Source organism: Dipodomys spectabilis, unplaced genomic scaffold (genome assembly GCF_019054845.1).
Source record: "Dipodomys spectabilis isolate Male_0828 unplaced genomic scaffold, ASM1905484v1 ptg000140l, whole genome shotgun sequence".
Classification (NCBI taxonomy): domain Eukaryota; kingdom Metazoa; phylum Chordata; class Mammalia; order Rodentia; family Heteromyidae; genus Dipodomys; species Dipodomys spectabilis.
Window position 1 is genome coordinate 39,680,330 of NW_024870817.1, and position 61,300 is coordinate 39,741,629.

Consider the following 61,300-nt stretch of genomic DNA (forward strand, 5'->3'; position numbering starts at 1 on the left):
AGCTCTTCATCTCAAGGCTAGTGCTCTGCCACTTTAAGCCACAGCTCCTCTTCTGGTTTTCTGGTGGTTAATTGGAGAAAAGAGTCTCACTGACTCTCCTGCCTGGGCTGGCTTTGAACCGTGGTCCTTAGATCTCAGCCTCCTAAATAGCTAGGATTACAGGTGTGAGCTACCAGCGCCCAGCCTGCTATTGCCTTTTAAATAGATGAATTGTTTCATGGGGGAATCAAAACCAAGATAACAGCCTTCCCTGTTTGATTGAGGTCTGCCATATGTCTGTTCTTTCTGCCTCTCTCTTCTTTCCACATTTCCAACCACAATTCCAATCTACATTCCCAAAAATGTAAGGGCTATTTTTCTATTTTAGAAATTTAGTTACTATTGCAGTAGGAGACAGACACCTTCTTGGTCTCAAAATTTCTATGGCGATGTCTTCCTAGGATAAGTAAGGATGGGGTATTTGAAACAAATGCTTACCAATGCCATTGTTAATACAACATTTTTCTGCAGAGCTCAAGACAATCCCCTTAGAAAACATATTTCTAAATAAAATAAGAAAGATCCACATTTGGCAAGAAGTAAATTACTTTACATCTCTTCTAATATCAATATCACCATCTGCAAGATTTGTAGGCTCTAGCCATCCTTGGATTTACTGGTCCATGTTGAAGCCACAGATTCCTTGGCAGTTATAACATTAGAACTGGAAAATGTTAGCATTCATAATCCTTTAAGGATATAGTAAACTTAGAAAATTTATCTTATGAAAAATATAAAGCTAATTTATGAAAATCTAAGCTAATTAACAGCATAAGGTTCAATATTGCTAAAGTCTCACAAAATGAATCTAGAATTTAGATCATGATAACAAGGCCAAAATAAATAACTATGAACATACTCACTTTCAGATCAGGTGCGCTAATTACTTTCATAACTTTTTGTCCTTATTCAAAAGAAACGACTCATCAGACCAGGTGCTGGTGGCTCATGCTTGTAATTCTATCTACTCAGGAGGCTGAGACTTGAGGATTGTGGTTCAAAGTCAGCCTGGGCAGGAAAGTCTGTGAGACTCTTCTCTCCAATTAATCACAGAAAAAGCCAGAAGTGGTGCTGTGGCTCAAAGTGGTAGAACACTAGTTTTGAGCAAAAGGGCTCAGATACAGTGCCCAGGCCCCAAGTTCAAGCCCTACAATCAATAACAATAACAAAACAAAACAAAAAAGGTGGGATGGAGAAGAAGAAAAAGAATGGCTCTTCAAATAAATAATAGTATTCAATGTTTATATGTGGTGTTTTTTTTTCCACCATGGAACTCCAAATTTTATTAGACAACCATGGAACTTTCTAGATTATCTACTTCATACTCCACACAATCCTTAGCCCTTTGTCTTCATGAAAGAGTTCCAAAGGTGATTTCAATTGTTACATTCATGATTGGTTCCAGTATAGAGATTTACTAGTATTTTGTAATTAAGACTCTGATGCATAATCTAAGGTAATATTTTTACCTACACAGGTTTGAATGTGAAAATCTTTGGAATATGAGCAGAGGCCTTGTAAAACAAGCTGAGTTTGACAGGCCTGAACCTGTAGTGTGTGCAGATTTCTGATTGGATCTTACTGTGAGGGGAGGAGACTGACCAATCCTAGCGTTCATTGGGCAAGGCAGGATACTGAACCACAGAAACTAGTTCATCAGCCCACTCTATATTTATACTGTGTTGTTGAATGCTATTTTTTTATGATTAAGAACACAGTAGTTGCAGGTACAGTTTTGGATGGGTATATCCCAGTGTTGCAGTGTCAATGTGTGGGATTTGTAAATTATTCTTCTGTTCTCTCAGTTGTCAAAGTTTCAGAAAGGTCAAATGAATAGCTATTTTTGACCTACCAGACTAGCCAAATCATCTTTAGTTGAGGGACTAGAACAGTTCCCTGTAGCTCACATTGCTTAGCTTTGGGCATCACTATAATGGGGGTAAGTGGGAGAGAAAGTTCAAGTTCTCAAAAGGAGCAAACCTCTTACCTCTATTGGTATGGTTTTATGGTAGCAATTTTTGTAGTTATTGCTTTCTTTTGCCTGGTCAGAGGTGAGTAGCACATATCTGGTAATTTAAACTTTTCCTTTTTCTGCCCTTAAACATTGTTGAATCAGGCTTCATCTGAATAGACCCAGCTGGGTAGGGAAAACTGTCCTTCAGGAATTCTGAGGGACTCATGCTTGAATGAGGTTTCTATCCAATGTTCACATTTCTATTATAATCACTTTTTTGAGTGACTCTTGTTATTACATATTTTGGACACAGTTGTGTCAGTCACCTTTATGGTACTGTAGCAACATACCTGAGCTAGGCAACTTAAAAAGAGGAATAATGTATTTTAAGCTCACAGTTCTGGAAGTTTACATTTATGGTTGATTGGCTCTATTGTTTTCGGGCCATTGGTGAAGCAGAACAGTAACACATGACACAAGAAGCTGCTGATGTCATTACAGACAGGAAGTAAAAGAGAGATAGCAATCATTTATATCAGGGTTGTAATTTATAACAGGAGCTATGAATTATAACAGGGCTATAATTTAGTGGTAGAACTGTTGCTTAAGGTCCTGGGTTCAATCTCAAGCACTGAGAAAGAAAGATGAAAGAATGAAGGATGGAGGGAGGAAGGAAGAGGGAGAAGTTTAGTGGCAAAGAGGAGGAGAGAGAAACAGGCAGAGAAAGAGAGAGAGGGGGAATAGTGACTTACGACCTCCCACTAGGCTCCACCTCTTATAGGTCTTGTAGGTTTCCACTCCTTTCCAGTAGTGCCAAGCTGAGTACCAAGTCTTTAACTCATGCGCCTCTAGGGGACATTTCATATCCAAAGTATAACAACAGTGTGTTTTTTTATTTGCATGTCCGTGTTTATTTGCATGTAAATATTAACATGTCTATTCTGTGAGTTCCCACAGGATTGTTAATTGTCCCTGTCTTCTTAGCTCTTCTATTACCAGCACAGAGCCTGGAAAATAGTAGTGCCTGAAAAATGTTTGTTGAGTGAGTAAATGAATAAATGGCTCTCTTTGGCTGCTAAATAGTGCGGATCCTGGGTTCATTTAGATGTCGTTAACATGGCCACCCATTTTGACCATTGGTCTAACAACATGTGGGACTGTTTTGATTTATTTTTTTAAATAATGCTGTTAATATTCAGGACATTGCTGCATTCCACTATCTTCCAGTGGAGTTGCTTTAATAATTTGAATGGAAAAAACTGCTATATTATTTCAAATGATTGTGAAATAATAAAGCAAATAATAATCTCAAATGCCAGAAAGAATTATTTGTTATGGGACTTTATGGAAAGCAGTTCTACAAGATCCACTAACAAAATGAAAGGAGAATATACTGTTACAGACTACTGTCTGCCAAGTTTTTTTTTTAATTTAAGTAATAGAGTTTGAACCCAAGGCTCTCGCTTGCTAGGTTTTCATTTTATCACTTGACCCATACCTCAACCCTTAATTTTTGCTGGTTATTTTTGAGATACAGTCTAGCCAACTTTTCTGTCCAGGCCAGCCTTGGATCCTCCAGATTTCAGCCTCCTCAGTAATAAGGATTGCAAGATGAGCCACCAGCACCTGTCCCAAGTATTATTATTATTATTATTTTGTCAGTGTGGGGCTTGAACTCAGGGCCTGGGTGCTGTCCCTGAGCTCTTTTACTCAAGCCTCGTGTTCTACTACTTTGAACCACAGCTCTACTTCTGTGTTGTTGTTTTTTTTTGTCGGTTGTGGGGCCTGAATTCTGGTCCTGGGTGCTGTCCCTCAGCTCTTCAGCTCAAGGCTAGCACTCTACCACTTGAGCCACAGCACCACTTCCGGCTTTTTCTGTTTATGTGGTGCTGAGGAATGGAACCCAGGTCCTCATGCATGAGAGGCAAGCACACTACTACTGAGCCACCTTCCCAGCCCCTACTTCTAGTTTTTGAGTGGTTAATTGGAGATAAGAGTCTCACGGGGACTTTTCTACCTGGGCTGTCTTTGAACCTCCATCCTCAGATCCTCAGCTAGGATTATAGGTGTAAGCCATTAGTACCTGGCTCAAATATTATTATTTTTTTTATAAGAATAACAATGTTGCCATATAGCAATAGGTGGCTAAGATTAAGATACATTTTCCTCATGTCAAGTCATAGCTGGAACAGTGAGGAGGAAATGGCCTATTTATTTAATGAATGTTATCTTTATTAGTAGCCTCAGTATACAATATTTTTTTCCTTTCCTTGAGAACTTAAACTTTCAACTTTGTGGAAGCACTTTGTGGCTTTTCTTTGGCACATCCAAATTTCCAGCATCCCTTTGATAATGTACGTGGGAGCTGCGGGCCAGTGGCTCCTGCCTCTGCTACTTGGGAAAGCTGAGATTGGCAGGATTGTGGTTCAAAGCCAGGGCAGGCATACGTATGAGAACCCTTCTCACCCAATAGGTGGCACGTGCCTGTCACCCCAGCTACCACATGATGTATAAAATAGGAGTAATGTGGTCCTGATGGGCAACCAGGCAAAAACGTCCCAAAAGTAAGCAATGCAAAAGTCTAGAGCTGTGGCTTGGCACTAGAGCACCTGCCTAGCAAGTGTGAAGCCATGATTTCAAACCTCACTACCAAAAAAAAAGTGCTTTGGGATCATTATTAACAAAATAAGGATTAGCTGACCACAAACACTGAAATACTGTGATAATCTGATCACAAAGACGAGGCCTCACGGAGGTGGTCTCGACATGACCCATAAGTAGGTAGCAGGTATAGAGTAGACATGCTAGACAAAGGGAAGGTTCATGGCCCAGGCAGGCTGGAGTGGAGCTGTGTGAGATTTCATCCTACAACTCAAAATGGCATGCAATTGAACACTTACAACTTGTATGCTTCTGAAATTTTCCACTTGATGTTTTCAGACTACCGTTCACCATGGTTAAATGAAACCATGACAGGAAAAACCACAGAGAAGGAGAGACTACTATATAACAAAAAGCTCCAAGCAACAGCCAATTTAATATTTCATTTTCTTTGTTCTTTCATGTTAAAGAAGGCCTCAGGTCAAGAGTCCAGGCTTCACTTCAAGCTCCTTCTTTTCTGCTTCACTGTCAGTAGCCCTTGGCTTCTGTCCAAGTTTGCTTCACAGTTCATCACTGTCACCAGAAGTGCAACAACCACATCTGTAATTTAGACAGTAGGGAGGAGGAAGAGGAAGAGCATTCCTTCCTGCTGAATCATCTCTCTTCAAAGGAATTCCTTAGAAGCCCCCAGCCACTTAGTTCTTATTAACCACTGATGGCAGTGAGAGAGACTAGAATATGCATACTTGTGACCCGAAGTAAAATCAGATTTTTGTTATCAGGGAAGAAGAACAAATGACTGTTGAGTAGCAAAATCATAGACTGTCCTACTAAGTGCATCAGATAGACCACAGGTAAAACACTGTACTGCTTCTTGGATTTAGATGACAGGACATTAATAAGAAGGTTTGTGAGGATATCATGTGGACTTGCTAGGGGGAAAAATGGACTGTCAATCTCCTGAAAAATCCCAGGGAGTAGTTTGTATTCACGATCTTGGTGAGTTCACCAAAATACAAGGTTTGTACTTTATTGCTTCAGGAATTGGAACTTGACTTTTTTCCCTTAGCGCATCCCATCTGTATTTGTTTCTCAAATTCAAATAACCCCAATTTAGAGGTCAATATTAGCAAGTAGAAAACCCAAATATTTGTTAAGTTGCAATTGTTTAGCAGTTTGCTTGGGGAACATGAATTGAATCAGAAAAAGACCAGATAAAGTGTCTGGGTATTTAATGGAATCAGTCTAAAACAAAATGATGGGCTTTAGCCTCCCTCTCAGCTCTAGCAACACTTGGTGACTCAAAGCCTCTGTTGGCTCCTTCCGGAACCATGATTATGCTTCTCCCTTCTAGGTGGACTGCTGAGGCCTGAGACTTGTTAATCTCGAAGGAGACATCCATGAAGGCTCACAGGCATGGGGGCCTTCAGGTCTCTATCTGTCTCTGCTCAGTCTGTAGGAGTTCGACTATTATTATTATTATTTAGTTGTACAAAGAGGTTTCAATCCCAAATATCAAGTTATGAGTACAATGCCATCTTGATCAATGTTATCTCTCCATCCTTCTCCCCCATTCTTCCCCTTCCCATACCTATCCCCAAGTTACATAGTTCAATTTTTATATAATATACATCGACTATAATGAGTACATTTACAGTCACTATGAAGCCATCTAGTCAATATGTTCCAGGACTTGACCCGAAAAAAACATCACATTTTATAAAAAGGGCATTGTCATAATCAAAACATAACCTAAGGTATAAAAACTCCTAGACTCAGCCACCTAGAGAGAGTAGCAGAGGCTTTCAACAGACACTTTTCTTCTGAATAAAGTTCTTTGCACTTACCCTTTGTGGTAAGTGGACTCCACTCATCTAATTCCTGAGTCAAGAAACGGAAAAAAGGTAATGGCAGCAGTGTAAAGGTGCAGCGCTAGCAGGCATTGCCTGCCGCTGAGCTGTAACGACTAACGGCATTGCCTGTTTAGGGCTGCAACCCCAGGGGTCTTGGTCAATTGCAGAGCCAGAAGGCTATGATTTGAAAAGCTTGTCCACTGCAAACAGCAGAAGAAAACTCATACTAATAGGAGAGTTCATAAAGCTTCAGATGATGTGTGTTAGTAGAAAGCACTCAGATTAAACATATAAAAATGTTAGAAAAATACAAAGAATCACAAGAAGTAGCCATGATGTCCAGTGCACATATATGTTTGCATGAAAATTTCAGTTCCCAAATCTTTTGAAATCCAAAAACCCTCCTTTATGGAATGAGTTAATATTGTTGAAAGTTTAAGGCAAGAACATAACACTTAAGCAGAACAACTATAGCGAGAGAGAAGAAAATGCAATGTGAGTTGTAATCCTAGCTACTCAGGAGATTGAACTCTGAGGATAGAGGTTTGAAGAGAGCATGGGTGGACAAATATGACAAACTCATAGCAAAAAAAAACTGAAGTAAAGGTAGAATCAGGTAGAATCTTGAACATGAAGATTGAGTATACTCCCCAACAGTACAAAAAAAAAAAAAGAAGAATCAACTTGCTTCTGAGATGTTTGTTTTTTTTTGTCATGTTGTTGCTAATATGCATAGCCCTAGTTATATGTTTGTCTGTTACATGAAGTTAAAATAATAAAATTAATTTCCTGAAAAAAAAGCCCAGACACTCACAAAACTCAGATGCAGAATGGAACTGGACAAACTGGTTCCAGCCAGAAAGGATGCCCATGGACCTGCTATTCACCTCTTTTTAAAAAATTTACTCTTAGATGGATCCTGGCCTTTGTTTAGAAGAGAGGCTGATGGTTAATCTTTTCATCTTAGCTTTGCTTATTCTCTGGCCAAAGAATAAACTTCATTTTACTGCATAATGGGCTCCTAGTTTTGTTATAGGATCTGAGATTCCCAGAGGGAAAAAGCAGCTTGGGTCATAAATTGGTAGCATGATGACTCAGTAGAAGACCCAAGGAATCAACAGTCAATCTTGTTTTGTCAACAGGAAGTTAATGTGTGAAAGTTTTCACTCAGGGCTGAATCATTCACAAGTCAGGGAACTAAAAAACAGTTCGTCAGACAGCCTACGAATGTCTTCTTAGTAATCTTAGAAGCTATAAACTTCCGGGTCTGAGTGCCTGGCCCTGGGAAGCTGTCTTTCTTCTCCCTCACAGGTGTGTCATGGATAGCTCTAAAATTTTCTCACAGTTTTAGAGGTGAAGTCCAAGATCAAGATGCTGATTCTTTTTCTTTTTTGAGAAAGTCCATTTCCTGACTTGCTTGAAGGCTATGGCCATCAAACATGTCTTCCCATGATCAAGCGGAAGCTCTTGACCATGAACCATCCATGCGCTTTCTGGGGTTCTGATTTACACATTGATTTCATTAGTGTCTTACCCTTGGAATCATATTTGACCTTAGTTGTTTTCTTTTTTTAAATTTTATTTTATTGTAAAGATGCTGTATAGAGAGTTTACAGTTACAGAAGTAAGGTAATGAGTACTTTTTCCTTCTATCCCTTCCCTCCCCACTCCCCGCTTCCCTGCCGAAGTTGTAAAGTTCATTTCCAGCATAGTGTCTTGTGAGTATCATTGTTGTAATGGTCATCCTGTGCCCTAGTTTCAGCATTTTGTTGTTCCCCTTCCCCACTCCAAATTAGATAAACGTATATACAATATGCAGGGTACTGAAATCAAATACAGTGACAACAGGAGACATATTATAGGGGAATAGCATACAAAAGAAATGAAAAAAATAACAGTAGATTAAAACAACAACAACAAAGAAAAACCTCTTGTGTCCATATCTTGGGGCTCATTTCTCTTAGCATCATCTTATATGTTCATATGTACATAGCTTTTGAGCTTTTCCGTGTATTTGATAAGATTATCCTAGACATATACTGGTTATTGCAAATAAGAGAAACAATGGGACCTGTATTTCTTTGGGTCTGGCTTACTTCACTTAATATGATTTTTTCCAAGTCTTTCCACTTCCTAACAAATAGGACTAGAATTCATATATATATATATATATGTATATATATATATATATCACATTTTAAAAAATCTATTCATCTACTAAGGGGGATCTGGGTTAGTTCCATATCTTAGCTATGGTAAACAATGCTGTGATAAACATAGATATGCTGGTAGCTTTAGTTTGGCCTTATTTGTGATCATTTGGGTAAATACCCAGAAGTGGGATTGCTGGGTCATAGGGGAGCTCTATGTGCAGTCTTTTGAGGAACCTCCATACTGCTTTCCAAAGTGTTTGAACAAGTTTACATTCCCACCATCAGTACAGTAAGGTTCCCTTTTGGCTACATCCCCTCCAGCATCTGTTGTTACTGCTTATAGCCATTTTAACTGGGGTGATGTGGAATCTCAATGTTTTGATTACATTTCTTTTATGGCCAGAGAAGTTGAGCATTTCTTCATGTGTCTATTGGCCATTCTTATTTCCACTTCAGAGAAGTTTCTTTTTAAATCTTTAGCCCACTTATTAATGGTGTGGTTGTTTCTTTGAGGATTTGTTTTTGGGGGAGTTAATTTTTTGAGTTCTAGGTGTATTTTAGATATGAAATCCTTGTCTTTATGGCTAGTGAAGATCTTCTCCCAATTCCTGGGCTTTCTATTGATCTTGCTAGCTATGTCCTTTTCCATGCAGAAGCTCTCCAGTTTAATGCAATCCCATTTGTCCAACCTTTCTTTGGTTTGTTGTGTTTCTGGGTCTTTATTAAGGAGCCAAGGAGCCCTAGAGTTTCTCCTATTCCTTCCTGTAATGCTTTCAGGGTGCCTTTTTACCTCAAGGTCTTTAATCCACTTGGAGTTGATTCTGGTGCAGGGTGATATACAAGGATCTAACTTTAGTTTTCTACAGATGTTTAACCAATTTTGCCAGCACTATTTACTGAAGAGGCTGTCTTTCTTTCATTCTATTTTTTGGGCTCCCTTATCAAAGACTAGGTAGCTATATTGACCTTAATTACTTTCTTGTCCCTATCTCCAGTACACTCCACTGAAAATTAGGACATATGAACTTTGAGAAAGAGACATAATTTAGTCTATGGCAGTATTCTTTCCCAATTAAGAGTTTAACCAAGGGAGGAGAGATGCTTTGATTGACCAAGAACAGCATTCCTTTAATGAGTTCTTTCAACAGGCAAGTTTGAAGTCCTGCTCTTTAATTTCAGTATAAGCAGAGGCAGAATCCAAAGGGAGGGCTGATTCTGCCAACTGTTCCCAGAGTGGACTAATGGGTTATCCGAATCAGTACTGATTTATTTGGTGTCTTTATTTGAACGAATGACTTTTAGTTTTGTCACTTTATTAAAGCAGGGTAGACATTAAGCATGAAGTCTTCTTTTGTATCTGTGAGGAAGGCAAATACCCCATGTCCATAGTTTCAAAGGAGGGACCCTGTGGGATGACTCAGAATGATAACAGTAAATCATTTCCCTTTGAAGTCTTTGAGCAGTTTTAAAATCTGAGCACTTGTCTCGATTTCCTTTTCCATATAGAAAAAGAATCAAAGAAAATGTCTAGGATAATCTTACCAGACAAGCAGAAAAGGTCAAAAGCTATGTACACATGACCATATAAGATTATGCTAAGCAAAATGAACCCTAAGATAGGGACACAGAGGTTTTGTCTTTATTGCTATTGTTTTTAATATACTATGTTATTTGTTTTGTTTCTTTTGTATATTCTTCCCCCTGGTATAACCCCTGTTTTCACTGTATTTGATTCCAGTGCCCTGCATCTTGTATATACATTTTTCTAATTTAGGGAGGGGAAGGGAAATAACAGAATGCTGAGACAAAGATACAGGTTGACCCATTGTAAAAATGAGATGTACAAGACACTATGTTGAAAACGAACTTTACAACTTTGATGGTGAGGTGGGAGGGAGGAGTTGGGGAGGTGGGAGGGAAGGGATGGTAGGGGAAAAACAAAGGAGGATGTAGCAATGCTCCAGAGGAAATGCACTCATTACCTTACTCATGTAACTGTAACCCATCTGTATAGTATCTTTACAATAAAAATATATATTGAAAAAGAATCAACAACAAACCTCTCTAACTTAAAATACTATGTGCTATGTGTCTTTATTAAGGAGCTAAGGAAAGCTATGGGAAATATTGTTATAAATTTAACAATATACAAGGCTGGGAAGGTGGCTCAGTGGTAGAGTGCTTGCCTTGCAAGCATGAGGCTCTGGGTTCAATTCCTCAGTACCACATAAGCAGAAAAAGCCAGAAGTGGGGCTGAGGCTCAAGTGGCAGAGCGCTAGCCTTGAGCTGAAGAGCTGAGGGACAGTGCCCAGGCCCAGAGTTCAGGCCCTACAACTGACAAAAAAAAAAAAAACACAACAAAAAAACCCAATAAATTTAACAATATACAAATTCCCTGAAAGGATAGAGGTGCTCTTGAGTCTTAGACTCCCCCATCAGCAGCAGCTGGTCAAGACACTGCTTAGCCTACCACTTCAGAGTTGTCAGCTGTTCTGTATCTATTCAAAGTAGTTTCTATTCTGGTACTCTGGACTGATTGGGCTATTAACATCCAATAGTTAAATACAACTCTCAGGGTACTCATCAATTGGACTGAAGACAATCTCAGCAGTCCTATTAGCCATAGCTTTATGATGATATAAATCTTCATAAAGAAATTTAAATTAAAGAAATTTAAAGGATGTTGTTCTTTAAAATAATCACTGGATGATGACAGCCCAACCCAGCTGAGCCCTCCAATGACTTGCACTTTGGTCTTCAGCCATTATCAGGATTTATATTAAAATGCCCTGACACTTACTGTTGTCTTTATTGTAGGATGTTATTAAGAATGCTCATTATCAGTGTCTTTCAGATTTTCTAAAGTATCAGAGTCAGTTGAATTATTTTCAAAAGATGCTGCTGACTTTCAGACTCATCTCAAGCCTATTCAATCTGAATTTCTGGCCAAGAGGATAGCACAGTTTGTATTTCAAATAACTTCTGCTTAATGGAAACTGGTAGAGTTGATAGAGATGTGGAAAATTTGGTACAGTTTTATATGTACTTTTTAATTGGCACCTCAAATTTACATATTTTTGAGGCCTCGTGTGATAATTTCATCTTGTGTACATCATCACAGTGTCCTTCTTAAGAGACCTGTGAAAGAAAGTCCTCTCTAGGTCACAGTTCCGTCACCAGGGACCTTACTTCTGGGCAAACGATTTATTTTTATATCCTGGATGTCGCAGTTGACAGAACAGGTTGTGTCCATCTTTGCACAGTGGATGAAGCATAGAGCTAATGTGAATCCTGCTAGCTAATGTTTAGTGTGAAACCACACTCAGAAGGCCGCATGAGGTGGCTTTCCTCTCCTTTTTCTTATTCTCCTTTTCTTTTTGCTCCTCAATGGTTACCAATTTACTTTAAGTTTTGTTTTATGCCAGGTATTTTTTTGTGCCTGGTATTAATCTCTTTCTGAAACAAAATGTGACAAAATAATTATGACTAGAATATTTGTATAGATCTGGATTCTTTTTGAATTGGGTGTTTGTATTTGCTTATTATTTTACAATAGGATAATCAAATTCATGGAAGCAGAGTAGAAGGGTAGCTGCTGTGGGTAAGGGTGTGTGAGCATGTGTGGGGAAAATAGGGTGCTATTATTTACCTAATATGAAGTTGTGGTTTTACAAGATGAATAAATTCTACAGATCTATTGGAGGTGACCTTGCCTATAATTAATGATACTGTATTATACCCATAAACATTTCTGAAGAGGGTAGCTCTCACATTAAACATTCTTTTTTTTTTGGTCTGTCATGGAGCTTGAACTCTGGGCCTGGGTGCTGTCCCTGAGCTCTTCAGCCCAACACTAGTGCTCTACCACTTCAGCCACAGCACCACTACATTAAACATTCTTTCAACAGTTAAAACAACCCCAAAAGTTGGAATGATGTGGCAGAAATCACACTATAAACATGTGGAAGATGGTGCCATTATTATCTTGTGTAGTCACCTAATTGTCCTTTAGGGACTGTGGGCAGAATGGGGGTGGATATTACTGTTTCCATAAAACACAAACAGAGTCTTCTAAATTTTATTTAGAATGATATCAACATGGTAAAAATACATCCGTGATACACATGAGAAAGAACTTGATTTCTTAATAAACCGAGTCTTCAGGGTACACAAATTTATTCTGCCTGTGCTCTGCTGTGTGTATATCCTGCCATTTCTCTAAGAATACCATGGGGAAAAAAATGAAGCAAGGACCTGGCAGATGTGAGAAAGTCATTTCAGTTTCAACGTGCATGAGAAGGGGCAAGCTTGCTGGTGATCCAAGCCTGGTATTTCTTGGTTAGCAGGGTGTAGATTCCAGGCTTCTTGGCAATACCACATTTATGACCTGCAGAGACTATAGCATGGAAGATACCTTTGCAGATCAAGGGACCACCTGAGTCACCCTGGAGAGAAGAAAATGAGCAGATACTTGTGAGAAGCTGTTGAGATGTTTCTGTCACCAACTGTTGATTGTCCAAGTATTTTATTATATTTTTCTTGGCATAAATTAATTGTACAGTGGTTTCACTGTGATAGTCAACACACGCATAAAATATACTTTGATCGAATTCACCCCACTTTCTTTCTTTCTTAACCCTTCTTTCTCCTCTACTTTTGAACAGTTTTCAGTGAGCTTCAACATGCTATTTTCATACCTATGATACATATCATATATTTTGGTTATGTTAAACTCCCATCATCCTCTGTCTTCCATATATCCCTTCTATTGGTTCCCCTCCAAACTGCTTTTCTTTATAATCATGTCATTATTTCTAGATCTAGAGTTTACAGATGAGTGAAAATATGTGATATTTGTCTTGCTTGGGTTATTTAACAATCTTCAGTTCCGTATATTTTTCCGGCAGACAACATATCATTCTTCTTTATTGCTGAAGAATACTCCATTGTATCTATTTACCACATACAATAAAGATGCATGCACACCCACCTTTACAGCAACACTATTCACAATTACCAAGCTATGGAATTAGCCGAGGTACACGACAATAGATGAATGGATCCAAGTATTGTTACCTGGGCCTTTGTGATCTGAAAAGTACCAGATACTACCTCTTATTCATGTAGGTTCTCTGTATGTTTAGGAGAATGTTTCTGTCTGTTGTTCTCTTTGTCTCTGTCTCTATGACTTTGTCTCTGTTCACCTTATGTCTTCATTCTGTCTGTATCCATGTGTATGTGCACATACCTTCCTTTGGTAATCATTGGCTACAGAGATTTATTTGTTAAAGAATAGGTGGGTCTATTATGAAACTATTCATTGAAATGAAAATCTCCATTTCATTTTGGTGTTTATGAGCCTACAATAAGTTGAGAACAGCAGAAAAGAATGGCATAGTATAGTAAATGACTATATGGCAGGGGCTGTGTCTTCTTTTGTATCTTTTTACTTTTTGTTTTTTTTTTTGCATCCTCAGATGGTAGATGCAGCGCTATGCATGTATTCTGCATTTGCCAAATGAGATGGTTTCTGAGGACCCGCTCAAACAACAGAACAGGTAACTCAATTCTGTCACATGTGAACAAGTTTGGAGGGGATAGTATAAACTTTCAGGCAAAAAGCCATTTTTCGTATGTGAAGACCTGACTCAGCGGCCAGTCACATGGCAAACTGCAGGGCCTTTTGGCCTGCTGGCCGTGATCACATTATCAGGAGGATAACAGCCTTGGAACACCGTAGATTCTTAGGACTGAGGAAGTCATTATAGAACCCTAATGCTTACTAAAATAGGAGGTGACTATTGCACTCTAATTTTTTAAAAACAAGTAACCTACCGGTACTGCATTTATCACCTATAAACATGTACCCAGTGTTTTTTCTTACTGTTGCTATGAACTAAAGGCTTTGAAAAAATAATGATCTGTGTTCCTTTTTGTCAGTCCTATGTGGTCTGAATATTTGTATCTCCTACCTCCAAAGGACATGGATGTTCAAGTACTCTTTCAAGGATGATGGTAGCAAAGGGGGGAGGGGCTATGGGAAGAGCTCTCATGAATGGGAATAGGGCCTTTATTAGAGTCCTGAGAGAACCCCACCTTCCTCCAATGGGAGGTTGGAGTGAAAAGAAGCTATCTATGAAGCTGAAGGAATCCCTCATAGACATCTCTCTGCTGGCATCTTGATCTAGACTTCCTAGAACCCAGAACTATGAAAAATAAATTTCTGTTATAAACCACCTAGTTTGTGGTATTTTGTAATAGTAGCCAAAATAGTCTTAAGATAGTCAACATTATTTAAGAAACAAATACTGCGTATTTGAGCCTTTTGCATTTGCATTTTAAAAGACCTCTCTACTGATTAAAGGGTGATTCTTTCTTGGGTAAGTAAAAGTCATCTCAGGACTGGTAGTCTTTCTAAGGATGGTCAACCTCTCATAGAAAGCCTGTAACAGTAGTCTCTTACCCTAACTACCTCTCAATGAGTGCTTCTGAAGCACCAGGGAAAGTTCTTCCTATTGACATTGGCTGGGGGTGGAGAATGAAGTTTTGGAATGGAGGCTTCCTATTCTCCAGGCGTCTCTTCAGTGTTCATGAACAGGCAGAGAGCAGTTCCAACAAGCTGAATGAAGTATGAATGAGAACTCTTACCTGGCAGGAATCCTTCTGGCCTCTCACATCTCCCGCACATATCATGTCTTTAGTTATAACAGGATTGTGGTTGTAATAGCTTTGGCTGTTGCACCGTTTTCGACTTATGACAGTAATGGTGACTTCTTGCAGGGTATCAGAGATGTTTAACGAATCTGGGTTGGTGGATCCCCAGCCAGTAACCTGGCATTTGGCTCCATCTCTAATATAGTTTTTGGATCTTAGGGGGAGTAGCTGGACATGCTTGTTGAGTTCTGCAGCTGAGTGAAGCTGATAGGTGGAAAAATGAGTAAAGTATCATCCTTTTTCAGCAACATTCCATCATTAGATTGCATTATGTGTGTGTTCCCTGCCTTTGGAGGGCCTCCCATTCTCTTGAATCTACTTTGATGGGGGCCTACAGCTAGATTTGTGATCTTTGCTTTTCTGAACAGGCTTTGTAATCCCTATGGAACTCACTGATGATTAGGGAGGGAGAATGTGCAGAACAGAAAAAATTCTGTCCAGTCTCAAGCAAACTGGCCTTTGCCCTGCATTGGGTGGCTTTCTGTGGATTGACAACCCTAGGTCTTGACATTGAGGGCTGGGCTGTTTCCTGTTGGATAGAACTCTGGAGTATGGTCTAGACTGCATTTGGACTATCAAAGAATGGTCTAGACTAGGTTGTAACTCACTTCTGAGCCTGGAAGTCACTTGGTTGGCTCTTTTGTATAAACAATTGCTGCATTTTTCATGGATAATGAGAAAAACATTTGGAAGAAGAAAGCTTTTAATGTGAATTCCTGGGCCTACTGGACTAGTCTCCTCCTACATGTGTGAGCATCAGAGTTGGTTTTCATGTCTAAAACATAGTTTTGATCTATTTGTGATATGTTATTCTTTCTTCTAAGAAAGTATATGGAGTAACATACAAAATAATATTATATGCATTCAAACATGGAAAGTTGCTAATCAAATCTTTCCAAGTAGCTGATTAACTAACTAACTAGGTCATGCTGTATAGAATGCAATACAAATGGAAGAAAAACAATGTCACATACCTTTATCAGCATGATATCATTCGACTTAGCTTCTGATGGCAATCTTGAAAATGGTATGAATTTTTTTATCCGAAATGTTTGTTTGGAGGGCTCATTCTTTGAAAGAGAATGTGCTCCTAAAACCACTGTGGGGGTCTGGCCATTGGTAAACCTACTAAACGCAAAGAGAATGGATGTAATGCAATGATTTCCAAATCCACTGGTGTGAGCAGACATGGTAGAAATACATACACAATCAGAGAGAAATTCGAAATGATTTGGTAAACCAACAGAGGTGTCATTGGTTACACCAAAAATGAACCACATAAGGACCAAGTCATCTTCCCTCAACCTGCCCCAGCCCAATTTGTCTTCCCTGCAAAAGAATATTAGAATATAAACCTGGTTATGAGAAAACAAGAGTGAAATCCTAATTGACTTACTCCAGGTTGACATCAAACTTGAGCTCATTTACATGAATATAACAGGAAATTATATTCTTGAGTTATGGTCTAAGATTTATACCAACTACCATTAAGAATAAAAAAAATTAAGTAGTTGTACAAAAGAATTGCCATTTAACAAGTCAGCCGATAAATACAATCTATCTTTCAATCTATATACAATCTATCTTTCAACATCCCCACCCATTCCTCTCTTCCCCTCCCCTTCCCTCACAATTGTTCATTTCATAGGATATACATTGGATTCTTGTGTTGAAAAATTTGTGTGCATATGCAGAAATGTCATGATGAACGCCCTTACTATACAATTTAATATACACTATTAAACAAAGAAATAATATATACAACAAAATATTCTATTTTTACCTTTTTGAAGTATATGTTTAGTATCACATTATCTACATTTATATTGTTGCTTGTGATTATCATTCATCTCCAGAACTTTTCAATCTTCTAAATATTAAGTGTTTCAATAATGAAGGTAAAGACTTAGCTCTACATTTGCTTGTCTGTATGTGGAGAACTCCACTTCGCAGCACAAGGCTGTTACATGGCACTGAAATAAGCCCAAAGCCCTGTCCCTGAATTAGAAACACGAAAGGAAAACTTCTGTAGGTCCTGAATACATGCTAAAACAAAATGAAGATACATCAAGGCTAGTAGCCACCAGTAATTCCATTGTGGAGATTTATAGAGTGTAAATTGGAGAGTCAGGTGAGGAAATACTTCTTGTGTTTTTTTTTTAAATTGTAAATCCTTGACCGTACACAGCTTTACTATGAGTGTTTCAGTAATGATACTGGAACTGATCTGGTTGTCTGTGTATCTGATAAAATTACATTTATAGCCATTGATACAACTAGAAGTGATTATTTGCAGGTAGGGGTAGGGGGTGGGAGATTTTGGAAACCTGTGTTTGTAGAAACCACCTTAGAGCCTTTCTTGTAAAAACAATTATATTTCTTCATTTACATATAACTCTTTGCTACTCCATCAAGACAGAGTCCAATGGAAGCACTCATATATACAGTAGAGATTCTTTAGACAATACAAAGGGCAAAAAGAGAAATGGGAGAAATGATTGTTCAGGTTTGGAGGATTGGCACATGGCAGGCCTATGATTGCCTAAAAACTTTCTTGGTTTTCACCAAAAAGGTTTATTTTGGGAATTCTAGCTCTATCAGTTGAAATCTTAGCCTATTGTGAAAGAATGGGATGAAATTTCTCATAGGGTAGGGATTGGATCTCTTAAAAATGGATCTAAATTCAAGTTCAATGTACTTACTAACACTAAAGCTTTGGAGGTAAGAATAATATAAAAGTTGCAGGATTAACGCTCTAACAGAAGAGTGACGATGTACAGAAATAGCACCCAGGGAGGCTGTGAGTTACAAACGTGGAGTGTAAATTCTGATGGAGGAGGTGCTGAGAAAATGTAGAATCTTCTTTCATCTTTTATTCATTTTCTTGACTCGCAATTGCTTTTGAAATTTTTTTTTTGCATATTTTTGTCTTCCCTGGGTCAAGCTAACACTCAAACCACCAAAACAGATTACTATGCTTTCTGAATTTACAACTCTACAGACCCTTCAACTGTTATCTGTCTTATTATAGTCAAGTTTTCTGGCCAGGCATATGTGGAATTACCTGAGTTGTAAGATTCTACCTTTTTAGTTAAACCTAGATGTGAACTCACGGAGAGAAGTAACAATAGCAGAGTTACTTATTTGTACAACACAGGGATCTCCAAGAATAGTTTTTAGAACTATTTTAGAATCACCTGGAAGTGTTTGTTTAAAATGGAGCTTCCTAGTTGGGTTACTGATGGCTCATACCTGTAATCCTAACTACTTAGGAAGCAGAAATCAGGAGGCCTGGCATTTGAGGCCAGCTTAGGTTAAAAACTTCATGAGCCCCTCTTCTCAAATACAGCTGGATGCAATGATGTATGTCTGTCATCCCAGCCACACATGAAGCTGAGCTCAGGTTTGCGGTTCTAGATATGGCTGGGAAATAGAAGTTGGGAGATACCATCTCAACAGAAAAAGCGTGGCACTGTGGTATATGCCTGGAATCCTAGAAATGGCATGAGGTATAAATAAAAGGGTTGTAGTACAATTTGGCCTCGGCAAATGTGATAGTCCTATCTCAAAAATAACCACGGTGAAGAAGGCTGGAGGTATGGTTCAAGGGATAGATCCTGGCAAGCATAAAGTCTTGAGTTCAAGTCCTAGTACTGTCAAGGTGAGGGGAGGAGCTTCTTGTGTTCCATCACAGCCTTATCCAGAATGGAAATACATGGAGAGTGAAGCCACAGTATTGTTTATAGCAAGGTTCTTATTTCATTGTCTGCTGGAATTGTCTGTAAACATATCAATGGAGCAGAACCACACCCATCTCAGTGTTAAGGCTATGGGCTATTTGTCACTTATAAGAGTGGTCCAAGGTGACGCAGCTCGCACATTGGGGAATTAGGACCGAAACCCAGCATTTGTGACTCCAAGTCTAGTGCTCTTTCCTTTGCTCTTAGCCCTGTATCAAGTCTTCCTGAGTATTTTATTTCTTGGTCATCTTGATTTCATTCTCGTCAGTGATCCTGCTTAGTCTCATTCCTGAGGTCTGGCTTGCAGCATTGTCAGGGTTTCTATATTTTGAAGGGGGAGGGAGGAGGAGAGCGAGAGAGAGAGAGAGGGGGGGAAGAAGGGAGGGGGGGCAGGGGCCAGGCTGTCTATGAGAACCAGACCTTTCTGGTTACATCCCATCAACACCAGTGGCTCATGAGAAGTTCTTCATGTGCTTTCCCATGGAAAGCACAGGTAACAGTATATTAAGACCTGATAAGCTCTTTCAAGGCCATTTGTTTTGTGCTAAGCTTTTTATACATTTTTCTCATACAACAGCCCAGGAAAACAGGTCTGACGATGACCTTTGTTTTCCAGATGAAGAAGCTGAGGTTTAGGAGACATGGAGGCTCCTTACCCCCTCTGCTAGGGGAATATTTGAGATGGAGTAAGGGTGTGTAGATAGGGCCGTGGAAGGTCCCATCTAATAACTTGCTAAGCAGGCTCAGTTGAGGGAGGGCCTTGGAGGGTCCTAGGACTGTGGAAAACTGGTAAGAATTTTGCTTATGGTAAGTCAAAATGTTGAAAATGAGATTATGCAGGAAGATCTTGCCCTTCCTTATCTTTTCCTTCCCTTCCCTTCTTTTCCCTTCCCTTCCTTCCTTTTTCCTTCCTTCCTCTCTCCCACCCTCCCTTCTTTGCCTCCTTCTACATCCTTTTCCTTTCCTCTTGCTCACCCCTTCCTCCTCTTCTTGCTCTTTTTTGACAGAGTCAAAAAAGTTAGAGTTAGGCTAACCTAACTCTTGCTTGTGTTTTAAGTGCTGCAGTGACAGGCACACCTCACCATGCCTAGTACCCATTTATCTTGTATTTGTCAGGGCAACTCATAAAGGGCCAGGACACTAAGGAAGGGACTGGGTGGATGGGTGGAGAGAAGGAAGCACAATCCCAGATTTGACCTACTTCATCACTGTGTGCTGAGCGGGCAGCCTGGGGTTAGTGAACTATTCTCACAGGACACTTGTGAGCACATTTGTGGGAAGCCATCATTGAACTCTTTCATAAATATTTTGAATTTCATAAGGCTTAATATTTTTCCAAGCACTGATCTGCCTACATTTTTTACACCCAAGTTTCCTGTAGAAGAAATTTAATCCACATATTTTAGAGTTCTTTACACTCTAGCCATCTACGATGATATTTAGCAATAGTTTATGTTTATTTATTTTGTAACTCTTAATACTTCTCTTCAGTCTTTAAAAAAAGTAATCTTATTTTCCAATTTGGGAATCCACTTCTCTTGAGTTAAGTGGAAGTGGGTATACTTAAATTTTAACTTAATATTATTTATCATCCTATGGCACTTTTTGATTTGTGAAGGACTTTATGCACATCTTTCAAGCTTAGTAAAAACAAACTTTGGATTTGTTTCCCTCTTTCCACGTAGCATTTGTTGAGCATGTGTAAGGGAAGATCTGTGTGTGGGAAGGTGGAGTCTCTTGAATGTGCCTTGTAAGCATAGTTGAAGATGGGTATAGTTTTTACTGAATGAAAATTTCAAGTGCTTTGGGGAGAAGGACAATAGTGGTAGGGGTGTAGTGGTGGTTAAGTGAAGTAACCATATGAAATTGGAAATCAGCATCTTGCTAGTCAGACATAAAACAGATGTCTTCTCTCCTATTTGCAAGCTTTAAAACTTCCAGTGTAAAAAAAAAAAAAACAACTTCCAGTGTGCATTCAAATTTTTCCTTTAAAATGGAGCAATCAACAACACTCTTGAAGAAGCATGGAGAAGCAAGTCATTTCATATAGCAAACTGTAGTGTTTAAGATAGATTCGTAAATTAAGTGTTGCAATGATCGTAAGCAAAGAAGGCTCCATCTCAGCTGGTCAAACAAGAAACCCAAGGAAACAAACAAAAACAACACCAGAAAACCGAAGCTAACACAACAACAAATACCAAATTAGCTCTATACTGCTTTTCCTCTTGTGAGGATTGTAGTAATCAATATGGGTTCACTAGCTGAAGCAGATCTCTTGGTCTTCCTAGGCTGAAAGGGACTTGGGGTAGTTGATTCTGTCTTTAGAAAGCTCTCATTCTAAAGATCTTTCTGCAGTAGCTTTCTCCTTTTTACAAATTTTGTATAATTTCTGCCTTATGCCCAACCCGGGAAAGCTGCTACCCCTCACAGCTGTGATTTCCAAACCGTGGACTTCAGATGTCTGAGGTAAAGGATGGGGCTAAGGAACTTAATTAAGAGTCTGTAAAATCTACTGGCTGCACTGTACTTGTGCTTACTAAATGCATCAAGCACGCTAGAGTAGCTGAACAGATATCTAATTCTCAATACCCTGATATACAGGTTCACGCTCCTGGATTTCAATTACTTGTGAAAATTTGCTGTTGAAAAATCTCAAATCCAGCAACAACCAATTCATAAAAGTTTAAATAAGTTCCACTATAGTATGCTATAATCTATTTTATTATTATTGTCACCAATCAATTACTGTGCCTAATTTATAAATTGAACTTTATCCTAGGTATGGATATAAGGAAGAAAGTAGAAAGACATATGTGTAGAAAAGTGCAGGTGACTTACCTAGAATGACAGTGTGCTGCCGTTAGCACCCACTGCGGGTGGATCAAGACGCCACCACAAACATGGTTGCCATCATACTGGATGGAAGCCATAAATGGCCTGGAATGAGGCCGCACTTGTCTTCCTCCAATAATCTCCATACTGAAACCTACAAAAGTAAGCAGAAAGAATTCACATAAAAGATCCAAGCAGTTACATGTAATTCTTTTGATGATAATCACTAGATTATTTTCAAAGCAACCTACCAACTAGTTATTCCAATATTATTGACCAACAATTGGATAACATGTAGCAGTTGAGAGAGACAGAAATAATCATGAAAGTTCTGTTCATTATCAATATAACATAAACTCACTAGAAATTCACTTAAGGTTGACATGTTGCAGGAATAGAAGATACTTACACTCTGGAGTAATATAAGCCCCAGCTATTAGGACAAACAAAAAGGAAGAAAACATAGTCATTTTTATGACTTAGAATTAAGAAATCCAGATGAACTAGTTTGGTTCAACTAATGAGGAAGAAGATTATGAAGACAGTTTTATTCTTGCAAGTTTTAACTTTCTCACCTCAATCACTCTAGTGGTAAGATTTTTCACACCCAAGTTTTCAAAGTATATATCAGTTTGGGGGAGTTTCTGTGCTGTTAATGGTGTTTTGTTTTGTTTCATTTTGGTAGGGGTATATGTGCAATGAAGAACTCATTGCTGGAAGCAACCATTTCATATCTGTATGAATGAATACTCAGTGGACAAAAATTTAAAAAAATACCCAAGCCCATAAGAACTCCATAAAGTTGCGGACAGAGTTCAAAGATGCTCATTGCTCTGAAGCAATTTTCCTGGCACAACATGATATTGATTGTGTTTAATTCCCCTCTGTTTTTCATTTGGACATAGCTTTCATGTTGATGGAGATACACATGAAAGCCTTGAACAAATCATGATTCCTTTACATAGCTTAGCTAATCTGAGCACTAATAGAGAAACCCAGATCATATGTTTTTTAAAAAAAGTATACATTTTTCCTAATTCATCTGTGGTTTGTCATAAGAGGTCAGATGTGGGATTTGCTTTTTTTCTTTTTAGCATATATTATACAAAATAATGTATAGCTGTATGTTTGGTAGCAAATGTATTCCTAGTCTTCCATTTCCTCTAAATGTGACCAAATTTGGTCATAATTAGTTACATTTGGAGAGATTTAATAATAATATCAAAGAAGAATATTGACAACATAATTTTGATTCAGTCTCTCTTCTTCTCATTTTAAGTTGTGATTATCCTGGGACTTCAATAATATCTTTCATTGTTCTTCATCGTTCTTCCCAGAATCATGTGACACCAATGCGTTGGGAGGTCTTCTACTGTCTTTGGTGACAAAAGGCAGTAGACTTAGGGTCATCCAAGATCCGTGAATACTGGTACTGATCCACAATGCAAACATCACACAGTAAAGACAAATAGATAGCTCAGGCGTTAAAACCCCAACACTTTCTAGAATTACTGACCAAAATTTGCATTTAATTGACAGAACTTTAGCCCCCTAATACATACACAATGTCTCTTTAATTTTATTTTTAAATAAACAGGAATTAAAATCCAAAGCTATTATGTTTGGCAGAGATTCTGGCTGACTTGTTTTTTGCTTAGACAAGAAAGTAGGAATAAATAATATGACATATTCTACATTATAATTTAATAATATAAAAGTAAAGTATCTTAATATGATCATTAATATTGATGTGAGGAGGGCAGGACAACTATTATATTTATGTTACAACTGGAAAAATCAGTTCAAAGAGGCTAATTTGCCCAAAGGCCACCCAGCAACTGAGCTGGACCAAATCCCTTGCCTGACCTACAGTAACTTACATCTTAATCATAATACTGGCAGAGCACAGAATTTGATAGTCTGTTTCCATTTTATAATGATGCAGCAACAGCAAAGCTTTCTAAATAAACAAAACATACATAACAGTAACTTCTGCCAGAGAGAGTAAAAGATGAGACAGAGAGGAAACAAGAGGGAGAAAAGCCACAGACTTGATAAACCAAACTTGTTAGTCACCGCCCCCCCCAAATGTTCCTGTAAACTTTCAAAGCCAGCTCTGTCAGTACTGTGCCTCTGATCCTTTGTGTGCCACACTACTCCATGTTGTCAGGGGGCATGAGAATGCCAGTCCCCTGTAACATGCCAGTCGTGTTGGGAACATAAGAAAGATGGTGTGTGACATATAGAAGATACCTGAATGGAAAGTATAGGGAAAAAATAAACTCTACTAGACAGCTTTATGGTGGGGGTGTGCCGAAGGACAACTCTGAGCTGCTTATTTCTCTGTAGTAAGGACTAAAGCTGCATAGCTTTCTCCAGGTGCTAATCATTTCCAATCATATTTGCAAGAAGGGGGCTGCCATTCGTCTTAAGAATGAAGAATCTGAAGCTCAGACGCTGACTTGAGATTACCCAGCTGGCAGGGGTGCCTTAAAACCTATATGCTGGCTCCAGGCCTCATGTTCATGTTAACCTGCCCTTCTTTGAGGAGCCCCTGGGGCTTACATGTTCCAGTAGGCAAGCTGGCCTCCCAGGAGACAAAGAGGATTTAGCTTTGCAGACTGCAATTAGACGTGAGTGAGATTTAGTACCATTGAGAAGACATCTCATAACTCTTTCTTGTAGCTGGTCTAGAAAATTCTGAGAATTGTGTGGGTTTATAGTAATGAGTTAGTTCGTTTTGGCTTTAGGCCGAGAAGCTAGTTAATAGTATCATTTGTTATCATACTTTGGATCCTGGATTTGAAGACACTGGGCTGTGTAACATGATGAGCATGGCGATCTAATTTATTTCTGGGTGTTGGTTTTTGCTCTGTTGAGTCTGCTGTAGGGAAAGCCATGTTTGCTTTGGAGGGCGTTCGCAGCAGCTGTGTGGCTGTGCTGGGCTGAGGAAGTTCAAGGCAGTGCTCAACGTGGAACTGGCTTCACACATCTAGGTGTTTCTTTTGTTGCTTGTGTGTTTCTGTTCCTGTTAGCTACTCTTGAAATCCTCTTGCATGTCAAGAGAACAGCTGTCCCAAAGAATCCAAGACCCCTCTGGGGCTATGTCCTCAAAGTGGGGCCTGCAAACTTGTACAGTATTTGACCTGTTTATTATTGACGACTGACAAATGAAATTGTTTAAAAAAACTGCTCCAACCATTTAACATGATTAACTTTATCAACGAAGCATAATTTATTCAATCTAATAAAAAGTTGGGCATGTAATTTATATGCCTTTGCCATCTAATTCATCATTCTATTTATGTGTGTTGCATTATATATCAGTCCACGATGAACTGAAACTAAAAACAAGGTTAGTAAGCAACTCCTAAGACATGATCTCAGAAGAACTGATCAGTAGGCCCAACTGTGAAGTAACTTAGTTTTATCTTTTTCATTAATTCTCTTTCAGCCTCTTTTGAAAACATGTCTTACCACTAAGGAATCAGAGGGTGTCCTTTCCCCAGCCCCAGACACTTTTGGGGAAGTGGCTTTTGGAGATGAAGATTTGGCAACTGTCCTCATAGCTCACCATTAGCGCCTTCATTGCTGTCCAGTGATAGTTCAGTTAAGTTACCCACAGAATCTGCTCACCATGTAGAAACTAAGGCAGCTTTGACAGTTGGAGTTGGAGAAGAGCTAGGATGCTGTATGATGATTATCATGTCCAAACTTCCCACTGCTGGTTATAACCATCCTTCTCATGAGGCCCTTAAAATGAATGAGCTTAAATTAAGTGCAATTGCAAAAGAAAACAAAGTATTCTCCACTCACAGCTGGAGTTTAGACCTTAACTCACTGCTGAGAAATCTGGATTAGGGCATGTGGAACTCTGCCTTTCCCTGAGCCTATGAAATTCAAATACTTCAGAGAACTGTTTTATGACCTCACCTTGGGATGGTAATGGTGATGAAAATTGAATAAAACAAAATTCATTTTATCCTCTTCCACCTCAGCTTTTAATAAGAACACATTTTTTATATTCTTTCTTAATAATTAATGAAGAAGAAAATTAATTAGTTGTGTTCCTTATCAAATATGGAGGTATTTCCTGATTATTATTGAGTTAAGTAACATATGAGCAGTTTAACCTCTTCCTCCTTCTTTAGCCTTCTCCAAGTCATATAACTATGAAGTAACTTCATTGCCTTGTGTACTTGACAAGGAGTAACTGCAGGAAAGCATCTCCAGGATCTGGCAAATGGGAATCTGAGTAAGCCTGCAGCTGCCTGACTGGTCACAATGGCCCCATCTCAACCTTTTCTCTACTCCCTAGTTGCTCTTTTTCTCTTTTTTTTTCTTTTCTTTTCTTTTTTTTCTTTTCGTCAGTCATGAAGCCTGAACTCTGGGCCTGGGTGCTGTCCCTGAGCTCTTTAGCTCAAGGTGAGCACTCTACCACTTGAGCCACAGCACCACTTCTGGCTCTCTGGTGGTTAATTGGAAACAAGAGTTTCATGGACTTTCCTGCCCAGGCTGGCTTTGAACTGTGATCCTCACATCTCAGCCTCCTGAGTAGCTAGGGTTATAGGTGTGAGCCACCTGCACCCAGCTGCTCTTTCTTTTTTTCTTTTTAACACCTCTTCTTCTTCTATTCTCCTCAGGGTGGCCTTTGTTCTTCACTTTAAGAGCTAAAGTATTATAGGAAGAATGGAGAAAGTCCCACATAGGGAAGTCCCTGTGGTATCACTAAGCCCAAAACATATCACTCACACACTCTCTGCAATGTTTGTCTTAAGAGATTTACATACGTTAGAATCCATTCAGCAAAGATGACTTCCAAAGGAAGCTTTTCAGTTCAGACTTGTTGAGGTACTGACCTTACAGAGAGAAAAGTAAGGATGATGTGAGCCAGCTAGTGCTTTGGAGAGAGAGCTGGGGGGATATGATGGCCAAGATAGTGGGAAAGAAGAGAAGGTGGAAGCAGTAAGGTAAGGAAACAAAGAAATATTGTTGAGGAAAGAAGGAAATGAGTTGAGGTTGGGAGACCTTTCAATGGACCACTTCTGTTTCTATATGAACATCTCAGACATTAGGATGTGTCCCATGGCAAATGATATCCTCTCTCCATAGCAGAAAACAAATTGTTAGAGGATGTAATTTTATGTGTTAAAACAGTTGAATTGCTTAAACTGATTATCTTGGTTTTATAAGAAAAAAATCACTGCAGGCAAAATAGTAGGAAATTTGAATGAGATAATCTGTTTACCAATGAGATAACACAGCGATTGCTATTGGCATACTAGAAGTCAATGAGTTTTATTTATTAATTCAGTAATCCATAATTTTTCACTGAGTTTGAGTTAAAGTAGAAAATGACATATAATTTTATATTGGTTACTTTTTACATCAATGTGACTAACTACCTGAGAAAAACAACGAAGAAGGCAGGAAGAATCCCTTTTGGTCAAAACATCCTTGCAGCCGGAGTGTGTGGTGAAGGGGTTTCTTTATCTCATGGTGGCAAAGAATAAGACTATAAAAAGGAACAGAGCATAACCTTCAAAGGCACACACCCTGTGAACTACTTTCTTCAACTAGGCCCTACCTCCACAAGTTTCCAGAACCTTCCAATTAGCACCGTTAATGGAGAACCAAGGATTCAACGCACAAACCTGTGGGGACATTTCATGGTCAGACCATAACAAGTTTTTTTTTTTTATCTTTTTGAGTTAGTGTACATTTGTAATATTAGGGGGTTTCATTGTGAAATGATCACTCATATATCCAATGTGCTTGGGAGAAATTCACTTCTTTTGGTCTTATTCCCTTCTTTTAGACCTTGAACTTTGTAAATACTCTTTCCTGTTATAATCTCTTAACTAACTCCTCTCCAGAGTCTGGAGGGCGTGCTTTCTGTTCTCATCAGGATTTTCAAATCATTGTTCCTCTTGCAATTTAGCCAAGTCCACGAGCCTCCTCTGAACACTAGACTTTTTTTTTTCAGTCTGCACAGATAGTTAGGTTAACAAGGCTCACATATCAACTTCAGATTTCTTTCCATCTCACCATGGAATACCTAATCCTGGGTCATTATTGCTATTTTTGCTCAGATTTTAGATTAAAGAATATTGTTGCAGAAGACCAGAGAACCCTAGAGAGGGCTAACACTCTAGCTTGAGCAAGTTACAAGTTATTTGTGTTACTGTCTTTTACTCATCTCTTGTTCATTGTCTGGATCATTAACTACAAAAACCTTTCTAAACATTGTGTGTGTGTGTGTGTGTGTGTGTGTGTGTGTGTGTGTGTGAGAGAGAGAGAGAGAGAGAGAAAGAGAGAGAGAAAGAGAGAAAAAGAAAGTGAAGGAGAGAGAGGGGGAGAGAGAGAGAGAGAGAGAGAGAGAGAGAGAGAGAGAGAGAGTGTCCTGGCTTGAACTCAGGGTCTGGTCATTGTCCTCAAGGTTAGTACTCTACTGTGTGAGCCACAGGTTCACTTTTGGCTTTTTGCTAGTAAATTGTAGGTAAGAGTATCATGAACTTTCTTGCCCAGGCTGGCTTTAAATCAGGATCCTCAGATCTCAGCCTCTTGAGTAGCTAGGATTATAGGTATGATCCACCTGCACTCAGCTTAGTCTTATTCTTTCCTGGGCTAGACCACATCACTTTAATTGTTTTCATCACTGGAATACTGTCTCTTTAACTGCTGACCTTTTCTTGGTGAAAAAGGAGCACTTCCAGGGTTTTCCATGCATCCATACCTCCATCCATGCATCCATACCTCCATCCATGCGTCCTTCCCTATATAACCCTAGATAGCACAAAATTTAAATTTGAAAGCATATGGGTTTACCTGTTTATGAATAATATTTACCTGAGAAGGTTTGCTTCTCAATTTATGATCATTATTATTTCCATAATGAAAATTTTCCTTTCTCTTGTCATCCTGACAAATTGTTCTTATGTTTGTTTGTTTTTTACTGTGCCAAACAATGAATCTTTACTTACCACTCATTGTCTTTGATTTCTTGGCATTATTTCCTTCTGCTGACCAGCTTTTCCTTGAACATTCTCTGTCCTCGATTCTAGCCTGTGTGAACTGACAGTCTTCACTCCTTTGATCCTTCTTTATTTTCCTCTTGTCTTCCAAGTTCTCTATTTACTCTTCTTCTATTCTCTTTGACACAATTTTTTTCAAGAATTTGTGTCATGTAACACTAGTCATACATTATCCTGAAAAAAGGGTCCTCTGGCTCAAAAGTTGGGGGGAACATAGGAAATCAAACAAAGTCTAGGCTGGATTTGGAGTAGAGGACTTCTGAGAGCGTTAAATGCTAAATTGTATTGTTAACATGGGAGAAGGATATTCTGCTAAATTGTATTGTTAACATGGGAGAAGGATATTCAGAGAGGTAGTTAGCCAAGTCTCTCAAACTGGCAGGATTATGGAAATTTCTACTTACAGAGTACATCAGCAAATTAGGACTTGACAAAACTTGTGATGGAAAACTGCACTTTCCTACTCTCAGAACGTCAACCATCAGCCTCAGTGTGAAACTATTATTCCATCTTGGCCCTTTATTATAACACTGCTCCAACGACCTTTATTCAACTACATTCCTCGAGACTCCTTACTGCCAAAAATTATAGATTGTGGGCTGGGAAGTGGCTCAGTGGTAGAGCACTTGCCTTGCATGTCTGAGGCCCTGGGTTCGATTCCTCAGCACCACATAAGCCAAAAGAAAAAAGCCGGAAGTGGCGCTGTGGCTCAAATAGTAGAGCACTAGCCTTGAGCTGAAGAGCTGAGGGACAGTGCCCAGGCCCAGAGTTCAGGCCCCAAGACTGGTAATAAAAAGAAAAAAAAACAAAAATTATAGATTGTTTCTGTGTGCTCTATTTCAGTCAAGTACTTACTCTATTAGTTGAGTCTTAAGAAACATCACCTTCCCATGTGCTGTTTCCTGAGCATTCTATGTGGAAGTGCTTTCTCCTTTGTCCAAAGTAGGAGGAAACCTTAGAAGTGGTAGATTTAATATCTTGCTTGATACTATTGTGATATTTTTATAGTCCCCTATTTATTCAATCTATTCATCTCTAGGATTGTTAGCTTCTTAAGGACTGCACCTATACATTTTGTAACAGAAAGTAAGTAACTGCAAAGTAACAGAAACCTTTCAGAGAGGGATGAAAAAATGAAGAAATTTCATTTTCTCATGTGAAAGAAAACTCAGAAGTTAGATACGAGGGCTAGGATTGATTAATTTGAGTAGCTCTGTGAATCTCAGCCGCTAACCTCATGGTTCTAAGTACTCTACCTGGCTACCATAAAATGAAAGAGAAGGAATCAGTTCTTGCAGGTCTTCTTTAGGATCTTACCATTTTCCCTTGCAATGACAAATCTCCAATTTTCCCTGCAAAGAACAACTGGCAAAGTGTGTTACTCAGCTTTTATGTCACTGTGACAAAATACCTGATAAATAACTTAAGAGGAAGAAAGATTTTTGTTGTTGTTGGTCGTGGGGCTGAACTCTGGGCCTGGGCACTGTCCCTCAGCTCTTCAGCTCAAGGCTAGCACTCTACCACTTGAATCACAGCACCACTTCTGGCTCTCTCTGCTTATGTGGTGCTGAGGAATTGAACCCAGGGCCTCATGCACGTGAGACAAGCACTCTACTGTTCTCAGCCCCAAAAGATTTATTTTGACTCAGAAACTTCAGTCCCTAGTCCTTGGCTCTGTTGATTCTGGGCACATGGTGAGGCAGATGGTCATGGCAGTGGTACAGGCCAGGAAGCAGGAGATAGAGAGAAAGAGAGTGAGGGGAGAAAGAAAGAAGAAGAAGAGGAGGAAGATGAGGACAAGGAGGAGGAGAGAGAAAGAGAGGGAAGAGGAGAGGAGAGGAAAGAGTTGGGGGGCATTTCAGATTCAAACCATAATGCTAGAGAGTGGGATTTCTACTGGACACAAGTCAAGCTAGGGTTAATTCATCTTCAATGAGTTATGGAGAGCAGACCAAAAGTGTGGTTCTGTTAGGGAAGTAGACATGACATTTGCCACATCTCAGTATACTGCTGAGCTTTCACTTCATATCATTCAAATGTGCTAAATGAATGAAAAGAAGGAGAACTTGGTCAAACTATACATTTGGTCTAGCTTTTTAAAGTTGCTGGTAATGGGGGCTGAACTCAGGCCCTAGCACATGTCTTTTGCACTCAGCTAGTGCTCTACCTCCTGAGCCACACCTCCATTTCTGGCTTTTTTCTTATTAAAGATAAAAGTCTCATTCAAATCTTGATCATCAGCTCTCAGCCTCCTGGGTAGCTAGGATTATCGGCATGAGTGACTGTCACCTAGTTGTGTTTGGTCAGTATTTAATAAATCATTATCTGTCTAAAAGCTTTCCTGACTTTCTGTGAGGAATATTTACAGTTGCACATTTATAGTTGTTAATTCTCTATTTTAAACATTAAAGTCTTTCCCCCTATGTTATTTACACCAACCATATCAGGAACCAAGTTTATAATAGAGTCACTTTGAGTGAATGTCTCCAAGGGAATTCACAATGTGAAATCAAAATAACATAAAAAAGAATCTAAATTAAGGTTTTCATTGTTTTCTTCAACAAAATTGCAATGTTGGGAAGCTTCTTTTCCCTCGTATTCAAGCGAGCAGCCATATTTCATTGTAAGTGATTTGATGCCAATAGTTGAATCAGTCTGTATTTTAATTTAGTATTTCCTCCAGACATTCTTTGAACATGTGTCAACAGGAAAGAACATGTTTCAAAATCTAGTTCTGCTCATTTCTCCCTTAATAAACAAAATGAAGTTGAAGTATATATTTTTTTAGTTGTTTCTATACTTTTGAATTTTGCCAAAAAAATCATCAGAACTAGTCAAACCCAACTTCCGAAGCAGGTGAAATTAGCCATGGAAGGCTTCACATCTCTACTATCACTCTTCCTATTTTGCTCTTCTTTCCCCATTGTTCCTAGTTCTAACTACAGTACCCTTCTGCAAAGAACTATTGTCAGCAAATGCCTATCACCATCTTGTTTTTGAAGACCAGTTTAAGGTTTTTCCACTGTTTGCTGTATTCTCATCTAACTTGTCTTAACTCTTAAAAAGTGATTTAGAGGAAAGTGCCCCTAATGGTGAGAAATCTGGGGTAGTGGCATGGATGGAGATAGTTTGGGAGAAGAATATTTCTTTGTTCCCATCAAGTCACTGCACACAGGCATCACCTGCTTTGAGCATGTGACTGAGGCTACTGGAGGAGGTGTTATATGTTGGGTGTGCATGTGTTGGTGTATACGTTGATTGCCCAAAGTCCCTGAGCTGTTCTTGTTGGATGAATGTTTAAAACAGCCACACTAGAAGTGCTATGGTGCATAGATTTCTGTTCAATGTGTATATATGATATAGGGAGATGATTAGAAAAATGTGATTTTTCAATCAGGAAATATTCTTTATATTAAAATGAGTTTTGAACACCTCTCTGAAGAAAAAATGAGGGTCTCAGGAATTGTATGGGTTACCAGTTCTATAGGCTGCATTAACACACAACACATGCATGCACGTGTGTGCGCGCGCGTGCACACACACACACACACACACACACACTTTACTGGATAATAGATAGTAGATTAGCATTATATTAGGGGAGAATGTTCATCCCAGACACTTCCTTGTGTTCCTAACTTTCTAATAACAAAGTCAGACAGAAAAAATTTTAAGAAGTGTCTATATAACTTCTTTGGTAGGGTTCAAGCTAGTAGGTTGAAAATACCAGCTGACGTTGTGCAAAGAAATGAACTCAAGTCAGTGCCAAGGGAGTTTATTGAGGGATCCAAAATGTTCTAACAGATGAGGAGACTTTCTAATAACTCATTACTCAAAGAAGAAGGAAAATTTCCCTAGCAGAAGAGTCAATTTCTATCTAGAACAGTTTTCATTGCTTATTCTTATGATTGTTGTTTTCCCTCAGAACGTTGTTTTGTGAATACTTTGAAGAGATCCAGAAGTAGAAAAAACTGGCATTGAGAAAGATTATGTGTACTCCTTTGGATGAAGGGGCCAGAAGATTGGTGGGAAATTTCTGCGTTAAAACCAAACATGAGAAGTCTATACTTTATTTTCAAACTAGGCATTTTGGAGAAATATCATTATTCTTAATTTAAAAAGTAGTAATAGTCACAATTGGTAACAATTCAGTTTATTTATTTATTTTGGCAGTACTAGGATTTGAACCTAGGGTCTTGTTCTTCTAGGCAGATGGCTCTACCATTTAAGCCATGCCATTAGCCCTTTTATACTTTAGTCACTTTTCAGATAGGTTGTCATATATTTTGCAATAGCTGGCCTTAGATATCCTATATATGACTCCTGGATAGTTGTGATCACAGCCATGTGTTATAACACCTGGCTTGTTTGTTGAGATGGGAGTCTTGCTCTCTTTTTGCTATGGTTGGACTCAAGCTATCATCTTCCTGATCTCTGCCTCCCCAGTAGTTGGGGATATATACATGTACCACATCTGGTCTTATACTCAACTTAATAAATAAAGAGTTTTTCTGCAGATAGAAAGCAAGAAATGAAAGAAGTAGGCTGCTGGTATTTGGCCAAATGAATCAGAGTGAAGACAAGACTTCATAGAAATTTAGCAATGAAGGCTTAGATCTTGCCAAAATTGATTTTATAGACAGAGAATCAAGTCATGGACACAAAATCAGATCAACATGTATCATACATAGAAAGACCTTCAGTATGTAGACAACACAAGTAAGAGTCAAGAGGCAGTGAAGATGCATCTATAACAGCAGTTTGTTTTTTCTATTTTGTTAGTGAACACAAAGTTTATACTTGAACCCTGTTATATATATTTAGTGCATGTATAATATACATTTATGTTTATATGTGTATTTTTAAGGTAACTCTTTATTAGACTTGGTAAAATTGGATTGAGTTATCCACAGATCCTTATATAGTCTAAAATCCTGAATTAGAGAAATAATGCATGTGTGTGTGTGTGTGTATGTGTGTGTGTGTGTGTGTGTGCGCGCGCACATGAGTGCACTTCTGGACAGATGAAAATTCATCTGAGAATGGAAGTCAAGTGTCCATACTATGCTATCTTCAGGATATTGTTTTAGCATCTGACTTGGGCCACAAGGATAGAACTACAGGATGTTGGAAGAAACCTACTCCTAATAGTTCCTATCAGGAAACTGACCCTCACTTAGGTTGTTGATATGGGAGATTCTGCAGCCAGTTTGTGACATCTTAGGGTTGAAACACTTAGTCCTCAGCTCCTAGAAGGTCAGGTAAGAACAAACTTCCAAGAATGCATTGTTCATCTAGTGGGACAGGAGTACAGTTGAAGTAATGACATTGTCTAACTCTTGTATCTTGTCTTGATTGCGTTAGGAAAGGAGATAGAACACTATACAATCCTAAGTGTAGCTCTATCTGGCTTCTAGTCATGGCCATTGGGAAAGCAATTTCTCCTTCCAGTGAACTCTATTTTTTCAGAATTGGTGCAAGTGGACTATGCTTACCATTTGGCCTCCCTCCCCCACCACATACTAGAAAAAAAGAAGCTCAGAATAGTAGGGGCATCAATAAGACATGGATAGTTCACTAATTCCCAGACTACTAGTTCATATTGCCTTGATCAACTCATGTCATCTCTGAGGCCAAGAGCATTGTGCACTACTTATCTACTCTGCTTTGTAAAGTGAGATGATAAACATAATGAATATGGAGTGTTGTGACATTTATTTAACTAGGGCAGTTGAATAAATTGGTAATACTTATTTGTATTAGTAATCCTTATTTGTGGTGCACTGAGAGTTACTCCGTGATGTCCATGTTTATTTTTGAATGCTTGGCGAACTGCTCAACTATGTCTTTTATCCCTCTAGCATAAAGAAGGCTTCAACTTTCATTCACTTACTTTAGGGGAAAGTATTGTGGGAAAATAAGGCTTTTCATTACTCTGCTAAAGCCCACCCTGTCAGGATTCCAAGCAACCGTAGCAACTAAAACTCCTGTTGAGTCTTCCTTTAGACTCAATCCCTGAAAATTAGTTGGAACAGATTATCAAGAGCTCTGTGAAATGCGCCTTTTGGTTTCAGAGGGGCAGTGAGCTGGAAGGCTCATCCGTTCTTTGATCCTCTGTGACTTCTCTGATCCTGTGAGTCTGTATGACTCATCCATACAAGGTCTTGTTGTTTCACTCCCTTGGAAACTGTTGGATTGTTGTAAATAAAGCCCACTCTTGGCCTTCAGCCTCTTAGCTGGATCCTAAAGTCTCTGGACCAATACTAAGGGCTCTGACCACATGTGTATGGCTGTATCTATAAAAATAAACCACTTCAACAGTTTGGGATACCAGTGGCTTTTTCTCGTATGAACCAAGAATATTGTTTACCCTCTCCTTCCCTAAGTAAATTGAGTGTGAGGGTCTAGTGAGTGGAGGCACTGCCTGAGCTTCTGTTACTTCCTGGGGAATCTTCTCTTTTTCCATTGTGTTCATGCAGTTTAGTGCTCGAAGGAGATTGGGAACCATGGGGCCAGGGGGACCCAGGGAAGCAGGAGCATCTCTTGAAGTTCCAAAGACCATGTTGTCATTAATATATTCTGAGTGATCACTACTGGCCAAGAACTGGGCTCAGTGCACATAGCCAGCCTTAAGAAGTGGGTATCCTCATGTGTCCCTTTTTGTATCCAGAGAGATCTAGGCTCAGTTAAGTATTATTTCCAGTTTGTCCTGTGAACAACTGTATACTCAGAACTCAGACTCAGGTTATTGAACCTCTGTAAGGTGAAATAAATCTGCTCCTAAATCCTGGGAAGAGATAGAGGTTACAGGAAGCTTAGACTTGGTTCAAGACAGGATGGAGAGGGGTTAGAACCAGGTAAAAAGCAAAGCAAGCTGATCAGTTCTTAAAAATGTGTTGCTGTATGATTGTGATTCTGGCATGCTCATTTTATTTTATTATTTGCTTATTCATTTTTGGTGGTACTAGGGGTTTGAACTTAGGGCTGCAAACTCGTAAAGCTATTGTATTTCTGTTGGCTACTCCTCTAGCTCTCCCCCTCCCCCCTCCACTGGCTACTTTTATGATAAGGCCTTACTTCCCACCTGGGTGTGTGTGATGGAGTCTCATGGGTTTTTGTGCCTGACTGTCCGGGAACCAGGACTTTCCCAATATCAGCCTCTCATGTAGCTTGAGAATGAAAGACAGGTGCCATTGTGTCCAGTTATGGGTTGAGATGGGGTCTTTTCTACCCAGGATTTTTCTGCCTGGGCTGGCCTCAACTATGACCCTCTTGTTCTAGTTTCCCAAGATTAGCATGTTCATTTAAAAAGGGGAAAGGATGAGAAGAGAGAAGGAAAGAGAGCAGGAGTGAGGGAGAGAGAGAGAGGGCTAGAGGGGAGAGAGAGAGAGAGAGAAAGAGAGAGAGAAAGAGAGAGAGAGAGAGAGAAGGACAGAGGGAGAGAAGGAGAAAGAGAGAGAAAGTCCTTCGGGAATTATTTAGGGCATGAGAGTAGCCCTTATGAATAGGATTAGTATACTTATAAGGGAAAACTCCAGAGACATCTATTGACCTCTTTCCACTAAATAATGATACAAAAAGAAGCTGAGAATCTACAACCCAGGAGAATGTCTTCAGCAAAATACAACCATTCTGTCTCAGACTTCTAGTCCTCAGAACTGTGAAATGTAATTGGTATTGTTTTTGAGCCACCCAGGTGTGATACTTAGTTATAACAATTTCAGCTTAGACAATGAGAAGTACAAAATGTCATGTCAAAAACGAGCTTTACAATATCGGTGTGTGTGTGGGGGAAGGATTGGGTGGGGGGGAGGGGGGAGGCTGGGAAGGGAGGTGAAGGGTAAACAAAGGAGGAGGCTGCAATGCTCGGTAAGAAATGTATGCATTATCCTGCCCATGTAATTGTAACCCCTCTGTACAGTATGCTCTCAAATAAAATAAAATAAAATTAAAAAAAACAAACAAACAATTTCAGCTTAGAAAAGCATGCATACATCTGCCTATGATCTAGTCCATTTTATCAATTTAGTTTCTATGAAAACAAATTGAGTAAAGTTATTAATTTGTAAATAAAAATGTTGTACAACTACTATAGAGCAAAATTAAGAAAAACTAAAAAGCTTCAGGAAGTATTTTATTTATACATAATTTTAATTAAAATACATTACAAAATCCCAATAAATAATTTTAATTAAAAATACATTACAATATTCCATCCATTATTTTTTTTAAACTTGAGTTTCTTTGGAAGTTGAATAAACAATTCTTCCTGAACCACTTCTTAAGTTGGACTTTTTCTGAATCAGATGCCTAGATAATGAGTTTGAGTTAACTGGAAGGTGGTCAATGAAATTCTATTATTTTAAATGAACAAAATGAAGACATCAATATCTAAAAAAACAGCCTGGGTCAATGCTTCATAGATCATCCACTGGCAAATACATGATCTTCTAGAGACCAGTTTTCTAAACTAGGCTACAGGAAGATTGAAATTTTCACTTGGCATCTTGAGAACACTTTGAGTACATAAAGACAAAGAAGATGAGATTCCTTTCATTCTTAGGGGCATTGTTTGATGTTTTATTCAGCGAGTACTTCCTAAATCTATTTACAAAGGAAGGCAGGCTCAGCATGTTGTCAGAACAGTGATATGGAAGCCAGCTCAAGGCCCACTAATAGAGATGGAGGCTGGTGGGAGGAGGGTTTGCACTTTGGAGCAGAGAGTAGGATATTAAACTTGGGTTTTCTAACACACAGATCTTAACCTCAAAATACCTCTAGTCAGATCAAGTTAGGATGATGTTTGTCAGGCAGCTTGCAAGAGGAAGATCTTAAGTTTCATCATGTAATAGCTTAGTAGGAGACTAAAGATTGATAAAACAGAATGTGCTGTATTGCTAAGGATTTCTTTGACTTTCGGATGTTGGAATAGCATGTGCCATTATTTGGTGTGTATCATTAAAGAAGGAAAAATTTGAATTAAACTTGGACATAATACTTTTACAGAGCTAGTGTTTTCACTTAATGAAAGTAGGACCCTCCAATGAGTGAGAAAAAGACATACTTAATTCCTAACTTTCTGGCCAATGCATCAAATATGTTGCCAGAAAGTTTAGAACAATTAAGGACCTTGTTTTTTCTGTCTGGCAAGAGAAGAATTCAGGCAAGATGTGAACATAGAAAGTAAAGGTTGTGGGAACATTTCTTGGAAAAGAACTACAATAGAGAAAGATAGCATGTAACATAGACATTCTATTGGAAGACTGCACTTTAGACCATCACTGCCATCTTGGATGGCTTCAGCCGTCTTCTTCATTACAGAACTTGTCTTAATTAAATAGTGGGAATTGAATGGCTTTCTAATTGGTGAATCTCCTTTCTGTTTCCTTTAAAATTGTGACACCAACATTTTACCAATTTTATTTTCTCATTTTTTTTGTCCTTTTTGTTTCCTCCATTTTTTTTTGTAGTCCTCTGCTTCCATTTCACTGCAGGCAGGTTTTTGTTTGTCTGTTATCCTTCTAGTTGCAAGCTATATAGGCCATAACTTACTTTTCACCTAATTCTGTATCAAGAGCACTCTTTTATGCTTCTTTGGATATATATTTTTATCCTTTAGAACTCTTGTATATTCATAAGAAGGGAAATTTAAATTGAATAAATTGCATATAATATTCCTAGAATGACATCATGCCATTACATTAGTAGATATTATCTACCAATGTCATGCCTTAATTTTTTTTTAAATTTTTTACATCTATTAGTCTCTGTGCCATAAGACCATTGATAATACAGCATTTTAAAAAAGAGAGTTCCACAGGTGTCTTTGAAAGTATCTTCTTAGAAGCTTGGACCCATTCTGTAGTTTTTAATGTGTGCATGCAATATGAGACAGTTAAATCATGGCTGATTTCCAACTTCATGGATGTTAACTCGTGAGGATGTGTGTCTCATTATCAGTGAAGCAAGTTAAAAATAATTCTTATTACATAATTAAAAAACCTGGGCCAACCCCCTAAACATAGACTTTTCCTGTGAGAAATCTCTAGAATACTTATTAAATACAAATCCTACCAACAGGAAGACATATGACTGAAGAAAACTATTTAGAGGCTTTTCAAGGCTTTGAATTAAAAAAAATCAACCTATTAACTAAAAGGTTTGATTCCTAGGTCCACTGCAGACCCAGCTAATTGATGTAGTGTTTCTAACAAGCTTCCAGGCTGCCGTGGTGCAGGTGAGTGGGCGGGGCTGTTCCCAGGAGCATTGTACAGAGCCAAGTCAGAGGGCCCTTAGCTACTGTGCACTAAGCTCTTACTCCATGGCAAATGAAAGAAATTAAAATACTCCCCATCCCTTGGTCCCTCACCCTGGCCATAAGTCAAAGTGTGGCACTGTATAGTGAACATTCTAGGAATAAAGGAGCCAATGTATTTTACCATCAGACTAAAGGGTGAGACTTAAACTTCCAATTTCTTAAAGAGTCACAAATAAGGAGCCTAGAAGTTATGTTTCTTATTTCTCTTTTCACAGAGGATCTGTAACTGTTCTTTTGTCAACATTCTACTATTCAGCCCATGTGTTATGTAAAAGGCTGAGGCTCTCATCATTGGATAAACTGGTGAGTCTGATGAGGGGTTCTGATTAATATTATATGACATTATAAAAGGGGGTCAGTCTAAGGTTAGACAAAGGAAATGCCACATTATTAGAGAAGTAAAGTAGCAGAATCATTTCCTATGATTCTTGGGTAATCAGAAGTTGCAGTCTTTCCAAAATCCCTAATGAAAATTCCAAATATCTTAGTAGTAACTTTGAATATGACTTATTAAATCTCTGGGTTTTTTTTGGTGGGGGGGGCTGATACTTCTAAATTTAATTGACTTCCAACCTCTAAACTAATACTTTAGTTATTTAAGAAATTGATTTTTTTATTTTAATACTTTTTTATTGTAAAATTACTGTACAGAGGGATTATAGTTACATGAGCAAGGTAATGAGTACATTTCCTATCAAGCATTGTTGCCTCCTCCTTTGTTTTTCCCCTACCATCCCTTCCCTCCCACCTCCACAACTACACTGCCTTCCCCCGACTCCCCCACCTAAATTGAAAAGTTCTTTTTCAGCATACTATCTTGTACATCTCATTGTTACAATGGGTCAACCTGTTTCCCTATTTAAGCATTTTGTTTTTTCCCTTCCCCTCCCCAAATTAGGGAAGTGTATATACAAGATGCAGGGCACTGACATCAAATAAGGTGATAACAGGGGTTATACTGTGGGGGAGGAACATACAAAGAAACAAAAAAAATCACATGGTACATTATAAATACATTAGAAACAATAGCAAGAAAGAAAAAAAAAACTTGTGTCCCTATCAGGGTTCATTTTGTTTAATATCATCGTATCTAGTCATATACATGCTTTTGACCATTTCTGCTTGTCCCAGACATATACTAGTTATTGCAAATAAGGGAAACCATGAGACCTATGTTTCTTTGGGCCTGGCTTACTTCACTTAATATATTTTTTCCAAGTCTTTCCATTTCTTAACAAATGGGGCAGTGTCATTCTTTCTGATGGAGGCATAGAATTCCAATATATATATATATACACACCAGATTTCCTTGATCCATTCATCTACTGAGGGGCATTTGGGTTGGTTCCATATCTTAACTATGGTAAATAATGCTGTGATAAACATAGTTGTGGTGGTAGCTTTTTGTTTTGATCATTTGGGTAAATGCTCCGAAGTGGGATTGCTGGGTCATAAGGGAGCTCTATGTATTGTCTTTTGAGGGACCTCCATACTACTTTCCAAAGTGGTTGAACAAATATACACTCTCACCAACAATGCAGTAGGGTTCCCATCTGGCCACATCTCCAGAATCTGTTGTTATTAGAGGGAAATTGATTTTTAACTCTTTTATTCTAGAAGGGAGCTTAATGGGTTTACAGTCATCCCCTCCTCAACCCCCCCTCCCCCCCTCTACCCCCCCCCTCCCCCACCGAGGGTATGAGGCAGACGACTAGGCGCACTCTCCTTATGGAAGAATGTTGAAAGTAATCGTGGTCTTCTGTGAATTGTGAATGAGAATCTGGATCATTCTGCAGAAAGTTGGGGGGAAATGGAGAACTGAGTGGGATGTGAAAGCTTACTAGTGGCTCATTTTCTTTTCCTGGTAAACTTTGTTTTATAGAGTAATAAAGTATCTGGGTTCTATGGCTGCTTCCTCAGACTCCATTGTCATTAAAGATCTGGATATGGTGGCAACATTGACTGAAGGCTGCTGGGAGATTCTGGGTTAAGGTTTATAGCACATATGGTATATGTCCTGTCCTTACCTTCTGACACTCACTCAGAGGTGTATGCACTCAACAAGCCTGATTGAACTGGACACTGTTGGCTCATGCATGCCTATAATCCTTAGCTACTCATTAGGCTGAGATCTGAGAATGAGGATCTGAGATCTGTGGTTGAAGCCAGCTTGGGCAGACAAATCTGAGGGACTCTTACCTGCAATTAACAGAAAAAAATAAAAAAGAAGCTGGAACTAGAGGTGTGGCCTAAGTAGCAGAGAACTAGCCTTGAATGGAAAAGCCAAGCTTGAGAGGGAAGCTTTAAGAGTTCAAACTATGATACTGCACACATACACATAATGGCCAATTAAAATAGGTCCACTCCACTTGACTCTTTTTTTTTTTTTTTGTCGGTCGTGGGGCTTGAACTCTGGGCCTGGGCACTGTCCATGAGCTCTTCAGGTAAAGGCACGTGCTCTAGTGCTTGAGCCACAGTGCCACTTCCAGTTTTCTGGTGGTTTATTAGAGATAAAGCCTGAGCTGGCTTTGAACTGTGATCCTCAGATCTCAGCCTCCTGAGCAGCTAGGATTACAGGTGTGAGCCATCGGTGCCCGACCTCCACTTGACTCTTCTGAGTATATGTAGTTTTTGTAAATTTCCTGTGACTTTGAAAATTGTATTTGTTATAAATTGAAATGTAGAGAATTATAATATGTTTCTTAAAAAAATGTTTCCTTGTTGGGGCTGATGGCTCACGACTGTAATCCTAGCTACTCAGGAGGCTGAGATCTGAGGATCACGGTTCAAAGCCAGTCTGGGAAGGCAAGTCCATGAGACTCTTATCTCCAATTAACCACCAGAAAACTGGAAGTGGTACTGTGGTTCAAGTAGTAGAGTGCTTGCTTGAGCTGAAGAGCTCAGGGACAGCATTCAGGTCCAGAGTTCAAGCCCTATGACTGACAAAAACAAAACAAACCAAAAAAACCTTTCTCTAAGACATAAGCATTTTTGAAGAATGAAACAAATCATCAAAATTATAACCTTGATCATAATAGTCTTTATGTTTCGCAGATGCTGATCTGTTTACTGCTCTTAACTCATTATTTAGGTAGAAAGCAAAGAGGGGAGGTCTAAACCATATGGCATATAACTTGCCTAAAATTATGTCATTTGGTAGTAGCAGAGATGTTTCTAGAATGCCTGTAAGCTGTTTCCAGAGCACTTAGGCCCTTGGCTTCAGTAGCTGACCTGTGACTGCCACAAAGATCAAGTGTTGGCAGATGAGTATTATCATGGCCTTTTGGCTCCCATGAACTTCTTGGGGATCCATATAACACTACCAAACCCAAGACTAGAAAGTCAGAAAGGCCAAATTAACTGTGGGGGAACTGACATGAAGGATTATAGTTTGCTCAGATTCCTCTCAATTCCCAGAATCTCTTGCTATTTCTGAAAGCTTCTACCTCATTCTTATTAAGAATCACTCATATTCTGCAGCTCAGTTCAGCCTGGCCCTCATCTTGCTTCCCTGGATAGAGAGGGAACACATTCATGTCCATTTCAATTTTTATTTATCCTCTTATAATTATTCTGAGAAGGAGCTGGTTTCATTTATGAGTTTATTAACCATCAACTTCTAATACATAGTAGACCTTGAACTAGGCACATGTAAAAATAGCATAGCTTATGTCAAGGTAGGAAGATTTTCAGACACACTTTCCAAAGAAAAATAAACTCAAAACCATGTCTCATAAGCAAAATTCTGCTTGTAAATTCATTTGTTACTTGGGAATACGTTCCAAGTGTGTCTTTGAAATTTCATTGAAATCAGAGTTCCCTGGTAGACATAGTTCATTGGAAAGGCACAATTAATATTATACAGTTGGCTCAACCATGAGCTTATACAGCAATTAATGTTTGGTATGTGATTATAGGCAATCATTTTGTACAAGATAAGGCGCAAAATACTAGTGTACCTTATCTAGAATTTTTTTTTGGCTTAGCAGTATAGAGTTTAAGGAAAATTAAAGAAAAATTTAAGAATTGAGATAAAAAAATCAGTCACAATTCTACTTAAAAAGTGCATAGTGTACTGGGTTAAACTAACACTTTGTTCATATCACTTCAGTCCCATTTCAGTAATCACTAGCTATATCTTTTGTGTCTAGAGACAGATGGTTTGTTTTGATCCACTGTAGCTTGAACTTTCATTTTTGGAATAGTGAAGGTGTGTCCTGTGTCATTCTTTGATTTGGTAAGTGATGCATAGGTAAAGCAAAGTTAGAGGTGCCGGCTTCTAACACAAAGCCAGTCAGGCGCACTTCACTCTCTCAGTGTCATCATCTTTGCCTTTACCTTAACTTTTTTCCTGAGCTGCAGATTAAAATTAGCTAATTACATTCTGGTTTCTTCATTGCTAACTTTCCTTATTAGAAAGTTAGGGAAGAGGGCTGGGAAGGTGGCTCAGTGGCAGAGTGCTTGCCTTGCATACATGAGGCCCTGGGTTCGATTCTTCAGCACCGTATAAACAAAAATAGAGCGCTAGCCTTGAGCTAAAGAGCTGAAGGACAGTGCGCAGGCCCAGAGTTCAGGCCCCATGACCAGATCTCCCCGCCCAAAAAAGAAAGAAACTTAGGGAAGATGGGAATATTACTAGAAAAAAAGATTTTTTAGTAATTGTGCTGGGAATAATGGATTTTGTTGGGTCTTGGAAAGAATTTCTGTCTCCCTCCTCCACATACAAAATGAGGCATTAGGTACTAAGTGTTGAGATAGTTCCACCATTGATGAACCCTGATGATGGTTCCATACATAGATGGATCCTGTTTTCTGCTCTCTTTCATGTACTGTGTTTGGCTTACGCTTATGGATTTATTACCTTTAGTGTACAACTCTGTTTTTCTTTTACTAAAACAATGTTAGTCTTTGTCTACCATTTGGGAAATATTCATGGCTTGTTTGCAGTTCAGATGAATGAGTCCACTCTATGCCTTCTGAATTACGCTTGGTGTAGCTCACCACTACTCTTAACTTGGTTACTTGTTTATCTCCTGTATAGATTTTTTTTTCAAAATCCTTATTCTAGTCTTTGGAGCCCCATTTGTCCTAGGGCTAGAGTCTTGCTTATACCATTTCCTACATGTGATGTTGGATGAGTTAACTTCTCTAGGCCTTAGTTTTCTCATATCTAAGATAGAGAGAGGAATAATACCTAGCTCGTAATGTTATTTGAAAAGTTAAATGTGACAGTCTATGGAAAGTGCTTAACATAGTAAAGTGCTGAATATAGTATCAAGTCAAAAGCAAGATCTCTGAAAAGGATAGGTGTTATTATTAACCACTATTACCATTGATTAGTCTCTTTTGAAAAATTTTGAAGCCTTTTTCAGGGTCAGCCTGGAACCACTGGCCAAAGAAATGTAATTGTGTTGCAAGGAGCAACAGAATGTGTGGCTTTGACATCAGATTTGTGAATCAAATCACATTTTGACATTATGGGAAATGGGCAAATTAACCTCTTCTTGACTGCTTCTTCATTTAAAAATAGATATGTTAGCTGAGTGCCAGTGGTTCATGCCTATAATCCTAGCTACTCAGGAGGCTGAGATCTGAGGATCATGGGCAAGAAAGGCCTTGAGACTCTTTATCTCCAATAAACCACTAGAAAATAGGAAGTGGCACTTTGGTTCAAGTGGTAGAGTGCTTGCCTTGAGCTGAAGAGTGCAGGGACAGTGCCCAAGCCCAGAGTTCAAGCCCCATGACCGACAAAAAAAAAAAAAGCTGGAATTGGCCCTGTGGCTCAAGTGGTAGAGTGCTAGCCTTTAGCGCAAAGAGACTCAGGGACAGCACCTAGGCCCTGAGTTCAAGCCCCATGGCTGACAAAAAAAATTATATGATAGGATGATAGTAACTACATCAAAATATTATGGTCTGGAGCAAATGAGTTCATATATGAAAATGTTTCAGAGACATATTTGTAAAATTTAATGTGTTCTCCATTATTAAAGCAGTGAATCAAGGTTCTACCTGTTAACTATATGTTCCTTCTGGAGAGATGAATATAGAGCATTCTAAATTAGACTATCATGGAAAATTTGGGAATTTGGAAGTCAAAACCTTGCCGTCATTTCTCACTTCCTCAGCTACTTACCCTTTGGCATCTATTCCCGCCATCCCCTTTAATCATAGTTACAAAGGTCCCTCATCAAGGTATTTCCAATAACCTCTACATCTCAACTGTCAGAATACACAAGAATTTCAGAGGTCAAATGTACCATCAATTCTCAACCAAAGCAGCTGAGTCCTATGGATTTCCCACAACGACTTTGTGATAGACCACGACTTTCCTATTTTGCTGGGCTGTTAATTTACCACATGATGGTGGGTTTGTTTTTATTTTGACAAATGAGCCTTAGACTCTAACACATGGTTGGTGTGGGAGCCCCTCTCTCTTCTCTTTTATCTTGTTCTCTCTGGACCACAAATCTTGCTTAGTAAGTCCTGGCCCAGTCTGTATTTGTAGAGGACTGTTCTGTTTTTCCCTGTGGGATCTATGCCTTGTGATTCTTTATAGCATAAAAACCTTGTCTCCTGATGGGTAGTGTTTTCCCTTTGACATGACTTGCCTTTCAGAAGGGCTATGTTCCTATTTCCCTGCTGGCTTGCTTGTTTCCTTGGGCTGGCTGCCTTGCTTGGCGACTTTTAGTAAGGCTCTGATAGAAGCCAGGAGGTGAGGGAAGGGCTATGAATGGACTTGGTCATTGGATAGTCAGACTCAGTGATGGATGAGCCTTCTCCTCAGGGAATCCTAAGTCTAGAGAAGTCCAACTGATAAGTTTTTCCAGAATCGAGTACCAAGAAACAGTGCCTGTGGGACCTTACCTCTTTTGTGTATTTTAAATATTGATTTTAAAGGAAATTCTCAGCTGTAGATCCCATACCTTACTAGAAACACAGCTATTAGACTTAAATATATGTGACCTGGAATGCTTCAGGAGAAGGGTGGAAGGAAGGAAGGTCTTAAAATAAGAAACAACCCTCTCAAAATATTTTCCTTTTTCTAAGTATTGAAAAGGCACAATATAACCCTTTCTTCTCCCAGATGATCTCATAGCTATTTATTGAGGGGAAATACCAAATGCTTATAATAATAGTAGTTATTATTATTAAACTTTTTTTTTTTGCAGAAGCTTCTTCAGTCTTGATGATTCATATCAATATCATTTTCTTCCTGACTCCAGGGGCTTGGGAGACAAAGCTACACCCCAAGTGATATGCCTGGTGTCAGAACAATTCCTGTCCTGAAGGGAGGTATGCGACCTTCTTTATTCCCCCTTCACAGACGTCCTTGAGCCCTTGAGACGGATGTGAGCGAGGTTTTCAGCCCTCATGCAAAACAACCATCTAAACATAACAGATGACATCAGCTTGGGCTTTTTCAATTCCTGGATGGCAGCAACGTGTTAATCCAGCCTTCATCCTGGATTTCATAAACTAAAACAAGAGTGGCTGGCAGAAGGACAGAGCTGCCGCTGGCTTGAGGAAATTGATGACGGGGAAGCATGCGGGCAACCCAGTGTATAAAACTCCTAAACGTGTAGGCAGAGGCTTAGCTACCACTTTGGACAGCTGCTTTTCACCAGCAAAGACCACACGGCAGGGAGCCGAGCCCGAGCCAGCTGGGAAACATGAAGAGCTTCTTGCTGCTGACCACGTTCCTTGTCCCTGCTCACCTGGCCATGGCCTGGAGCACCAAGTATGCGGTGGATTGCCCAGATCACTGTGACGGCAGCCAGTGCAGAAGCAGCCTGCGCTGCAAGAGGACAGTGCTGGATGACTGTGGCTGCTGCCAGGTGTGCGCTGCAGGTCTGGGAGAAACCTGCTATCGCACAGTCTCAGGCATGGATGGAGTCAAGTGTGGCCCCGGGCTGAGGTGTCAGTTTTACAGTGAGGAGGATGATTTTGGTGACGAGTTTGGTATCTGCAAAGGTAAACAGTGATCTCTTGCTTTTCCCTGTCCAGAGTTCTCTTAGGGCTTTATTTTTGCCAGCTTGGGAGGTGAGGTGGCTTTGTTCTCAGGACTGCCAGGGGAAACATACCCATGCACGTTATATCCCAGGTAGACAGAGGAGGCAAGTTCTGCAAACAGCCCCTAAAGCTAGCCTGCAGGAAGGCACAGGAAGAAAGCAGCATTCCACCCATTAGGTTTAGAAGATTTCAGAAAGTTGCAATACAAGAGTGCGTTGCCTCCTTTTCTAGCAAACTTTACCAACTTAATAGGTAATCTGTTAGCAATAGGTAGTTGCCCTTTCCTCTACAATGCAGTGATCATAGAGGTTGATTCTCTCTCGGTCACCCCTGGCAGTGATTTCCAGCTCCTAGATCTAATAAGGCTTTGATCTTGAAAGGATCCACAAGACAGAGGGCTTCTTTTACGATTAAGTCTTTCTGAAGAACACTATTGTACTTTATGGTATACGGTGGGCTTAAGTAATCTAATCAGATAACTTACAAATCCTACTGATTATCAGAAAAATTGTAGATAGTGTAAGACAAGCAGAAATAGCAGAGAAAGTAAAATCAGAGGTCTTTAAAGAATGTTTGACTGCTTTATAGATTTAAAGAAAAATATCATAAGGTTGAAATTGCAGATAAATGATGCAGGTAATCTTTTGAAGTGTTTATTCAAAGTGACTATCATTTGGAATGTTTAACGTAGAAAAAATGTCTAGAATTTAAAGAATGGTGATTAAAAATACCCCATGAAAGTGGAGCTTTGGCTCAAGTGGTAAAGCACCAGACTTAAGGAAAAAAAGCTATGGGACAGCATCTACACCTTGAGTTCAAGCCCCAGTACTGGTTATGCACACAGACACACAGACACACACAGACACACAGACACACAGACACACAGACACACAGACACACACACACACACACACACACACACACACACACACACACACACGAAACCTCCATACATAGGGACCCTACAATCTAATCACTAAAAGATAGTATTAATGTGCAAAACATGCTTCTATGTATAATAGAAAGAAGCTATCAAAATGAGAACAACTATGTAAAACTTCTAACTCTGATATCTTATATGCTTAATAAACTGTATTCTTCTATGAATGGTAATCATGTTTAATGAATCTCACCAATTCTTTTAGAAAATAAATTATAAGTGAATCATCTTTAATATGTAAAATCTATGAGAGGTTAGGAAATAAGAGAATTAGGAGAATTTTATATTTTGCTTAGTTTTTGCTTATAATCAATAAAGTGGTGCCATACTCAGTACACTTTTCTTTGCTGAACATACACACATTTCTTTCAATGGAACAGGGTCTGTATTTTTGTAAATTACAGGGATTATCAGCCAAGAAAGCAGTTCCTCCCATAAGAAAACGAGCGAGGATGTGGTTGACACTCTTGTGGATATGAGCAGCACAGTGGATTGCTTTTTCTCTTGGGATAAAAATGACTTTACTGATATGATCACAAAGCACCATTACCTAGGAATCAATTTATCGAGTCCCTGGGGATTTTAGTACTCTAGTAGTCTACTCAATGATTGAGGCAGATGTTAATGTGGCACATTAGAAAATGTATTTTGGGGGCTGGGAAGGTGGCTCAGTGGTAGAGCGCTTGCCTTGCATGCTCAAGGCCCTGGGTTCGATTCCTCAGCACCACATAAGCAAAAAAGAAAAAAGCCGGAAGTGGCGGTGTGGCTCAAGTGGTAGAGTGCTAGCCTTGAGCTGAAGAGCTGAGGGACAGCGCCCAGGCCCAGAGTTCAGGCCCCACGACCGGACCCCTCCCCCCCCCCCAAAAAAAAGAAAATGTATTTTGGGTTGCCCTTTGTGGCATCCTTCAGACTGACAATAAATATAGTTTCAAACCTTTTTTCCCCCTGGAAATAATGAGATTGGAGAGCCTAGGAAGAGATCTTCCTCTTGTTCAGCATTTTTGAAAATAGAATACCCATATGAAAACATTAAACTTTGGCAGCTCAGCAACTGTTTTCTAAATAGTCAGATGCTTGTCACTGTGTTGCTCTGATACAATCAGCCAACCAACCAACAATTTACTGAACATTTGCTAGATGCCCAGCACGCTTCTATATCTCAGGAGCTACGTTAGAAGTGTCACTGGATATTTGGTTGAGGTTTTCATTTTTATGTAACACAACAGACACAGTCAAATCATAGTACTGAGTGCTTTCCTGCTCTAGGCTTTTCCAGGATCCCTTTCAGTAACTCCTTTTCTCAGAAGACTAGACAGTTTACAAAAGTAGAGGCCTCTGTCTTCTGACAAATGTCCAGAAGAGCAATCCTAAATCTTTCCATCTTGATTGTTCCATCTTGTCTTGGGTTGGTGGAGCTCAGGTGCTACACAACTTGTTTCTTTATTCATGTATGACTATACACTTACAAGGTTATTCCCATCCCAGGGAATAAACATTACACATCCATTCTGCTGGTTTTCAAAGCCTAGTTAATCAGATACTATTTGTGTTATAAAAACTACAGCTTTTTAATAAAAGGCGTTGTCTTCTTTATTACAATGCAGTGAGTTTTAGTCTTTAGTGTAAGAATGAAACCATGTATGTTGTAAAAGCTTCGAGGAGTTCTTGGTAGGTAGGCAAACCCTGACATTTCTTGTTCATTTAGCATCTTTTACTGTTATGTTGGTTTTGTTGTTTTGTTTCGTTTTGTAATTCTGAGAGTTGAACTCAAGGTCTTGCTAGGCAAGTGCTCTACCACTTGAGTCACACCCAGATTTTGTACTTTGTCCAGGCTCATCTTGAATTGATGATTTGTCTGCCTCTATCTTCTGAGAGTCTGGGATTATAGGCATATGGATCTATGCCCAGCTTGCACTGCTGTTTTAACAGATAAGGGACCATACAAAGATTGGAAAAGATTGAGAATTGATTGCTTCATGGTGGGCTGGGATGTCAGCTGTCTTAGCCTTGGTTATTTCAAAGCCTTTTAGTATACCTTTAAAAATAGTACACTGTGATTATGGTAGATTCAGACAGCATCAACTCCGTGAAACTCTTTGATGACTGATGCATATATATTTTGAGGAGTTAATTTATATTCTGTTCAATTAACTATGTTTATTGTAACCTGTAGCATCAACTAAGCAGAAATAAGATTTATTCAAGGAGATTGGTTATGAATTGCTGTCCTCAGCTAAACTTAAAAGCTTGACACCAAGCCTGAGATGTTCATTATCTTGCCTGAATGTGTTACTTCACATTTATGATGCAGACTTTTAACTTTCAAGAACTATTTTTTTTTGTACTAAGATTTGAACTCAGTGCCTCATTCTTACTAGGCAAGCATTCTACCACTTGAGCCACCTTCCTTCTCTTTTATGATTTTAATTATCTTTTTGGTAATGTCTCACACTTTTACCCGCGCTGGCCTCCTACTTATGTATCAAGCATGGAATTACAGGAATGAGGCAAAATCTTGGCTTTTGAGAAGCAGATTTTGTTTCAAGATCTGTGAGATTGGTTCAAATCCAAAGGTTATCACTGAGGACTGCAGGGATGGAAGTTATTGTGCAACACATTCCTCACTAACTTCTTTCTCTGCCCTCAGATTGCCCCTACGGCACCTTTGGGATAGAATGCAAGGAGACCTGCAACTGCCAGTCCGGTATCTGTGACAGAGTGACAGGAAAATGTCTGAAATTTCCCTTCTTCCAGTATTCAACAGCCAAATCTTCCAGCAGGAGATTTGTCTCTCACACAGGTAAGAGCTCATTGTGGTTTAACTTTGTAAAACTTACAAAATATTAGTAGTAATTTACAAAATATTAGCAAGCAGAATAAGATGTTGGTTTGGATGATCTTGCTTCTTTTGTTTTCCTCTGGAGAAAGGTGGGTGGTAGTTGAGTTTAGTTACTGTTGCTGTTTTCCAAATTGATTCTACTAATCATCTTGAGTAGTATATGCTGTCATTCCTCATAACGTTTACCCAGGTCAGATGCAGAAGACAGAAACAACTGAGATATGCTAGTTCTTTAAATTCTTCAGTGATCTGCTTTATATGCTTACTAGACAAAACTATTTCTCTCCCAATTCCACAGAGAAAAAAGTATGATGAGGAATTTGTTGGATAAAGTTTAAGAGCTATGATAAAAAAATACAGAGCATGTTTTTAAATGGAATAATTTCAAGCATGTGTTTGGGTGGATTTTGGAGGAGATAAATAGTAGCTGTGATTTCAACTCAGGGAATGAATGAAATTGCAGTAATATTCACATCCTGCTGGCGCTCTCTGTGTGTTTCTTACTCAGGTTTGTGAGGGTGTGAGGAATACACAGTCTGTGGGAGGGTGCTCTGCAAATACTTGATTATCTTGTTTCTAAGTCATGAGGCCCTTAGAAAACAAAAGTGCAAAGAAACTCCTTTCGAACAGCATGTCAAAATAAATGTGTATAAAGCCACTAAAACTTATTCCTCCAATGCACAAAATGGTGACTATGATGAACAAAAATGTTTTATGCTCCAATTAATCACAGAAAAAGCCAGAAGAGGCATTGTGGCTCAAGTGCTAGACCACTAGCCTGGAGCAAAAGGAGCCCAGGGAACAGCGCTCAGGCCCAGAGAACGGCAAAAAAAAAAAAAAAAAAAAAATCTATGTATTTCAAAATTGATGAATAGATTTAAAATAGTTTTACCACTGAAAGTGGTATGTGAAGCTATGGATCTGTTAATGAATTTGATTTAATTATTTTCTAATAGATGCATACATCAAAGTATAACATTGTACCCCAGATATATATATATATATATATATAAAATTATATTAAGTTGAAAAATTAATTAAACATTTTCAGCTTCCCCACACCCTCAGTGTTTATTGATAACAGTTGCTAACTAATATTAATAAGCTATATGCCTTTCCCCAGATAGAAATAGTCATCCTAATCCATTTTGTTTCTAGTCTTTTGCACTTTAAATTAGTTAAAATGTGAAATATTGGGCAAATGTACTTATTTTTCCAGTGCTACATTCAAATATTTTACTTTGAACTGAACTGTCAGTTAAGGAAGGCTATGCTCTTAGACATTAAATTGAAATGAAAACTATTAAAAAATTTCCATTAGTATGAAGTAATTATTCAAAGGGGCTTCACTGGGATGTTTACAACATTTCTGCAATGTGCTTTGATCAAATTCACTCCATCTGTATTGCTCTGCCTTCACCCATTGCTCTCTTTTGCACTTCTAAAAATTATCTTGTTAAATGCTAAAGGCTTTTTTTGTGTATGTGTGTGTGATTGAGGTCACAGAGAGCAACAAAAATTTAGAAACATTAATACTTTCTGGTTTCACCCTTGCATTACAAAGTAAATAGACATGTTTTATTATTCATTGAATGTTCCTTCTGTCAACAGTAGCTCTATTTAATATAACTAAAATGGTGTCTCAATTTCCTTTCCCAACTCAAACTTTTAACCCACTAGATATATAACTTCATGAATATTTGATATCTTGGCTACTCTTTGGATTCCTTCCTGGTTGGTTTTTACACAAATTATTTCTATACTAGAATTTGGTATTGAGATTTTTATTAGAAATTTATAGATGAAATAGTTAAATTTTATCCCTTTTCACAGTATTTAAAATATTATTATTAGTGTATTTTTTTAATGCCAGTACTGGGCTTGAACTCAGGGTTTCATACTCTTACTTGGCTTTTTCCTCTTAACGTTGGTGCTCTAAAACTTGAGCCATACCTCTGTTTCTGGCTTTTTTTCTGGTCAATTGGAGATAAGAGTTGCACAGTCTTTTCTGTCCAGGCTGGACCAGGATCCTCAGATCTCAGCCCTGAGTAGTTAAGATACTGGTATGAGCCACTCGTGCCTGCTTTTACTAGTATTGATCTTGATAAATACTAGGTTCAGGATGGAGGGAAGAACTTTCTAGAGATATGTGGGAAGGCTGGTAGGGGCTCCCTTCTTGTTTTCAGGGTTCATGTACTAGAGTTTCCAGGCAGGAGTTTAGCTTCTCAGTCCTGCCACAGGCTTCTTACCATGTCTGCACGAGCCTTTTGCCCTCCCTTTCCTCTTTGAGAAGAGATCAGGCAGCTCCAAGGTTCAACACAGGCTATCCCAGAAGTCCTTTCCATACGAGGTTCCTTGCATGAGGCTGTCTTCTTCAAATTCTACTTGTCATTGGTTTCAACACTCACATCAGGTGGGCTTTCTGGCCTTAGGCATCCTGTTATTTTTAATGAATGAATGAATGAATTTGTAGTCATTGTTCCAAGTCTGGGAGAATTCCCATTCACAAGCCGTATTTTTAGTGAGGTGAATGAGAAGCAAGGTCTGGCATATTTGGTAAATTCAAAAGAATTTGCCAGCCAGGCTGCTACATTTGTGTTGTAGCATCTCACTTTAGGGCGTACACGTCTTACTAAGCAAGCACAGCTTACTACTCTTGGAATCAGAGAATCTCATCTTAGAAGATTCTAATGCTACACATTTTTTTTGTATAAAAATCAAGGACTTTTTTTTAAAATTAAAGTTTTACCCTTTGATCTGCCTTCTGGAGTCATACTCACAAGTGAATCTCTCTTCTATACTAGTTAGCATTAAACTATTATTAAAGAAAAAAGAAAAAGAAAAAATATTATTAGAGACCTATCTTTACAGTATTTCAGTGTCTACTGTGTTCTAGGTACTGTTACAAGTGCTGGAGACATACCAGTGAATGAAGAAAGTCCTTACTTTGATGGACCTGGAATTCCTGTGGTAGGGTGAAATATCATAGAGAACGAAAAATACATGTATAAGATAAAAGCGGGTGATGATAGGGATATAAAGAAAATAAGGCAAGAAGAGGTGCTAACTGATACAGAGCAGTTCAATACCATAAGCATAGAATTTTGATTCTATTAAAGATTTTATTTAAAATTCCACTGAAAACAGAAGACAAAAGAAATGGCTAGATCAATCTTCAAGTGATAAGCTTTAGGACACATTTTGTGTTCTTCTAATTTCAGAGCGTGACATGGCTTCTGGAGATGGCAATGCTGTGAGAGAAGAACTTGTGAAAGAGAAGACTGCTCAGTCTCCAGGAACAAAATGGCTAAATCCCCGCTGATCCTGTGGAAGTTCCAAGAGGAGGCTCCATGTTAGTGATTGTTCAACACTCAGCCAATGTCTAGTTAAGGCATATGGACATGTAATTTTTGGAGAGCAAATGTGAGTGAATCCAGAAAAAAATAGTAGGCTACTTAAAAATCTATAAAATGCATAAGACTGAACCCTTTTAGATATTTGTCTGTTAAATATTTCGAATGCATATAGATTTGTGAAATGTGTGTGTATAGTAATACAGAAAAACGAAACATGCAATTTAGATAATCTGTGGAGTCAAGTCAAGGAGGAAGCTTGTGGAAACTGAAACCACATGGAATCTCAGTGTTCTTTGACTTGGATGTGCATTAATGTGGGGATGGGGTGGAAGAAGTCAGGAGCAAGAGAGAGGAGGGTGGGGGAAGGGCGAGCTAGTATAACATTTAGCTATTCCTTGTGGTAGCTTCAGTAGAATTTAATTTCTAAAATCCTTTAGGGAAAAGGGAAAAAACAAAAAGAACTGCAGGAAGTGGGATGTTCGAAGCCTATGGGAGTTTGAGCAAGTCTTGAATTCAGCTTGAATGGAATTTTTCAAGGGCTGGTCATGAAGTTCTCAGGTTACCCCCATTCCTTAGTTGTGTTTGTTGGGGAGGGCAAATGTACCCATCCACACCACTGTTTAAAGAAAGAATACTGTCTCTCATCTAGGACTGGAAGTATTTTGCCTGAGGTGGGGGGTGGGCAGAATGAAGGTATATACGTATTTTTGTAAACAACTATGTTAGAACACGTCATCCTCTTGAGGAAATGAACCTAATATTTGTTTATTATGTGGTCAGAATAAAGGTGTCACTAACTCTATAAGGTTTTCAAACATCTGAGGCATGATTAATTTGTTATTGATAGTTATGGTAATCATAATCAACAATAATAAGCAGAATGGAAAATTTGAGTCACTCTTGGATTAAAAAAAGTCAAAAACATAAACAACAGGGGAAATATTGAAACATAAATTCCATGACATAGATAATTTCAGGTTGCAAACAGAAAATAGATTTTTGGCAAGTGTGAGAAAGAAGAGTTTATTTTCAGCAGGAAGCATGTCAACTTTAACATAGAGTTCATTTTCACATTTTTTTCTTTCAAACTTGATTGGCAAGTGGAATTAGCAATATGCTTGGGGGGAAATCTCAGTGCAAATAGGGCTGTTGTACTAGATCTTTTTGGAAATATTCACAGAAGTAATTTTATTTGCAGTGAGGAACTTATTTAAGAATTATTTCACTATGTACTTGTATTTTATTCTTGAAGTTTGCCAACAGAGTCATGAATGTGTATTGGGAAGGAGGGTCTTTGAATGTAAGCGGAATAAGCTGTTAAGTTTTGTTTTAAAAGAACAAATTTATTATTGTTCAATAAAAATGATATGTATCCCATGTTGACTGATTTTTATTAACCCATTATATCTTATTAGTCATTTGGCCAATAAGAACTCTTCTATGGTATTAAAGGACAAGCTCTTCAATTGAGGCTTCGGCTACAGAGATTTCTTCCATCTGAACAAGGGACTAAAATGAACACAGGGCCTTGGCACTGTCCCTGAGTTTCTTTTGCTTAAGGCTAGCACTTTACCCCTGAGCCACAGCGCCACTTCTGGCTTTTTTGCTTATATGGTACTGAGGAATTGAACCCAGAGCTTCATGCATGCAAGGCAAGCACTCTACCACCAAGCCACATTTCCAGCCCTGTTTTGTAGCTTTTTAATTTTTACAAGCACAGAGCCTAGTGCCAATACTCATGCCTGTAATCTTGTCTACTGAGGAAGCTAAGATCTGAGGATCTTGATTCAAAATGAGCCTTGGCAGACAAATCCAAGAGTCTCTTTACCTCTGATTAACCAACAAAAAGCTAGAACTGTAGACATTGCTCAAAAGGTAGAGCACCAGTTGTGAGAAGAAAAAGCTGAGTGAGACTACAGGCCATGAGTTCAAGTCCCAGTAGCTGCACACAAAAAAGTCATACCCTTCTCCAGCCCCTCCCCAAGCCCCAAACAAACAAAAAAACCCCAAACTACCAACAAAACCTACTTCTTGTAATGTTATCTGTACAGCTAAAGCTTGAAATGACGTGTTCTAGGTCATTACATGATGGCTCTTTCATATAGTACTAAGATGCTAAACTTTAGAGTGTATTTTATTTATTTTGTTTTCCTTACTGTTAACATCTTTAAAGGTAAGACTTCACAATTAAATAGCTACTGCACCCCATTTTAGGTTCCATGAAGAAGCATCAAATAACAAAATCTCAATCAGTTGTTAAAATATCAACCTATTCTCAGTTTCATTAGTGTAGGTTTCTTATTCATGTGCTCACTCAGTTAATGTTAGCATTATATTTTCACATACTTCCTAATATATCTGAAACTAGTTGCACTTAAAAAAATGTAATCAAGCCAGGTGCTGGTGGCTATAATCATGCATGCAATCCTAGCTACTTAAGAGGCTGAGATCTGAGGATCGTAGTTCGAAGCCAGCCCAAGCAGGAAAGGAAAACTGGTGAGACTCTTAGTTCCTATTAATCACAGAAAAAGGCATATCACCTGTCCTCAAGTGGTGTGTAAGGAGAGTTTGTCTCAAAACAAAACCAAAATCCAAAAAAAAATGTAGGAAAGTTTTATGGACAGTTGGAAGAAAGTCATAAAAGGAGAATGGAGACTGGCGGACGTGGGCTCAGGAAGTAAGTAATGTTCTCACAGAAAGGTTTTCAGAAGGTTGACCAGTCAGGCCATGTGTCATCAAGGAAAAGAGCAGAACTGGAGTCCTTAGTCACTGTTGATCATAGCAAAGCAGTGACCAGGGACCAGGGAGCAGTTGTGGTGGGAGTATGACCAAGTGGTATAAAAACTGAGTGGCGGAGATATATTTTTGTTTGGGAAGGACAAAGATAGAAGGGCAGTTAACTGCGGCAAGAAAGAAATCTGATTTTGTAGAAGAGACTCCCTCTCCTTCCCTCCCTCTTCCTCTTTCCCTTCTTCCCTCCCCTCCCTCTGCCCCTCTTCTTCTTCTTCTTCTTCTTCTTTCCTCCTCCTCCTCCTCCTCCTCCTCCTCCTCCTCCTCCTCCTCCTCCTCCTCCTCCTCCTCCTCCTCCTCCTCCTCCTCCTCCTCCTCCTCCTCCTTCTTTTTTAGGTAGATTTTTCTCTAGTCTAGCATGGTCTCAAAATTCTCCTCCTTAGCCTCCCAGTGGCTAGGATTACAAGCGGGTACCACCACACTCAGCTGTATTTGTTTCTTTCTGTCTTTCCTTGCCAATATTAAAGAGATAACATTTTGATGTCAGGAAAAATGATGATAAATACTTTTTGCAGCAATGGTAGAGCTTGATTTACTTGATTGTACTTACACTGATTTTTGAGACGTAACTCTTACAAAGTGGATATATTAATATGCATTCCAACTTCTTATACAAATGCAACATTACATGGAGATATGAGTTACTGGGGTTGAAAAATGGGCCATAAAGAATTGTGGTAGAAACCTTTTACTCTGTAGACAAAAAACACATCCAAATAAAGTTAGGGTTAAATCTTGTGCATGATTGTGAAACTGTCTACATAGCATTATGTTACTTTTACCAATTATAAATTTAAAACTGAAAAAATTGTATTTATTTCACTTAATATTTTCACAATTTACACACATAAAACTATTCTAAGGAAACAACTTTGTAAAGTGTGCAAAATGTGTATAAAGTTAATATTGCAATGACTACAGTACTGGGGAAATGTAAATAATCTGAAAAGATCACTGATAACTGTATTTGTTAAAGAAATAACCATGTAGCTAAGGATTGAATATGATGTAGTTGAAAATGATGAGGACAGTGATTGATGTAGACTATGTTTAAAGCAGAAGAGGCAACATGTTATCATTATAACAAAATCTGAAGTAAATCAGCTCCTAAAGACAAAGGCTTGCTTTAGTTAAGAGATTTGGAATTTTCAGTCCATGATCAGGCAGATCCATTGTTTTTAGTCCTGTGGTGGTAATAGGGTAGCGGTGGGAGGGCAAACCTTAGTAGGAGTGCACGGATTAGCAAAAATGTTCATCTGATGACTGGAATGTAAAAAAGAAAGGGAGAAACTTTGTCTTACAAAATCATTTTTGAGGGTATCCTCCTCCCAGCAGGACCTGAAGATTTTGCAGTGGATCTTACCATCCCTTAATGGGACCAAGCTGAAGATCAGTCCTTTAACACACCAACCTTCTGGGACATTCCAGATTCATATCCAGATGTGTAATTTTCTGGAAGTTGGATGGTGGGGGCGTGGAATAAACATTGTTCTTCTTGTCTAAACCACATAGTATAGACTCCTACATTTTCATAACTCTTCCTTCTCTAGTTTGGGAAAAGCTACTTTTAAAAAAAGTGGTAACTTCACCAGATTTTCTTAGAGCAATTAACTTCATTTTGATAGGAACATGACACTCTTCTTGCATTGGAAGCTTCCTCGTCTACATAATACTTAACAAAGCTAAGGGACAGTGGTAACTGGCACAAACAGATTTGGGAGAGAATGAAAAAGACTTTTGATATAGTTTTAATTCAAATGATGGAAATTCAGGAGTCAGGTACACCCCAGAGCCTTGCAGTCTGGACTCCATTGTTCTCCATAGATGTGAACATTTGTGATTTTCTGGAGAGTACTGGAGATTCGAGGTGAGCTCAGTGAAATAATTAAGTAGAACTGGCTGAAGAGCCTACTACAGTGTATGAAGTGAAAACAAAAGGTATTATAATGTCATATGAATAACTAATTTTGTGAGAAGTATATAAGTGGATATAGTATGAAGTTCAGTGATACCTGGTCTTTATGCTTTTAACTATTTTCTGAAATTTTTAGTTAGCTCCATAATTTGGAAAAAGAATAGTCTCCATTTTTTGAAAATTTAGATTTCAGAATTTGTGAAAACAAACTTGTGCTTTCTTACATAAGTGAGTATTAAGAACGTAATTCTGTGTTTCAATAATTTTGAGGTATACTTTATCATCTGGCCCTCTGTTAGATGTGGAAATAGAATTTGAAGCTGAAAAAATGTCGACAGTGTATATGTTAGGAAGAGTACAGAGGGTATTTGCATGCAATGCATCCCTTTTCTGGAACAATTTTTGGTCCAACAGAAGCAGAATCTGGGAATCCTTAGAAACTACAGATAAAGGGCCCTGGACCAAAGTATGCATTTGAATTACCATCTACCTTCTGTACCTATGCACAGGAATGCTGTCTTCTCCAAGCAGGTGGCTCAAGCCACAAGGGTTTTACAAGTATTTCCTGACACCTGTGAAGTTGGTAAATATTTCCTGTTTTTGTTGTGTCTAGAGAAAACAGGAATTAACAGTTTAGAAGTGATTATGGACCTCATGACCTCTACATAGGCAGTTCATAGTATGAGATACCTATTTTCTTAAAAATCTATCTCTTCAAGAAGAGAGGCAATTGTTATAATAATCTGACAGTTGATTGAATGGGGCATAGATAACCTTTACATTTATTATTGTGGGAGGAGTGGAATTTAAATATAAATCATATCTTTCTGTGTAAGCAAGACTGACTAAGAAACAATGACTAGCCTCTTGCTGGCTTTGAGCTAATTATACATAGTTAGCATATTCAAAGGTTTTTTTGATCATCTTCTAGTATTGTAGAAAGACAAGGACCCTAGGGTCCTTGTTTTAAGTGAGAGCCAGAACTAACTCATGGTGCCACTTGCTAGCTATTGATCTCAGATGTGTCATTCAATCTTTGATCCCCTTGTGTGTATAGTGTGGTCATTAAGTACTGCAACATTGTAAGAATTTTTGCATATGCTCAATGTATACCATTGGATCTCATTTCTATCTCTGCCATATATCTGGTTTCCTGATATATGTGGATAATTTATATTATTATAAAAGAAGCCACTTACATTCTTTCAAATTGTTTTCCAGTGTCAATTAATATAAAATTAAAATTTTTTACATGTTTTATGACTTCTACTTAATAGGATTGGATGAAGAGATTTTAAAAACCTGACTTTTTTTTTACATTCTTGAAGATATCCATAAAAGGCAAATAAATGAGTAAAATCCAATTAATATCATTTGAAGCTCACAACTCTACCAAAGAAGTAACTATTTTTAAAGAACAAATAATAGTGTTCTATTTAAATCTCCAAACAATTATTAGCATGCTCCTGAAAAAAAAAAGGTACAATGCTCCAGGAGAATGTAAGGGAACCCTACAATGTGGCATACTTCCCTGTGCGTTATTTTTAGCTTTCTATTCCTGCCTTTTATTTTGGGACTTGGTCCACTTCCTTTGCGGCTTCCCCTGAACATGTTCATACCTTTCTTTCTTATATAATGCATTTTAAGCTGTCTTAAAAACAAATCCCACCTCTTCGAGGAAGCTCATGGAATGTTGGTCAGTTCAGGAACTCCTGCTCATCTTGGCAATAGTAAACTTCTTGGGTTGAACACAATCTGGAAAGCCAGAGTCTTGGTTTACTTTTGAGTCATTTAACACATCAGAGCTACTGTTTGCATCTGAGATTAAAGATAGGCAGATACCATTTTCAGAAGATTGTTTTGTGGCTTACAGGAACAGGAAGGAAGAATTTGAAATTGGAATCTATTTTCTGTGTAATTTTTATTAGTGTGGACTAATTGTACAAAATAACGAGCTTCATGATGATTTTTTTTCCCATACATACATATTTACTCCAGTCCATAGAGTTTTATTCACCATATTCCATTGCTACTGTTGCTCCAAGCCTCTTTAATGTCTTCTTTAGAGATTAGCCTCAGGCCTGATGGTCCATTTTAGTAAATTGCTCAGTTGTGATAAATAGTCTTCCTTTGTAGGTAGATTTTGGTTTTGGTTGCAGACAAAGCTGGTTAGAATCCTGTCTGACCAATGAGATGTTGATGAATTTGGACA

General features: G+C 38.7%; 2 protein-coding genes across 3 annotated transcripts; one reads left to right on the plus strand and one right to left on the minus strand.

Moving 5' to 3' along the window:
- Positions 1-12,664: 12,664 nt before the first annotated feature.
- Gzmk (granzyme K) lies at positions 12,665-22,450 on the minus strand. 2 transcript variants are annotated; one of them, XM_042691089.1, is made up of 5 exons: positions 22,296-22,450; positions 21,893-22,040; positions 16,289-16,439; positions 15,249-15,518; positions 12,665-13,045 (listed from the first exon to the last, which is right to left on the minus strand). In XM_042691089.1, exons 1-5 carry the CDS (start codon positions 22,354-22,356, stop codon positions 12,884-12,886), a joined length of 792 nt encoding a protein of 263 aa, XP_042547023.1. In that variant the 5' UTR covers positions 22,357-22,450; the 3' UTR covers positions 12,665-12,883. The 2 variants fall into 2 exon arrangements, with proteins under 2 accessions (XP_042547023.1, XP_042547022.1); XM_042691088.1 differs by having other exon boundaries at positions 16,289-16,442; positions 22,296-22,449.
- A 24,123-nt stretch (positions 22,451-46,573) lies between these two features.
- Esm1 (endothelial cell specific molecule 1) lies at positions 46,574-55,761 on the plus strand. The gene is made up of 3 exons (XM_042690846.1): positions 46,574-47,209; positions 50,836-50,988; positions 54,249-55,761. The coding sequence occupies exons 1-3, from the start codon at positions 46,909-46,911 to the stop codon at positions 54,347-54,349; spliced, it is 555 nt and encodes a 184-aa protein (XP_042546780.1). The 5' UTR covers positions 46,574-46,908; the 3' UTR covers positions 54,350-55,761.
- Positions 55,762-61,300: the final 5,539 nt, after the last annotated feature.

Bases quoted from the DNA above. Each gene is read 5' to 3' on its own strand.
- Gzmk (XM_042691088.1), bottom strand. From the start codon at position 22,356: ATGACTATGTTTTCTTCCTTTTTGTTTGTCCTAATAGCTGGGGCTTAT. The intron at 16,443-21,892 runs GTAAGTCACCTG...CTTTGCGTTTAG, and splicing joins GCAGCACACTGTCATTCTAG to TAGGTTTACCAATGGCCAGA. The intron at 15,519-16,288 runs GTATGTGACATT...TCCACCTATCAG, and splicing joins ATGATATCATGCTGATAAAG to CTTCACTCAGCTGCAGAACT.
- Esm1 (XM_042690846.1), top strand. From the start codon at position 46,909: ATGAAGAGCTTCTTGCTGCTGACCACGTTCCTTGTCCCTGCTCACCTG. The intron at 47,210-50,835 runs GTAAACAGTGAT...CTCTGCCCTCAG, and splicing joins CGAGTTTGGTATCTGCAAAG to ATTGCCCCTACGGCACCTTT. The intron at 50,989-54,248 runs GTAAGAGCTCAT...TTCTAATTTCAG, and splicing joins GAGATTTGTCTCTCACACAG to AGCGTGACATGGCTTCTGGA.